This window comes from Zingiber officinale, chromosome 3B, assembly GCF_018446385.1.
Source record: "Zingiber officinale cultivar Zhangliang chromosome 3B, Zo_v1.1, whole genome shotgun sequence".
In the NCBI taxonomy this organism is placed as follows: domain Eukaryota; kingdom Viridiplantae; phylum Streptophyta; class Magnoliopsida; order Zingiberales; family Zingiberaceae; genus Zingiber; species Zingiber officinale.
Window position 1 is genome coordinate 126,609,831 of NC_055991.1, and position 72,089 is coordinate 126,681,919.

Here is a 72,089-nt window from a genome sequence, read left to right on the forward strand (position 1 = left end):
GGTTCGGAGTCCAAACCTTGTAGAGCCACGGATCTCTGCCTCCAATCGGTGACGTCAGCCGGCAGTGTGAGTCGTGTCCCCCGCACTCGCCGAGACAAACTTTTTTTTGAAAGATAATAATAAAGAATTAAAATAATGTTAAAAAAAATAGCAAATATAAAAATAAACTAGAGAAAAAAAATTAAAATTAAAATTAAAAAGCAAGGAAAATGTAGAAATAATAAAAAGTAGATTTATTTTTAAAAAAGGTTAATTTAGTAATTTTAAATTAAAATTAACCTTTTCAAAAAATTGAAGAAGTAGCCCCAAATGTAAAACGGCACAATTCCCTCCAACAAAAGCAAGCAAAAGATTCTGAAGGGATCTGTCGCATGATGGCATTAATTAAGTTATTAAACAAAAATCAAATAAAAATTTATCGTTTATAAAGTTTTAAAAATGACCTTTTTGCCTTGGTAATATATTCACGTCAACTAGGGTATAAATTCGAGCTCGATCAAAGCTGACTTATTAGAAATTGAATCCAGCTTAATCCTAATTATTTACTGAATCCAGCTTAAACTTAATTATTACTGGTTCGATGACTTATCCAATCAAACAAATTAGTAATAATATATATTTTTATAGTATATAATATATAATATATTTATTTATTAAAAAAATTGAGCTCAATCCGAGTCCATAATTAATTATGGAGCTCGAATTCAACTAAATATAACTTATAGCCAAAAGATATGGTTGTTTTGAGTTGCACAGCCTTAGCCTTCCTCTCCATGCAGTCAGCCAAGGACCGTAGCTTAGTCTCTTGAGCTCGGGACAGGTCATAATCTGCACTGAGACGCGAAATCCGCCCCTTCAATCTCGTTATTTCCGCGGTCTGTCATGAAAAGCACTTATAAACTAACCAGCATAGCCACACCAGAAATGAAAAGCAGCAATACCTGACGCACTATGGTATTAATATGGCTTTGCACCAAGTCCGCCATTGAAAGAGAGAAGAAGCACCGAGGAAGAAATGCAAAGACTTGATGAAGTAGAGAATTTAGGAGAGCGTGCGCGAGTGGTAAATGAGAACGCGACGTCAAATCATTTCGGCGTCCAATCCTTGTAAAGCCAATTGGAACGCTGACCGATGAACACGGCACAATTCCCTCGGCCAAAAGCATGCGTGCAAAAGATTCGAAAAAGATCTGTCGCAAACGGATGCTTGGTGGTAGAATGGAGTAAATAAAGCGATGCTTGGTCTTGGGAATAGCATAGGACTCTTCCAATTATCTTGAGCATGCCAGCGATCGACCCTTGGAATTGGCCCTAGCTAGGAGAAATCTGGAAATGTCACATCGGTACTTGTTGTTCTCATGCAATAAATCTAGTAGAATTATTTACAGCAACTGATAAGGACAAGTGACTTCTTAAATAAAAGGACCCAAAAAATGTATTTCAGATCATCTGTCCTCGTTTTTCTCTGTCCCCATGTTTCATTGTCAATCGGACGATTTAGATTACATCTTAAGGTATCATGATATCTTTAAGATACGTGCAGTATTTTTGTGATGTACAAAGCATTCTTGAGATATCACCTGAGCCGTCCGATCGACAATGGGACATGGGGACAGAGGATCTGAACTACAAAAAATGAGGGTTCATGTTCTAACTTTCGATCGAACAAATCTCAACCTGATTCAATCGGTGCCTTGGGGTATCTCCAATAGTTTTAAACTTTGAATGAGTTTTTTTTTTATAGAATTTTAACATGTCACATCAATACTATAAAAATCCATTGAAATATTTTCAATGATTAAAATTCTAAGTAAATTTTTTTATAATTCTCTCCACGTATAGTTATATGACTTCATGTATATTACATCAATTTTAATATAAATCTACTATTCTCTCCATAATAAAAAAAATCATCATATAATTTTTCATTTAATATCTCTATATAATTTTCATTTGATGTTTTAATTAATTATGATCTTTAATGTAATTTATTTATAATTAATAATTAATAATTAATTAATTAATTAATTTATTATTTTTAATTTAATATAATTTATCATTTTTATTTAATATTTAATTAACTTATAAATCTAATTTAATTATAGTTATTTATATTTTTTTAACTTATCTTAAATATATATATTTTTTTTAAAAAAATATTTTAATTATTATTAATTATTTATAAACTAAAATATTATAATTAACTCATCAAATAATTTATTTTTTTAAATTATTTAGAAAGAGTCAATCATTGTACATTAACTATTAGTTCCACCTTCAAAAGAAAAAAAAAAGATTTAAATTTTTAAACTTATTCTTGAATTAAAAACCTCAAACGTTACCTACATAATCATAAAAACTTTTTTTCATAAAGTTTTTAAATTTTACAAATTTTTGATAAAGCTTGGAGATGCTCTTAATTTGTATGGGCCAATAAGAAACTTTTATAAACTTAAGTGGGAATTATACTGCCCTAAATTGGTCTCCCATCTTTTTGTCATGAGCTAATAAAGTTTTATAAATTTAAGTTGAATTACGTGGTCTTAACCATTTTATTGTTGCATAAATAGCATAAAATGGCGGATCCTACAAATTATGAATGTGTTATAAGTAGGGTCGGCTCAAGGTATAGGGTATTAACTATTAGGACGTGTTTGGTTCAGGGTTATCGTTGATAACCTTAGTTGGTTATCAACGATAGCCTTGTTTGGTTTAAGTAATTGGTGATTCCTGGTGATGCAACATTCCCGTCACATCAGCAATTAGGGAATAGAATCAGGAATCACAAAACCTTAAAAATCTTAGGTTTTCTACGATTCCTGAGTTATCAATATTTTTTTTCAAAATTACCCTTCGAATCTTCCCCAACATTCTCTAAGAGCTCAACGCCCCTCCGCCTCTTCCCCAACAGCCGGCGCCACCTGCTGCCTCGCTCCGCCACCAGTTCGACCTTTCCCCCGCTGGCACAGAGCAATACAGCATCGGACGAGGAGATGAGCAAGAGTAAATTAAAAGGGACGAGATCTTCTTCCGTCTTCTCCCCTTCGATCTCCTCCACGAGATCTTCTTACCCTTCGACTTCTGCCCAATAGCCGTCACAAGCTCGTCGCAGTCAACATGGGGTCGTGTCTTTTGCTTCCCCTTCGTGGAGATTGTTCATAATCATTATGTGTTTTTCGAGTACCAATCGAAACTGATTCGTGGGGCGTCAATGTCTTGCGGAGGTAAGCATATTAAAAAATTGGGAGAAAGAAGATGTCAGCATGGAAAGAAGACAGTAGAAAGGTATGAGGGAGAAAGAAGATGTTGACGTTGCTGCATGGGAGAAAGAAGATGTCGGCCTGGAAAAATTGGGCATGAGGGAGAAGCACAGTAGAAAGGTAAGTATATTAAAAAATTTAATCACATATCTTATCTGAATATATATAAATTTAAAATATATATAATTAGTTAATGACATATTTAATCATATTTAAAATATATATAAATTTATTTTAAATTTTAAAATTATAAATCAATTTTATTTATTTATTATATATATTATCAATTTATTAATTAATAATATTATAATAATTTAATTTAAAAAATAATCATATAATTGAACTAGGGGTAATATAGTAAATATTAAGTTAGATTATACCATTACTTAGGTTGAACCAAACAAGATAAGGATTAGATTTTATTTCCCATAATTTTAGTTATGTGATTACCAAGTAATCATATAACCAAGGTTATGCTTAATAATTTGAACCAAACGCACATATATATATATATATATATATATATATGTGAGTTTGGATATTAAATATTTAAAATTGTGACTAAAATAAATTTTAGTTAAGATTTATTTTCATCCGTAATTTTAATTGTTTACTATCCAAATTATGTTCGGCTAATAATTTTTAATAATTTTAATTTGTTACGGTTAAAGTTAGATTTGGTTGATAATTTATTTTTCTTTTTTTTATTAAAATTGATTATTTTTTCCCTTTTTCTTATTAAAATCTACTTTATAATTCTCAATTTTTTACTTAAAAAATTTTAATTTACTGTCTTAGGGTCTTATAAAGAACATAAATAATCATTGACAATGTATGAAACTGCCCATTAAATAGATTATAAGAATGAAATTGATAGGAGAAATGATATATTAACATCATTGGCAGTTTCATACAGAGAAGATTTTTTACTAATGGGCAATTGCATAATTTTTGGTTCACTTAATTTTTACCGCCTAGGGTCTCAAGAATGATTGAGACGACCCTAATTAAAAGAACGAAATTTCGGTGAGGTGCATAAATAGCAACCCCAATTCCTGAATTTATATAGAATATATTTCGTCCTATCATTTTGAATGTAATTAGAATCCGTAATTCTATGGTTGACTACACCAATAAACTATTAATTGAAATACTTAATTGTAATAGAACAATCATCCTTAGTAAAAAAAATTAGTTAAATATATAAGAAGAATTCTATGTTAGATATATGTGAATGGAGAAGAGATGAAAAATAGAAGTAGCTCTATTTGCAATGACATCTTAGTAGAATTTCAAGACAAATTGATTAATTTATATTGCTCTATATTTTTTTTTGAAGATAAATTATATATCATCAAGAAAATAGCAAAAACAAATATATGTCCAAAGATAGCCCATAATAATCATACTAGCATGCAGATCACATGCTATCATTTGGCGATATCAGCTATACCATGTCCACCACTGTCCGCACATCATCGCCTAAGGAGGTAAACTCAACCTATCTAGTATTGCAAAGCCACCACAGTCGGTCATCCATGTCGGCTAGATCATGCATCTCCAAGATTAGCAGCCTATCACAGGTCGTCGAGTACTTTTAGTAGGTGGTCAGCTATCAATAGGTTTATAATGTCTTTACCATGAGTTATTTGCTACGGACTACTTAGATCTTTCTGGTGGATCTATGTATCCTCTTGGATTTTTTGACAAAGCTCCAACCATCAACAAATTTGGTGTGTCCTTACCACGATCATTTACTACAAACTAGATAGATCATTATAATAAATCTATTCACCATCCTCACATGCACCTCCTCAATCAACAAGGTGTACAGACTCACCTATATCCTCTCCTCTCTCAATATGGACTCCTCAAAACCAAAAACCAAAGTAGGGGTCCGGCTCTGTACCCTATCCGTGAGTAGCCTGACTATACACATCCCAAAAGTAACTCAAAATATAAGTCACTCACTCATTCGCAAACATATGTGGTCCCACCCCACCAAAAAACTACGTGTGCGACCCTCTCACTATGTCTAAGTATGAACTCCAAGCCACTGCCGCTCTCATGTATGCTCCATCCAGACAGCACTGCTCCAAGAAGACACCAGAGAAGCTAAGGCACCCTCCAAGGAAGGCTCCAAAAGAAAATCACAAAGAGGTGTGACCTCTCCCATGAATACTCCAGACTCCCAACGATGCAGCACAAATCCAGAGAAGACCACAGGAGTCACCATAACCTCCAAAAGGAGAGGGTGTGGCACAACACGAACTGGAAGCTCCAAGGTGATGCTCATTTTCCCTATACTACAGTAGCTCAAACCGAGCTACATCTGTGCCATTATTTTCCTTCAATGCTACAGTAGCTCATACCGATCTACATCAGAGTCGATTTTTTTTCCTAATGCTACAGTTGCTCAAATCGATTTTTTTTTTTCCATCACATTTATAGTGTTTCACATGCTTTGATGAACATTAGTATTTCATATCTCAATGAGAAATGATCATTAATCGATCATTAATGTTGCTTACAAATCTGAGCTCCTCGAAAAGGAGGTTGCGACCACAGGTAAAAGGTGACACATACGTAAAGCGAGAGCTCTCCACTTACATTCCCCCTCCTACTCTATCATGCATATCTTGCTCGGTAGAGTACCTGTAATAGTAGTCGGGTACCTTTCAGTTCACTATGACCACCAGTGCTTGGTGAGAATCATGATTAACCATTATATCTTGAGAAACATACAACCCGAGAAAGCCCCGAAGTACAGTCGGAGGTGGAATGAATTTGTTTCAAGGAAAATGAGTTCATCGCAGGCCTCGGTTCGCTTAGCGGGCTCACCCGACCATTCGCTCTACTCTCGCTCGGCCGACCTCTTGCCTGGTCGCTTCACTAAGTTGTACGCTCCCTTTGCGCTCTCGATTGCCCATTTGGGCAACTCTCGCTCGGCCGGCCTCTCACCCGGTTGCTTCGCTCAGTTGTTTACTCGTTCGACCTCTTCGTTCATCCAGTAGCACGCTCGCTCGACCGCTCACTAGTTTGGCCTCTTCGTTCGCTCGACTATATGCCTGTCCGGCAGCACACTCGCTCGGCCTCTCTGCCTGGTCGACCTCCAACTCGCTCGGCTGCTTGCTCGCCAAGCTCGCTCAGCATCTTGCTCGCCAAGCACGCTCGACCTCTCTGCTCGACTGGTCGCTCGCTCATTCGCTTGGTCGCCCAGTAACTCGCTCGGCCTTGTCATTCGCTCGACCACTCATTCAGTCGGACTCTCAGTTTGATCTGCGACCCAGTCGTACTACCCGACCGACCTCTTGCTCTACTCGCTCAGCCACTCTACTGGTAGCACGTGGCAGAAACCAGCCCCCGCTGGCAGCCTTAGATTATCAGCTCAAGTCATCTCAACAGATAAATTAGATTTAATTCAGTATAATTTAAATTCGATTAATTCTTCAAATCTCCGGTAGATTATTTTCCTACATTCTATAAATTCAATTCAAACATATTTAGGTCCCAAATAAGCCCTAAAATATGAAATAATAAATTTTTATCGAATAAAATATTATTTAGCAATTTTATTAGTGATGAATACAGTTTATTTCATATAACAAATGCTATTTCAAGTGGTTGGAATAGCTCAGTTGTTAGAGCATGTGAGTGAAATCATCACCTTGACGATTCTTCTAAAATGACCCTCCACTATTTAGAAGGGAGGTAAATAACGAGAGTTTCGCTCAATAATAGCATGCATGCAATGAGAGATTGAGGTGACCAGCAAAACATTATGTATCTAATGAAAATCTCAATCTATTAGCAATAATACTTTTGCATGAATCAACTCCGTGAAAAACTAGAATGTGTGGCTATTAATTAACAATAAGGTTGGAGGTAGGGTTGTAAATAAGCCGAGTCAAACCGAGTTTTGGGGTGTTCAACCCTTTTTGATAAGGTAACCAAGTCGAGCCGAGCCAAACTTAAAATCAACCAAGCTTTTGAAATGATTGTTCAAACTATACTTGGTTTGTTTTTTGATGAGCTTGATCTTGTTTGAAACTTAGCTTGAGCTTGGTTCGTTTAGATGTTATCGAACTCTCAATCAAACCTGACTTAAGCTTGGTTCGAGCTTGGCTTGAGCTTGGTCCGAGTTTGGTTCGTTTAGATGTTATCGAGCTCTTAATTCAAGCATGTTTGATTGTTTGAAACTTTTAGTTGTTTGATTGGTTATTAAGCTTGATAATTTAAATTTATTTATTTATTTATTTTATTATTTATTTAGTACATTGAAAAGAATTTTATTAATGAATATGATTTGTGAATATTATTCATGAATATTGTGGGTCAATAAAAAATTTCTCAGACAAATATTGCATATTGTCTAACAAACTCTGACACACCAAAAGGTGAAATTTGTGGGTCAATAGATACATAACGTACTCAGACAATTATTACATATCGCTCCGGCTTCTTGTCCATAAGTACATCCATGGATCAATAAAAGATTCCTCAGACAATTATTGCATAATACAATGGTCAAAAATTTCGAAAACGTTTTCTTTAACAGAGAATATGATATTCTTTCAAAAAAAATTGAAAAAATAACTTTACAAAATAATTTTAAATAAAAAATATATAATTTTTGTTAAATAATTCATAAAAAAATAATTTAAAGATTAGAAAATTTTAAAATTTTTCCTACAAATATTTGATAAAATTATCTTTCTCGAAAACATCAAATTTGAATTAATTTCTAACCAAGATTATGCAAAACAATTTATTTAGAAATATTAGACAATTTAATAAAAATCTAATTCAATTTAAAAATAAGTCATGCATAAAAATTTAATCTTACTATGTTTTTAGAACCCAACCAATATAAGTTCCTACCTATTGGATTAATTATAATTTTTTTATTACATATTTTGGCGACAACTTTCTAATTTGGCCCTTATGAAATCGTAAGTACCAGTTTAGCTGTAACGCCCCGACCCGGGTGGGCCCCACCCAGACCGAACCGGGAACGCCACCAGAATTGCCCATCGGGTTGACGACTAGCTCCAAAAACCACCGGAAGTCCTTTCAGCGTGCTTTGTCCTCACTCGCATGTACCCTGGAAAACTTCCCAAGAAATCACTCATCCTCAGATTTCTTCAAGCCAAGCACGTTTAACTTTGGAGTTCTTAAGTTTGGGCTTCCGAAAAGGAAGGTGTGCCTTAGTGATATGGATAGTACCATCTAACCTTTTAAATCATACTTAACCAGAATCTCAGAACTAGGGTATTACATTAGCCCTTTAAATTTTGAATTTCGAGGAATATTTGAATATGTATAGTCATTTTTCAATTTGTCTATTAGTGCTTCCAAATTTTTATTTTTAATTTTCAAATTATCAATATCTTCTAGTCTGAATGCATTTGTTAAAGTTAATTTTAACTTTACGTTTTTCTTTTTCTAAATTAAACATATTTTTAGAAAATATTTTAATGAACTCAAATAGTTTTTAGGGGATCGGGAGCGTACATTATTTATCGTTATTAATTCGTTGTTCGATGCTCCCCCTTTATCGCTGCTTTCTTCCGAAGACTCTCCCCCTTCATTGATACTCATCTCGGAAGAGGTTTCCTTGTTTTCAGGTAGGTACTCTGCTATTAGAGCTGCTCCGGCAATTCTTCGGTTTCAGATTCTTCTGATCACGACTCGGTATCCATTGAGGAGTTGTAGTCGGCTTCTTTTGGTTCTTCGTGGAGCTTCAAGAACTTTTTCCAAAGTTTTTTTTGTACTTTGGTAGTTACCGGTTTTGCTGAGATCTTAAGCAGGCATAACACTCAGGAGGTGAAATTTAGCTTTACCTTTTTGTCATAAATTCGTTGCACTTTTTAGTCCATCGATGCTCCTCAAGTTCTTTTCCTTTTTTACTTTTGGGCATTTCAAAACCATACTTAGTTATTAGTGAAATATTGAAATCAATTTTAAAATATACCTTCATTCGACGTTTCCAAAACACGAACTCTCCCTCAAACATTGGCGGATAGATGTTAGCTCCGGCCAGGTCTTGTGCTTTGCTCAGCGGTTAGTCCTTCTAAAATAGTTGGACTCTGATACCACTTGTTGGTCCATTGGAGGCCGGCTAGAGGGGGTGAATAACCATGCAATTAAAATTAACACTATCTTTTGCTTTCTACTTTAGCAAAGGCAAACACACATTAGTTAGTTAAAATGAATAACATAAAAGAAAGAAGAAATTCCAAGTTTTACTTGGTTTGCAACCGAGGAGGTTGTTAATCCAATGCAATGAAAAGCTCCACTAATGTTCCCCTTTTAAGTAGGCGAAGAAGCCTCTTACAATGTTGAGAGTACAGTAGTTTAATTTATAGCATACTGGTCGAATCTGATCGTTGCTGACATGGCACGGTCCGGGCGCCTGGGTTCGGATAAAGTTTTATCTGGGCCGGAATAACTATGCAACGGCTCGAAGATGATTATGGTCCGAGTGCCTGGACCACCTTCGGGCGCCCAGACCGGGCAGAACTAGGGCTCAGCCAGGGTTCATACCGGGGGCGCCCTGACTGCCCAGGTGGTCCGAGCGCCCGGACTGAAAGTCAACCCTCTATTGACTTTTTCGGTCCGAGTCTTCAGCTCCGGTTCCGTTTTCTTGGGTCCGAGTCTCTGCTCCAACTCCACTCGCTTAAGTGACTTCGGTCAGCGGAATAGGACTCATCCGAATCCATTTTTCGACCTTCTCAAGCAACCTTCCGCTCCGACTTCTCGTCCCTTGGAAACGCCGCGCGTTTCCTTCTTGTCCGCCAGCGTACTCTTCCGCAGCGCCTCGTTCATCAGATGCACCGAACCCGTCGACTCTCTCCTATGTCATCCTTCTCGCTAACTGGATCTTTCGCTCGACTTCCTGTGCTCCTAAGTTCATGCACACTTAGACACAAGGCATCAAACCACAACAAGACCTAACTTGACTTTGTTGATCACATCAAAACTATCTTGGGTACTTATAAAAATATTTTATGAAAATCCTTAAAATGATGAATGGAATTGTCCGACAGTCGCTTGAACCATCGTTGAGCCAAACCGTCGAATGTAATGAAAAACATTCAACACTTTATGTCGTTCGTAAATTGTTGCAAGAGGGCAACATTTTTGAATTTGAGGAGATGATCTTCGGGATTAGTTGACCCTGAATATTCTCTTATGTTCAGAGCCCGATAATACTTTGGCAGCTTATCATCTGGCACCCGTTGAGAGAACGGGGGGATAGTGCGCTCGGGGAGTTGTAAACTTCAGGAGCTTTTCCTTTGTCCCTCCCAAGGGCAGGTACTTCTCCTGAGAACTCTAGGAATGGTTTTCCTTGAGCACCTGGGAATGGTTCTCCTTGGCCCAGTTGCTCAGGTGGTGTATGGAAAAGTGTCCAGAGGCATCGGATTGGTAAGAGAGGTGCAGGAAGCATACGAGCATAGCCTTCCTCCTAAACCCCTCTCTCCCTCTGATATGTTGTTGTCGATGCTGCAGGGTTTGATGGTGGCAGTGTACTACTCATATTTGCTTGCTGTTGTTGTAACAACTTTTGCACTCACGCATTGACAATCAAGTTTAATTCTTCTAGAGTCAAGGTGGCAGTGGTGAGATTTCCAGTCTCTTCCATCTCTAAGCTTCAGATTCAGGTGAAAAATTCCATAGACGACACCAAATTTGATCCTATCTAAGGCTGAAGAGATGACACACTGGATTTGGTGGATGATTCGTTGACTCCCAGAAGACTTTTTCGATTCATAATGCAACTTGCCTCCGATCCTATGCACCACCAGATGATCCAACAAGCGTTAGTGACCAAAGACTAGGGAAGATCCATTGGCAAGACCCTCTGACGCTCAAGTCAGTACAATTTTAGTCGGAGCAAATGAAGAACAGTCGTGGCCTTGCTCGCGCGTGGGTAGTAGATGTTTTTGTGAACGTAACGTATCTTGCCAATGGAGAGGACCCTCCTTTATATACCACCTCTCATAACCTCCGTGATCATAAGGTGGCTTGGTGTGTTAGAGTTTGTTAGGTGATATGCAATAATTATCTGAGGAATCTTTTATTGACCCACAGATGCACTTCTTGTGTCGTTTATATCTAACACCATTGATGAGGTGATCAATGGAATATGTTGTTATAAGTGGTCTGCTGAAAGGAGACACAATACTCATTGGAGAAGGTTCCAAAAGAATATTCGTTGACATATAGTTGTTATTCTAACATGCAATTAGGAAGTTTGTCAAATGTTGTCTGTTGAGTATATTTTTGTCGGCCTTCAAGGCCAACCGAATATGCCTGTCCTGGCCTCGAGTCACTTTGTTATATCTTGGTTGCTATAAGAAATCCTTTCAAAGATTCATATGATACCTTGATCATGATAGAAATCCATTTGAGAAATCATCCGCTAAATTGTATGTATTAGAGATCAATTTAAAGTAAATATGAAACCAATTTACTTTTAGTCTTTTATTTATTCTTATGCAAGTGTTTGTTTAAGTTATAAGCCGATGAAGGTATTTTTGTTTGCTTTTGTACAGGGGTTATTCACCCCCCCCTCTCTAGTCGGCCGCTAAGGGTCCTAACAAGGAGGATCGCTAGTCTTCAAAGAAGAAGGAATTCCTTAAATGTGAAGAGTTTATGCTATGATTGGGATATGTTTAGCCTGAATGGTACAACATGGCATGGATGAAGCCTTGAAGTAGTTGTGGAAGTCTGGCCACCTTCCCGTCGACCAACCTTTGCCACCTATTCAATTCTCTAAAATCTCAAACGACATTCCGGAAAGGGACATGACAGACTTTTCATGATTTTTATTATTCTTCTATGCACCCCTTTTGTAATTAACTTTTGTATGTGAAGTTAATCCAGGGGATTTCTACATTCGTGCCTAGATTTATTGTCTACTGTCTTTCCTTGTTACATTAATCCTACGTTGACGACCCACTTCGAGAAGAATTGTACCTCAAATAAGATGATGTCAATTCAATATAAATTTGACTCCCTAGTGACCTTGATACTGCGATATAGTCAGGATCTCAACCTTGACTGTGTCTGAGTCAGGAGAGTTTAAGCCTAGAAAAGGATGTGGATGATATAGCATATGCTCAACCCCTTAGTAAGGGTGAGGTTGATACTGTAGCCGGAGTGATCTCGACCCTGACTATATTTGAGTCAGGGGAGTTTGGGTCTTGAAAAGGATACGAACGATACGATATATAGTCAACCTCTTAGTAGGGGTGAGGTTGATACCACAATCGAAAAGATCTTGACCCCAACTATATCCGAGTCAAGGGAGTTTGGGCCCGGAAAAGGATGCAATAGATATTGTTGGTGCAATCAACCTCTAGGATTTCAATGTTTGACAATATACCCAACTATGATTAGTTGACTAAGGGTTAATCCAAATAGGATTTGATGTTTAGAAGAGAAAAATCTAGTCAGGACTAGATGACTAGCAAAGGTAAATCCTAACCGAAGGTTAGGTAGGTGAGAAGTCTAATAAGTGACCAGTCCTAACTAGAGATTAGGTAAGGGGAAGTCCTGATGAGTGAAGTAAGGTCCTAGTGAGTGAAGGTAGGTGGCGAAAGTTCTAGTGAGTGAAGCCAGACCCTAATGAGTGAAGTTAGGTGGTGAAAGTTCTAGTGAGTAAAGTTAGGCAATGGAAATCCTAGTGAGTGAAGCCAGGCGACCTTAGGGGGAGGTAACCCTAGGTTATGACAAGTCTTGGAGGTGTATAATCTAAGGATGTGTAATCGACTAGTTTTTGGTCGACTGCGCGCGATAGACTGGATCAGCAAATTCTTAATACTACTAATATTATTTTACCTTACTATTTTATATCTATTGTGATAACTCACTATTACAGGTAAGTCTTAGTAGATCAGGTTGATCATACACTAAGCAGGACCAGAGAAAGTCCAAACAGGTCCGGAGGACCAGATATTTGGCAGGTTTGGTCAGGTAAATAACTAGAGGAGAGATCCAGTGAGGATGAATCCTAATTAGGGACTTTAAGTGCTGGTCCAACTTAGCTCTATTTTGGAAGTCTAAACTAAGACCAAAACTAGATCCTGGTCCAAAGGATAGGATCTAATTAATAATCACTTTATTTTAATTGTGCTAAGTCTGCTTTACAGGTTACACTTTATTTTTGGATTAACGTATTTTACAGGGTTAAAGTAGTAAAAATTAGTCTCAGATGAACAGGTCCGAGGTGCCTCAGAGGTGCTCGAAGGTGTAAGTACCCTGGATTAGTTTTAATGTGGTCAACCAAGTCAAGTTAGGCTTTATTGTGCTTGATATCTTGTTTCTAAGTGTGTAGGAGCTTAAGAACACAAGAAGTCGAGCGAAAGACGTAGTGGATGAGAAGGATGACACGGGAAGCGAGTCGATAGGCTCGATGCATTCGAGTGATGAGAAGTTATAGAAGAGTACACTAATGGAGCGAGAAGGACGTGCATGACGGTCCGAGGGATGAGAAGCCAGGAAAGAAGTCTGCTCAAGGAGAAGGTTAAAGTTGGATTCAAATGAACTCAACTCTGGTTGACTGAATCATCATCCATGTGAAGAGGAACTTAGGAGGTTGATATGCCTTGTGGAAGGCTCCTCAAAAGGCTTGAAGGCTCCCTCGCACCTCAAGGAAAAGGCTCTCTCGCGCCTGGTTAGAGGAGTCTCCAATGCTATTGGAGGCGCCCTCACGCCTCTCTTGTAGGCGCCTCTAATGAAGCTGGAGGCACCCTCGCGCCTCCAACGAAAAGAAGAGTGACCGTTGTTGTGACAGTTGTGAAGGGATAAAGTTTTATCCACTTGGAAGCGCCCTGAACCCTCCTGGAGGCGCTTCTAACCAACTGTAATTTTTTTCATATGGCTATAAAAAGTCCCTTGGAGCTTGGAATTCTTCAACAACTTCTATATTAACTTCTTAGTTACTTTCTGAGCTATCAAAGAGTATAAGAGGCTTCTACGCCTTTAAAAAATGAGATTTTTCTAGTGCTTTCATCTGCTTTGGATTAATAACCACCTAGATTGTAATTTCTGAGTCCCTTACTTTATGTTTTTAAATAGTTGTTGTATTGAACTAATATTATGCCCATATTAATGTAAGTTAGCTCAAGATTATTAATTTTAATTGCAGGCTATTCACTCCCCTCTAATCGACCTACCAGGTCCAAAAAGTAATATCAGGGCCCAACCGTCTCAGAAGGACTAATCGCTGACTGAAGCACAAAAAAAAATGGTCGAGCCAAGTAACTACCTGCCATAGTTTGAGGGAGAGTTTGTAATGTGAGAAAAGTGAATGAAGGTACTTTTCAAAATCGATTTTAAAATTTTGTTAATAATCAAATACGATTTTGTAGCTCCTAATGATCAATAAGGAGAGGAAAAAGAAGAATATTTGTGGACTAAGAAGAAACAAGTTAACTTTGTAGCAAACGGACGAACAGAATTTCACCTCCTAAGTGTGCAACGCCACAGGAAGTCAACAGAATTGGTGCTTATGGATTAACAAACGAACTCTAGGAGAAATTCTTGGAGCTGTACTAAAGGACTTCTGAAGTCAAGCTCGTAAAATAGGACCTGCTCTAGAATCAATCGACAAACCTTCAACTGAAAGAAAGAGAGTCGGTCGCTCAACTGCTCGCCAAATTGAAGGAGCTTATCACTGGATTCACGAATCTTGGAGAAACGATAATAAACCAAGATTCACTAAGGTATACACTAAACGTTTTCCCAAGAACACCCAAGTGGACGCCCATAATTGACTCCTATTATATCTCTAAGGATCCAGAGGTAAGTTCATTAGAATATTTATTTTCTATTTGAGAACTTCATGAATCTAGATGTGCAGAACTAAGGAAGGTGCTGAATCAGAATATTGTCCTAAAACTAAAAATGGATGAACCAGACTCCAAAATTTCTATCGATAAAGATGAAGCAATCCTTATGGTAAAAACTTTAGTAAATTTTAAATTTAACAAACTTCACAAGTCTTAGGCAAAGAAACACCTTTGAAGCAAAAGGAAGGTTTGATGCTACTATTGGGACCCGTTGGCCGGCTAGAAGGAGGGTTGAATAACCCTGCACAATTAAAAACAAAATCAAACATTTTTCAGACTTAAAAACACACTTGCATAAAATAAAATAAAGAAATAAACTAAAAGATGAGGCACACAGATTTTACTTGGTTACAACCGGGAAAGTTGTTAATCCAAGGAAATAAATCGCCCTAAATATCTCTTTCAGGCGGAGAAGCCGCTTACAACAGTGAAAGTACAAAGAGATGAAACTAAACTAACAAAGTGAAGCGCATAAGTGTTGGAACTCAAATTACTTGTTGATATGAAGCTTCTGGATCAAGGCTGTATATATAGCATTTACCTCTAGCCGTGGAGTCTTACGAGCGGCCTTGGCCTCGGTCTTGACCATTTCCACATAGCAGCGCCGAGCAGCCAATTGGTCGCCTTGGACCTCACCCACCTGATCGTCCACTGGGAACTTCACCTTCTGGCAGTAGGTCGACGCTACTGCCCAGAACTCGTTGAGGGTCGGTCGGCCTAAGATGACATTATAAGTCGACGGCGCGTCCACTACTATGAAGTTAGTAGTCCGGGTCCTCCTCAACAACTCTTCTCCCAGCGAGATGGCCAATCTTGTTTGGCCGATCAACAAAATCTCGTTGTTAGTGAATCCGTAAAGCGGGGTCGCCATGGGTAGCAACTCACTACGATCGATCTGCAGCTGATCGAATGCTTTCTTAAAAATGATGTTCACCGAACTCCCCATGTCGACGAAGGTCCGGTGAATGGTGTAGTTGGCAATCACCGCTCGGATGATCAGCACATCACCATGAGAGATTTCGACCCCCTCCAGATCGTGGGGCTGAAACTGATCTGAGGCCCTTCAACCTTCTCCTTGCTGCATCCTACGACATGGATCTCCAACCGTCGAGCGTATGATTTTCTGGCCCGGTTGGAGTCGCCGTCGGTCGGCCCTCCGGTGATCATGCCTATCTCTCTCCGGGAAGCGTTGTTCCTGTTTGCCTCTTCCCCGGCAGACGTCCTATTTCGCTCAGCCAAGATCCTGGAAGGATCGGTTTCCTCCCTCCGCTGATGGTGATGGCTCTCATCCTCCCTTCTTTCTTCCTCTCATCGGCCGGCCGATCAGTGTCGATCTCATCTATCAGGGGACGGGGATCGTGCGGCGATATCCTTTGGTGGTCGATCGATCGATGATCAGTGTCAGTCATCGGCAGTCCCGCGTATTGTGCACCGCCGACTGGTGGAATGAACAAAACATAGGCGTCCATACCTTGCCCTTCGACGCTTTAGGCCGACTAGACGCCACATGCTGTACGGCATGTGTCCTAGTCTCTTGGTGAGACTATGATCCTTCAGCCCTCGACCCCTTGAGTGGCAGATAGCTGTTAGTCGGTTGGCGCTCGATCGGCGTCGAATGCTCGATCGGCGCCGAATGCTCGATCGGCGCCGAATGCTCGATCGACGCCTCCTTTCTTCTAGCCGCATGGGTCTCTTCCACATTGATGTATTTGTTGGCATTTTTCAGCATGTGGTCGAAGTCCCGGGGCGGCTTCCTAATGAGTGACCTAAAGAAGTCCCCTTCGACGAGCCCCTGGGTGAAGGCATTCATCATAGTCTTGGACGAGACCGAAGGAATGCCCATGGCCACTTGGTTGAAGCGCTGGATGTACGCTCGGAACACTTCCTTGGGCCCTTGTTTCAGGGCGAAGAGGCTAACACTCGTCTTCTGGCAGCGTTGGCTGCTGGTGAAGTGGTGCTGGAAGGCGGTTCGGAAGTCTTTGAAACTTCGTATCAAGCCGTCCGGTAGTCTTCTGAACCAGCGTTGTGCCGATCCAGAGAGAGTCGTGGGAAAGACTCTGCACTTCACTCCGTCCATGTGTTGGTGCAGTGTGGCTTCGTTGTCGAACCGATCTAGATGGTCGTCGGGGTCGGTCGACCCGTTGTACGTCCCGATCGCCAGCGGGGTGTAGTGTCGAGGCAAAGGGTCTTGTAGGATCTCTTCTGAGAACTGTCAGTTGATCCAGTCGAGAGATGTGGTCTTTCGGGCCGCTTTTCCTTTCCGTGCATCCTGAACGGGCGCATCGTCGGAAGATGATCCCCGCTCCTGATGCGCTTGGGCTATCTCCGAGAGGGTTTGGAACAGAGCTCAATGGAAAGGGATCAGCGCGGGCGCGCTTCCCCTTGGGTGTCGATTGGCCTTCGGTTCTGCCCCCATACGGAGAGTTGCTCCGCTTGGTTTTCTTGCCCTGCTCGCCAATCTGCCACCGACGTTGCAAGCTGCGGTGCTGGTCGATCGGCTAGCGCTTGTTGTTGTTGTTGCTCCATCATTTTTGCTGCCTGTGCTTGCAAGAGCATCTCCAGCTCCTCTTGAATGAGCGTCACGGTGGTTAGTCGTCTAGCATCTTCTATCTTCTCGGCTCGGATTCAGGTGACGTTCCCACATACGGCGCCAAATATGATCATGTCAAAAAGTCGAGGAGACGGATGCGGGGGACGTGGCGCTCTTGCTGACCTCCGGTGGACTTCGCTCCCGCCTGCAACACAAGCAGCGTCAATGCCGAGCAAGGGAAGGGGTCCTCGGCGATAGCCCTCTGACACTCAAGTCAGTCTCCAACGAAGCAAGAAGGAATAAGAAGAGAGAACTGTAGCGTAACAGTAGATATCGCTTAAATGCATACCTCCGTCGATGCCTGGACCCCCCTTTAAATAGGGCTCCTGTAGCGTGTGTGCATGCTTCTTAAAGTGGGCACGCTTTCCCAAGCTTTTCTGAAAAGACATGTCAGTAAAGTGTCCCTGACATAGTACCTTAACGGGTCAAGCATATCTCTGAAGTGACAGTAAAAGCTTCCGTCGTACAATGCTCTGTTTGACCATACCGCCTGTCAGTGGCACTAGCTCCCAAAAGGATATCAAATGATATTCCACTGTGTCTGTTGCTTAGTCGAACGTGTTGGTGCAACCTTAGGTCAAGGTTGACCTGGTTGACCAGACTCGAGTTGACTTGACTCGAGTTGTGTTTTGATATTTGACGAGTTATGTTTGACAATGTTTGCCGTGAACAGAAAAGTTGTATCTTGATGTTTTACAAGGATACAAGCTTGGGAGATTGTGGGTGCAACCCGTGGTCAAGGTTGACCTGGTTGACCCGAGGTGAGTTGACCTGACTGGGAAAAGTCCAAGCAGGGAGCTTGGCATGGGAAAAGTCCAAGCAGGGAGTTTGGCATGGTGAAAAGTCCAAGCAAGGAGCTTGGCACAGGAAAAGTCCAAGTATGGAGACTTGGCACGGAGAAGTCCAAGTATGGAAGCTTGGCACATGGGAAGTCGGAGAGGGCTCGGTAGCTCGTTCTCCAGACTGTGGTCAGAGAGGGCTCGGGAGCTCATTCTCTGGACCGGATGGAAGTCGGAGAGGGCTCGGTAGCTCGTTCTCCGAACTGTGGTCAGAGAGGGCTCGGTAGCTCGTTCTCTGGACCAGATGTGGAAAGTCCTAGTAAGTGAAGCCAGCCACAAGTCTGGTGAGTGAAGCCAGGTGGGAAAGTCTCGTGAGTGACAATTGTGAAAATCCTAGTGAGTGAAGCTAGGTGAAAGTCCCGGTGAGTGAAGCCAGGCGGTGGGAAAGTCACTGTGAGTGAAGCCAGGCGGTTGGAAAGTCCCGGTGAGTGAGGCAGATTGGAAATCTTGGTGAGTGAAGCCAGGTGAAAACCCTAGTGAGTGAAGCTAGGTGAAAGTCCTGGTGAGTGAAGCCGGGCAAGTGAAAATCCAGATGGATCAAGGGTGATCGGACATCTGGTGTTGAAAAGGTCAAGTAGGTCAAGGGAGTGACCGGATACTTGACACGAAGAGAAAAGTCCAAGTGGGTCAAAGGGATTGACCGGACACTTGGTGGGGAGTCTTAGCAGGTCAAGGGAGTGATCGGATGCTAAGCATGATGTACCAAGAGGTCAAGATTGACCGGATATAGGTTTGGACTTGGTTTGGGCAAAAACCAAGACCTGGATCGGTCTGGAGACCGATCAGAAAGCGATCAGTGTACCTCTGTGAGCTTACTGATCGGTCTGGGGACCGATCAGGGTACGCACAGAGAGTTGGGCAACTCTCTGTGAAAGCGTTCTGATCGGTCTGGGGACCGATCAGCACAGATCCTGATCGGTCCCCACGACCGATCAGATCAGCCCCAGACCGATCAGGGTGATGCCTGATCGGTCTGGCCCTAGCCGTTGTGACTCAACGACTAGGTTATTTCGGGCTTCTGTGTTCTGGCCTTTTTGCTTGCAGGTTCGCAGGTTGGCTCAGGATATCAGAGTTTATAAAAGGAGATCGTGGGTAGTTACTTTCTTCCTTCTTCTTCCTCCTCGGAACCGAGCTGCTGTTCTTCTGAAAGCTGTGCTCTTGAGCTTTGCTGAGCTCCGAAGCTTCGCGTGAGCTTCCTCGACTTCTTCGACTGGTTTCAGCTGCTGCTGTGATTCTATGAAGTTGGTGCTTCATCTACAGATTTCAGTCGACGACGAGAAGGCAAGCAAGAGTTGTTACATTCATCTTTATATTTGTATCTTGCTGTGCTTCTTGTACTTGTACTCTGATCTTGCTGTTGCAAGAGTTTGTGGTGAGATTTCTCCACCCAGAAGGAGTTCTTATTAGCCGGTTTTCCGGGGACTCATCCACCGACGGATTGATAGGCTTCGTCCACCTTACGGACACGCCGAGGAGTAGGAGTTTCATCTCCTAACCTCGTTACATCGTCGAGTTCGAGTTTGAGGTTTGCTATTCTCCGTTGTCGTTTCTATTTAGTTATTTCCGCTGCGCTAACCTTGATTTGTAGAAAGAAACGAACGATTTGGGGTCGGCTATTCACACCCCCCTCTCTAGCCGCGATCATCGGTCCTAACAAGTGGTATCAGAGCGAGGTCGCTCTTCGCCGGATTAACACCCGAGGGAGCACAAGCTAGAGATGGATCAACTCAGAGAAGACATCACCATTCCACCTTTCTATGACCGCGACGACTTCGCGTATTGGAAGGTAAGAATGAGGTATTTTCTTATGACTAACCTTGAAAATTGGAGTTGTGTTCAATTAGATTTCAAGCCTCCAATGGATAAGGAAGGAAAACCACTCGAGAAGAAGAAGTGGACAAGGGAACAAATCCACCATTCCACAATCAACGATGAGGTAATGAAAGTATTTGAATTCTCATTACCTAACGATATATTGTGTAGGATAGATGGATACAACAATGCCAAGGAGTTGTGGAACAACTTGGCTAAGTTCCATGAGGGGAACTCCACTTCAAGCCATGAAGAGGAGTCAAGTGAGCCAAGGAGTTCACATCATGGAGGGATGGATTTAGAAGTTGAGGGCCACTCAACATCTAAAGAAGAAGAGGAGGAGAGTTCTTCTTCAAGTTCGGAGCAAGAAGAAGAAGCTTCTACCTCCGAAAGGGATGAAGGAGAGAGTGTTCATCCATCCTCAACTCTAGGTAACTCAAGCCATTTAGTTTCTAGCAAATTACACATAATGTGCTTTGAGTGTAGGGAATTTGGACATTATAAGAGTAAATGTCCAAAGAGGATTAGAAAGTCTCCACCGGCGCCAAAGGTCAAGAAAGCCGGAGTCCCGATACGCAAAGGCAAAGAGCACGTGGTGTGCTTTCAATGCAATCAAAGGGGACACTATAGGAGTCAATGTCCGAGGGGGAGGCAATCTCACAAGGACAAGAGGCCGAGCACGTCGATAGGGGGAGCTAAGGCAAACCCTAAGGTAATCTCTAAGGCACATTATTGCAATACTAGTAAGATGCATGCTAGTAGTTTGATTGCAATTGACAATAATGATAAGCATGATAATTATAGAAATCGATACACATGCTTAGGTGCCAAACATGTGAGCCTAGATAAGGATAACACTAGGAAAGCCAACCCTACAATCAACTCATCTAAGGTTAAGGATAACCTAGGTAGAAATCCCAAAACAACTAGACATATGCCTAGGAATACCTCAAAGATAAATGGCAAATTAAAACTTGAAGTATTAGAAAAGGAAAATCAAGTCTTGAGGTCAAGACTTGACAATTTAGAAAAGACCCTTAAAAATTTAGAGAAATCAACTCTAGGGTCAAAGGGTCAAAAACCCAAGTCCAAGGACAAGAAAGGTTTGGGTCACAAACCTAAGTCCCAAGTGGTCAAGCCCACTTACCATAATGTTCCATTCGATTATGGAACAATACCTAGGGCTAGGAAGACCATCACCAAGGTCACAAGGGGAGTCACCCCTAGAGTTGATCTTGATGAGTCCCAAATGACCAAGGCTTCAAAGCCTAGGAGGGTCATTAGGAGGGTTGCTAGGGAAGTCATCCCTAGTGAATATTTAGTGAACCCAATGAGCTCAAATAGGTATTGGGTTCCTAGAAGCGTGATTCCATCACGCTAGATTAGTTAGGGTGTGCCAACCTTACTTGAATAGGTAGTTAACCTAATCATGGCAAAAGGTGGCACTTTAGGAATTTTCAAGGTGTAATCAAGCCTTGAAAATGAAATGGAAAATTATTCTTAAGGTGATTAGGATGTGCCAATCTCATTTGAGGAGTTTTCTAGAGTCAATCTAGTTGGCACATAGTGATCTAAAAGTCTTGAGGATATGATTTTAGGTCTATTACACTTAGGAATATAGAATTTATGACAAAATGATCAAAATTATCAAAAATGGCAACTAAGGCTAGAATTAGGTATTTTCTATACTTTTATGTGCTATTTGCCATATATTGTTTGTCATATGCCATGTCATGACATCATATTTATTTTATGATCATTTAAAATGTCATGATAATGCTTAGGTTAGTTAAATGTCATGCTTTAGTTAAGTTTCATACTTTATGTCATGACATCATGACATTGGCACATGTTTCCATTTATGATACAATTATATGTCATGTCATCATCTTGTGCATTAATGATCAATGAAATTGATTTAAGGACAAAAACACAATTTGATATGGAGATCAAATTGATGTTTAGAAAATGCATGAGACCTTAGCCTAAGATAACCTAAACTCATATCTCACATCAACATTGACTTGGATGTGGTTGATACACCTTAGATGTGTGTGAGATATTAGGATGATGAGTTAGGAACAAGGTGCATAGTTCTTGTACCTAGATGAGCCTGATTCAAAATTGGGGATCACAGGGAAAGCTTATGTACAAGTCATGTATATTTAGCCCAAAGATTGTGGTCCTAAATTGAATTGGTTTAAAATCATTTCAAAATTAATTTGAAAAATCTTGATGAAGCTTTTCTAGTGATAGCATTCATCATTGAGCAAAGTGATACAAAGTTGAGTTAAACTTGAACTATTTCAAAGTTTTTCGAACTTTGTATCAAGTTTCGAAAATGGAAGTTATTTTCATAGAAAACTATTTTTCCTTGATAGTATATGTTATGAGGAATGTATCCTCAAAGTTTTATAATTTCTGGAATTTTCTGGAATTTTGTAGGGGTTTCTGAATTTCGGAGGGAAATTCAGAAACTGATATCAGAGGTTGTGGACCGATCAGAAGGGAGTCTGATCGATCTAGGCAGTTGTGGATCGGTCACTGTGACCGATCCAGGGAAGACCTGATCGGTCTGGTGACCGATCAGGGCGTGCCAGTTTCGACTGTGCTGTCTGAAATTTCTGAAATTTCAGCAATGAAGTTGGTGTTTTGGATTTCTAAAGGGTTGAAACTCTCCAAGACATTGTTGGTGCAATGGTCAAGGGGGAGTTGACCTGTAGGGGGAGTTTTACCTATTAGTCAAGGGGGAGTTGACTTTTAGGGGGAGTTTTTACTCCTAAAGACTTGAGTGATATGGGATTATCACTAAGTTAATTGTTGACCTTAGTATCAAGGGGGAAATTAAGGGTTTCAATGAAAGGTATGGGACCTTCATTAGAAAGAAACTCTTGACCTTGACTCACTCTTTTTGATGTGTGTCAAAAAGGGGGAGAGTGTAGGTTTGAGGAGAATAGAGAATGTTCAGGGAAGAACATTGGAAAACCTAAGTTAGGTTATCGGGTTAACCTAACTTGATTATGAGTTTGATTATGGGTTTTGTCAAACATCAAAAAGGGGGAGATTGTTGGTGCAATCTTAGGTCAAGGTTGACCTGGTTGACCAGACTCGAGTTGACTTGACTCGAGTTGTGTTTTGATGTTTGACGAGTTATGTTTGACAATGTTTGACGTGAACAGAAAAGTTGTATCTTGATGTTTTACAAGGATACAAGCTTGGGAGATTGTGGGTGCAACCCGTGGTCAAGGTTGACCTGGTTGACCCGAGGTGAGTTGACCTGACTGGGAAAAGTCCAAGCAGGGAGCTTGGCATGGGAAAAGTCCAAGCAGGGAGTATGGCATGGTGAAAAGTCCAAGCAAGGAGCTTGGCACGGGAAAAGTCCAAGTATGGAGACTTGGCACGGAGAAGTCCAAGTATGGAAGCTTGGCACATGGGAAGTCGGAGAGGGCTCGGTAGCTCGTTCTCGAGGCTCGGGAGATCGTTCTCTGGACCGGATGGAAGTCGAAGAGGGCTCGGTAGCTCGTTCTCCGAACTGTGGTCAGAGAGGGCTCGGTAGCTCGTTCTCTGGACCAGATGTGGAAAGTCCTGGTGAGTGAAGCCAGGCAGGCGGATAAGTCCTGGTGAGTGAAGCCAGGTAGTGGGAAAGTCCTGGTGAGTGAAGCCAGGCAGTTGTGAAAACCCTAGTGAGTGAAGCTAGGTGAAAGTCCTGGTGAGTGAAGCCAGACAGTGGGAAAGTCCTGGTGAGTGAAGCCAGGCAGTTGGAAAGTCTTGGTGAGTGAAGCCGGGCAGATTGGAAATCCTGGTGAGTGAAGCCAGGTGAAAATCCTAGTGAGTGAAGCTAGGTGAAAGTCCTGGTGAGTGAAGTCCGGCAAGGGAAAATCCAGATGGATCAAGGGTGATCAGACATCTGGTGTTGAGAAGGTCAAGTAGGTCAAGGGAGTGACCGGATACTTGACACGAAGAGAAAAGTCCAAGTGGGTCAAAGGGATTGACCGGACACTTGGTGGGGAGTCTTAGCAGGTCAAGGGAGTGATCGGATGCTAAGCATGATGTACCAAGAGGTCAAGGTTGACCGGATATAGGTTTGGACTTGGTTTGGGCAAAAACCAAGACCTGGATCGGTCTGGAGACCGATCAAAAAGCGATCAGTGTACCTCTGTGAGCTTACTGATTGGTCTGGGGACCGATCAGCAGGAAGCCTGATCGGTCCTCGGGACCGATCAGGGTACGCACAGAGAGTTGGGCAACTCTCTGTGAAAGCGTTCTGATCGGTCTGGGGACCGATCAGCACAGATCCTGATCGGTCCCCACGACCGATCGGTCCAGGACTAGCCGTTGTGACTCAACGGCTAGGTTATTTCGGGCTTCTGTGTTCTGGCCTTTTTGCTTGCAGGTTCGCAGGTTGGCTCAGGATATCAGAGTTTATAAAAGGAGATCGAGGGCAGTTACTTTCTTCCTTCTTCTTCCTCCTCGGAACCGAGCTGCTGTTCTTCTGAAAGCTGTGTTCTTGAGCTTTGCTGAGCTCCGAAGCTTCGCGTGAGCTTCCTCGACTTCTTCGACTGGTTTCAGCTGCTGCTGTGATTCTATGAAGTTGGTGCTTCATCTACAGATTTCAATCGACGACGAGAAGGCAAGCAAGAGTTGTTACATTCATCTTTATATTTGTATCTTGCTGTGCTTCTTGTACTTGTACTCTGATCTTGCTGTTGCAAGAGTTTGTGGTGAGGTTTCTCCACCCAGAAGGAGTTCTTATTAGCCGGTTTTCCGGGGACTCATCCACCGACGGATTGATAGGCTTCGTCCACCTTACGGACACGCCGAGGAGTAGGAGTTTCATCTCCGAACCTCGTTACATCGTTGAGTTCGAGTTTGAGGTTTGCTATTCTCCGTTGTCGTTTCTATTTAGTTATTTCCGCTGCGCTAACCTTGATTTGTAGAAAGAAACGAACGATTTGGGGTCGGCTATTCACACCCCCCTCTCTAGCCACGATCATCGGCCCTAACAGAGCGGAATGGCCGCTTGGCCAGAATTCTGATATTCCTGCGTTATCTGCTGCCACTCTGAGCGGGATAATCGCTCGGCTGAAAGTCCACTGTCGCGCCGAGCCCGAGAGTCGCTCGACTGAAAGTCCACTGTCTGTGTCGTCCGCCATCGGGCCGAGCAGGATAGCCGCTCGGCACAAAACCCCCCGTCCACATGCTCGACGAGTATCTCACTGTTTGCGTGCCTAGCTGATGTCAAGTCTGCTGTTAGGCTGAGCGGGGGAGCCGCTCGGCTCGGCTTCTACACGTCCCTTGAGCGTAGGTTTGATTACTCCCCATGCCCAAGATGATGGGTTGGTGCTCAACCCTCGATCGGCGAATGACTCGCCCGACCGGCCAACACCGTCCACCCATTGATCATCTTGACTTTGACCTCCACGCGGCAACAGGATGGGGCCCCACCTAATCACCGCATCACTAGGGAAGTACAATTCCAATGACTTGAATCCATAAAATCCACAAAAAAATGGTAATAATTTTTCATTTTATTCTAAGATAGTTTTAAAAATAACAGGTTTAATAATGTTCTTTCATACAATTTCGTTTGGAAATCACGAAGTAAAATGGTCAAGGTTCCTTGTGCTTTCTCCTCTGAATTGAACCTTTCAACTGAATTCAACAAAATCTTTTCTGTTTATCAAATTTCAGAAACTGCAGTTAACATGTATGCTTTAACAGCAAGCAGTTTCCTTACAACAAAACCAAAAAATGTTTCAGAAAGAAAAGCATCTGCCAAATATAATGAACCTTTCAGTAAGAGAAGTTGATTGCAAACCAATCACAAGTAACTTCATTTCCATCCAATTTACAAAAAGAAACTTTAGCATACAATCAAGCAAAATGAAGACCATCCAATTTTACATCCATTGCCAATTGGCTGAAAGCATAGCAAAAAGGAGCACTGCAACCCCACAATAACAAAAAAAGTTAAAATTCCACCGAAAGAGCAAAAGCATCAAAGTCACCACTAGTTTGCTTGATCAAGGCATATAACATCCAAAATTTTGACGTCCAAAGTAGCAATGGCATCCAAAACTCTATTATTACTTGCTGCTCGGGCACCAGTCTTCACAAACACGTCTATTACTTCTTCACATCTTTCATCTTTAATCTTTGTAAAATCTCTCGGATTATAATCCTTCGGATAGTCTTCATTGTAAATGAAATACAGAAATGATTCAAATGAAGATGCACTTGGAGAAGGGTCCTTCAGCATCAAAGAATCCACCTCCAACACCCTTCCACCACTAGCCACAACAAGTTCTCGAAGAGACTGTTCAGATGATTGATCGAAGTGTTTGCTTATATAAAAGTGCAGACCTGCAAATAAGTTTTTTGCCTGACACAGAAATGCCCAATATTTAGCATGCTATGCATAATATATGCTTTATAACAGATGTTAGCATGTTTAGCAACTACAAATTCTTGATCATGGCCAAGCCGACTTTGGAGCAATGCAATAATTGAGTTAAACATCATGGAGCATACAGAATAGAAAGCACAAACCTTGTCGATTATACTATGCCTTCTTTTCTTGGGTCCATCTACAAAGCCTTTTTCATCAAACCTGACTTCAAATGGCTCTTCCTCGACCAGATGTCCTAACTCCAAGCTAACCTTAACCCCTGCATCAAATTTTTATTTTTTTCCCTTTTTATGGATGAACAATAATAACTATGAAAACTCCGAGCTAACTAACCATCAACAGCTTTTGATCTTTTTTTTATTGAACATGGAAGATGTAACCATATGGAATGATTTAAAAAGAGAAGTTTTAATTAATCTTTCCTTTTTGTAGTTGTCTACATTAATTTTAAAATTTTCCTTTATTGCCATGTACAATAGGAAATTTAGAAAAGAAAAATTTTAATTGTTGTTAAAATTTCCTTTTTAATGGGAGGTCACAAATAAGGAAGTTTTAATTATGTTTAAAACTTTCTTTTTTTGCCATGACCAAGGATTATAAAAGAGAATGAGAGGTTGCCTTATGAGATACACAACCTAAGCCTTGCCTCCTCTCCTCTCTTCCTTGTGGCCGACCCTCCCCTTTCTTCTTCTTTCTTTGTTTTCTTTTCCATAAGAGCCGGCGGCACTTTTCTCATTGTCTCCTCTTTTTACTTCCTTAGGGCCGGCGGCATAAAGGATTGGGAAATCCTTGTGGCCGGTTGCTTGGAGAGGAAGAAGAAGAAGAGGAGTAGCACTTGGTGGCCGATTGCTTGGAGGAGAAAAAGAAGAAAATTTTCTATTTTGGCATCCCTTGGTGGTTCGAGAGTCTTGGAGGAGAAGAAGTGGTTCGGGTTGATTTTATCTTGGTAGATCGTCGTCCACACGACGTCCAAGAAAAGGAGAGAAATACAACAAAAGATATTGGAAGTTAGAAACAAAGCATGGAAATTCTTCTACTCATTTAATGACTTCACAAGTGACAAGAAATCACAAAGGCACTAATGTTCTCTAAGTTAATAAACACACAAACATCTTTGATAAGAAATTCACTTGCATGTTAAATGCAGGGACAAATGGGAATTGCTCTGCGATTGAAATAAAGAACAAATTGATATAAAAAAACCTTTCTCTTTATTGGAACTTACACTTTGTTGTGACTTGTGAGAATCCATTTCCAACTCAAAACAGCCAATAGGAAATCATATGTTCTTCTGCAAGCACCACACTGACTAGTTGAAACAATGACGTGTGTTACCTCAGGCGTCCATCTTTCAACCACCTTTCCACCAATCAAGCTAGCCAATTCAACAAGGAGGTTCTGTAAATTGATCCAGAGACATATACATCAGGTATACTTCGATTTTTGTACTTCTTGGAATTTATGATCAAAGATTCAAAATGCACGACAATAGAATTTCTTCCTAATCACCTTTTCTGAAGCCATGAGATCAGAGCCCATGAATATCATTTCATTTGAAACATCCATTGCAGCAACACAATTATCATTTCGATCATCTTTTAGCTTCCCCGAAGGTTTAGAAGATTCATTATCAAGGGAAGATACCATAAAAGATTAGAGACATGGAACACAATATAATTGATTAGTGTACACAACAAATTTATAAATGATACAAAGAGAAAGAGCACACACATCTGAATAGATGGGAGATGTGTACCGTTGTTCTTCCCAGAATCATCATCACATGGTAATTTTCCCAAAGAGTGAGAAGGGCACAACACATGAAAAGTTCTCTGTTATCATGCGACAATCATGCTGCTCAACCAAAAAGAAACCAACAAGATATGGGTGAAAATGAAGAAAAAAGAGCCACTGTAGAAGCTTACATAATCCCATCGACAATCTGGGATTTGAACTGCACAAGTGGCATGATAGCTCTTAAGGCAGTTGTCATCATAACACCCAAGAGCAGCACCTTTCAACCCACATTTGCTGCATTTTAACTTTGATGCTCGCTTTAGTTCTAACTCAAAGTTTTTCACGATTTCTCCAAAAAAATACACTTAGGGAGTCCTAAGTAAGTACACAATCATCAAACAGAAAAAGGATCAGAAAGGAAGAAGCATAAACCATCTAAGGTCCAGAACTCTAAATGATAAGAAGGAATTGCTAAAGGCACAAGAATAAACAATAGATATGGATTTAACTAGCGATGTAACAATCAGTGGAAAGAATGTGACAAGCTAGAATATAAATCATCATACGCAATTACTTTGAAATCCCATAATTTTGAAACATCTATCGAAGAAATAACTTACCATACAACGCACTTTTCATGAACATATATTCCATCAGGCTGGTTTGCTTCCTCCAATGCAGTGAGTTTTCCATCTTTGTAGCAATACATAGGTCCAGAAGCCTGCAAATGCCAATTTGTAAAAAAAATATTGTTGCAGAATATCCACTGCAAAAACGATTACTATTTCAAAGGATCAGAATAACACCATGAGTTAACTAAAATTTAAACTGAGTACAAAGGGGAAGGACAATACTTCACATATACATCACCTCTATAATTCGAAACGAATGGCAAAATGCGCATTCATCACCAAACAAACGTCTACCACTATGATAATCTGGACTAGCATTATTCCGGGAATTTGCATTCTTCATCGTCTTTGTTTTCTTGAAATTCTTGAGCCGAGAAGCACCATATTTCATTCGAGAAGAGGCTTTGAGATTCTATAATATAGAAGATTGTTTGTTCTCAGAATTTGTTGCTTAACAAGTTAGTAATATGTAGTAAGCTAATTCCGTATGAAATTGAATATCCAGCAATTCAAGTTAGTGCAAATCACTACCACAATGTATAGGTTCACATATCCTAACCTGGAAAAGGGAGAAGAAGAAAAAAATAGATCATGCCCTTTTCTCTTAAAATCAATAAGATGTAGTATCAAAATTGGTTCATAAATTTTCTATCTTTTCATGAAAGAAGAAACAATGTATTTACGAGAAGTGAACTTTGTTTGGCTCTTGTTATTTAATTTAGGATACAGCACAATTTTATCAACTATCATTTAGAATATGCTATATTATGAATACTTTTAGAGAGACAGCATAGTCAAGATACACAAACACATGTTTGCAAAATCTAAAATCAAGATTCCACATACTACAAACTATGGTTAATAAGAAGTTTCCAAGTCATGGATTATGCATTTTGCACTTGCCCTCCTTACACATATTCAAATTTACCAGATCAGCAGGGAGGTTAACATAAATCTACTATAAATGCACAGAAAAGCAAATATCAATTTGATTGACTCTAAGGCTATGCAACTAATAGAACTTCTGGAACACAACCATGTTATTCATAAAGAGGTGCAAACAAATAGCAACTTACTTGTTCAGGATAACTATTATATTTGTGCAATTTAGAATCAGAATTTTCACCAAATGAAGGGAAATAACTGGACTCCTTCAGGTTCAAATGTTCTTCAGAATCCGTGCTTCTATTTGGCATTGCTTCATATTTTCCTTCATCTACTCTTCTTTTTGAAGTCCTGTAATTGGAAGATGGAAAACCATGTAAACCTGAATGGTTTGGTCTATCTTGTGCATTATGTACTCCTGATGGTTCATCTTCTGCAAGTGAATTTTTTTTTGAGAGGTGTGAATGGCTTGGTTTATCTTGTGCATTATGTTCTCCTGGCGGTTCATCTCCTTCAAGCGAAACTTTTTTGGAGAGGTGTGAATGACTTGGTTTATCACCTGCAAGTGAAAATTTATTAGTGTGTTGCAACTACAGACATCACAAGCTAGGACGCTTCATCCTAAGTTGAGAATTTTGCATACCGGGCACAGTTTCAGAGAGGAGTGAATGACTTGGTTTATCTCCTGCAAGTTTAGAGAGGAGTGAATGGCTTGGTTTATCTCCTGCATTATGTACTCCTTCCGGTTCATCTCCTTCAAGTGAAACTTTTTTAGAGAGGCACGAATGGCTTGGTTTGTCTTGTCCATTATGTACTTCTGATGGTTCATCTCCTGCAAGTGAAACTTTTTTGGAGAGGGGTGAATGGCATGATTTATCTTGTGCATTATGTACTCCTTGTGGTTTATCACCTGCAAGTGAAATATTTATTAGAGTGTGTTGCAGCTGCAGACATCACAAGCTAGGACGCTTCATCCTAAGTTGAGAATTTTGCATACCAAACACATTTTTAGGTGGTGGTCTCTGTTGAATAATGCTGCCAATAGCAGCATCCATCTCTTGAAAAAGGCTCACCATCCTTTCTACGTGAAAAGCATGCCTAGCGTCTGCAAATATTTATAAGAAACACACATGAAATGATTTATAACTTCAAAGCTGTGTAAAAGTTGCCAATTGTATCAAATTCATACCTTCGTATCGAAAAGGGTTTTGACAAGAACGGCAAACAGAACGTTCACTGGTTAAAGGAGTGATAATACAGTCACTGAATACACTCAGAGCAATGACTCTGTATTAGTATTATCTATCATCAGATTTGGAATAACACACAAATGAACACAAATACCTGCAAACTATGTGATTACAAGGTAATAATTTTGGTGTTCTAAGCAAACCCTTGCTGCAAGAAAATAAGACCTATTATTTCATTCTAAATAAACTCTCAAATGAAAAGAAAATTATTCTTATCCCTGAAGCTAGAGATTGAAGCCTTAGAATGACTGAATAACACTACCATTTGAAGCATTTCAGCTCCTTCTCTAATTTGATGAGATAATTGAGAAATTGACTCCACAATTGGGATATCTCTTCCGCATCAATCATCTTTGTAACACTACTAAAAGAAGGAAAACATTAAAAGAGAAATCCACATGAGTTCTTCCATTTTACATCTACGTAGCTTCCATTGTAGAGTTGAAAGTAAACACAATAGAATTACCTCCTTAATCACGTGGCTGTAGCTTACAAAAAGGTTGGTCTTTGGGTGCGTTGGCTGAAAACGTAGAGATATTATGACGAAGGGGGAGAAGATGAACAAAATAACAGTATAAGGTAGGAGTCTCTTCTGCTATGATTTCTTTTTTCTAAAAAAAGAGGTAGCAGTGAAGAAGAAATGCATAGACGTAAATATAAGAACAGAATTTAAGGCTTGCTGCTGCCAAGAATGTGTGTAGCTGCAACGAATGTGTGTGGCTGCGGCGGACGCCGACAATGGGAAGCAAGGAAGTAGAGAAGCAGAGAGTGCGCCAGTGTTAATGAGAACGACGCGTCGAAACGGTTCGGCATCCAACCCTTGTAGAGCCATAGATCTCTGCCTCCAATCGGTGACGTCAGCTGGCAGTGTGAATCGTGTTCGCCCGCGCTCGCCGAGACAAAATTTTTTTTGAAAGATAATAATAAAGAATTCAAATAATGTTAGAAAATTAGCAAATATAAAAATAAAAATTAGAGAAAAAAATAAAATTTAAAAATAATGGAAAATGTAGAAATAATAAAAAATAGATTTATTAAAAAAAAGGTTAATTTAGTAATTTTAAATTAAAATTAACTTTTTCTAAATTAAAGAAAATATTTTTTTAATTCAATTCGATGCTTACGTTACGTGGTAAAAAGATGATTCCTTCCTACTAACGCTCCGTCAATTCGTCCAGGTCCTTAAATTAGGTAATTAGTTAAGAAGATTATTAATATTCATTAATGTGCTCCTGATATTAAATAAAAATCGAATAAAAAATTATCGTTTATAAACGGCTTGGATAAAACTTGACTCGAGCTTAAAATTAATTGAGTTCGAGTTGACTTGATTTGAAATCGAATTAAACTTGAGCTTAATTATTATTAGTTCAGTCTGCTTATCGAGTCAAATAAATAGTAATAGTATATATTTTTATAAGATATAATATATAATAAATTAATTTAAATAATTACAAAAAATTTGAGCTAAAACTCATAATTACTTATTGAACACGAGCTACAACTAGGCTCCAGCGAGCTTGACCTGCCTAATATAAATCAAGTTGAGCCTAGGCTAGCTCAAACTTGACTTGGTTCAATTATATACGACAAAAGATGATTTGTTCGTCCCAATACCTCAATCAATCCGTCCCTAAGTTAATACGGAGGAAGTAAAATCACGGATAACTACTGGTCATTAGTGCAAGTGGTCAAGACATGAGAGAGAGCATGCTCGGACAAGTTGAGTTTCAACCCTAAGACTTCATGTGATAACACCTCATGTCTCAACTATCACACGGTTCTAAAGAGACGACTTGAATCGATTATAGCTCTATCATTGACCAGCTTAATTATCATAATTAGTTAATTTTATAGGTCCACCAACTAATTGAATTGAAGATTAAGACGCGTGAATTATAAAAAAAAAATCGTTTAATGACATGAAATTATAGCCAAAAGATATAGTAGTTTTGAGTTGCACATATCATTGTTCATTGTCAAAGATGTTTCTCCAATTGTCAAAGATGTTTCTGATTAATTCTACACATTTTTCAAAATAGAATAAAAATACAAAAAAACAATAGCTTGGATGGCTATGACCAAGAGACACAAAATGGTCATCCTCCTGCTTCGGCTAGCTTTCGTCTCAGCAGATTGAAGCTCAGTTCTCACCTCCTCCAGCTTGGCCTCGGCTTCCTTTAGCATAGAGCTTATCACTTCCACCTTGGATTGGGCCTCCTCCAATTCAGCCTTACTCTCGTAGATTTCAATCCGGACCTTTGTCCTCTGTTTTGAAAGGTGCGAGTGCGAATTTTCATCTTCGATTGCCTTGGCCTTCTTCTCCAGGCACTCAGCCAAGGACCGTAGCTTAGTCTCTTGAGCTTGGGACAGGGCATAATCTGCACTGATCATGAGATGCGAAATCTGCCCCTTCAATTTCGTTATGTACGCTGTCTGTCATGAAGAGCACTTATCAACTAACCAGCATAGCCACACAAGAAATGAAAAGCAATAACAACCTGACGCACTATGGTATTAATATGGTTTTGCACCAAGTCCACCATTGAAAGAGAGAAGTATGAGGAAGAAATGTGATCCTGTTCAAAAGTCTAAAAAGATGGATGTTGAGATGTGACGCTTCTATTGATCGTTTGTGGATTCTGCTCATACTTATAATCATAGACTACGCCAGTAGCGAGCCAAGGAAAGGGTCCTAGGCATTAATCCTCCGACGCTGAACTCAGTCACTGGTAATAAAGATGAAAGTAGAGCAACTAGAGCAATGAACAGGAGCAACAACATTATTACGCATACCTCCACTGAACCTTAGACCCCCCTTTATATAAAGTTCCTATAGCGCGCATGCACACTTCCAAGACAAGCACGTGTCCCTAAATTTTTCCAGAAAAGACGTGTTAGTAAAGTGTCTCTGGCACAGTATCTTAACGAACCGAGCATATTTCTGAAGTGACAGTGAAATTTTCCACCGTACAATCTTCTGTCTAACCATGTCGTCTGTCGACGACACTAGCTTCCAAAAGGATGTCACCAGATAAAGTGTTGTGTCTGTTGTTGGGCTGAACGGGAAAACCGCTCGGCTCGTGTTTCTGCTGTTCGCTCGGGCGGAACTTTGCTGTATGCACTGTCACTCGTTCGCTCGGCTGTGTGTAGTCCGCTCGACAATAACTTTGCTCCACTGTTCTGTTCCGAGTACCGTTGTAGGGTCGAGTGGGGTAGCCGCTCGGCCCTGCTTCTGCATATACTTGGCATTTGTTCCTTTATTGAGCGTCGGGTGCTCGGTGAGCTGTCGAGTCGGAGATGATGTCGGATCGGGCCTTTCTCCTCCCGATCGGGTAACCCTCTCACTCGATCAGCCGATGATGTCGAAGCGTTGACCGTCTTTACTTTGACTTCCACCATGACCGCTACCCCCGTTCTGGGTGTGATGCAGTGATAAGGAGAGGCCCCACCCCGAACGGGGGTAGCGGCCACGGTGGAAATCAAACTCAAGACAGTCAACACTCTAACATCATCGACGACCGATCGAACGAGAGGGTTGCCCGATCGAGAGGAGAAAGGGACGATCCGACATCATCTCCGGCTCGACAGCTCTCCGAGCATCCGACGCTCAATAAAGGAATAAATATCAAGTATATGCAAAAGCCGGGCCGAACGACTATCCCTCTCGATCCTATAACGGTACTCAGAACAGAACAACGAAATAGAGTTATTGCCGAGCGGACTACACACAGCCGAACAGATGAGTGACGGTGCATACAGCAAGGTTCCACCCGAGTGGACAGCGGAAACCCGAGCCCAGCGGATTTTCCGCTCAGCCCAACAACAGACACAACATCGTATCTGGTGATATCCTTTTGGGAGCTAGTGTCGTCAACAGGTGGTATGGTCATACAGAAAATCGTACGACAAAAGCTTCCACTTCACTTCAGAAATATGCTCGGCTCGTTAAGGTACTGTGTCAGAGATACTTTACTAACACATCTTTTTTTTAAAAAAAATTTAAGGACGCACACTCATCTTGGGAAGCGTGCATACGCGCTACAGGAGCTCTATATAAAAGGGAGTTTAAATTTCAACGGAGATATGCATAATACTGTGTTGCTACTGTTCATTGCTCTACTTGCTCCGCTTTCATCTTTATTACCGGTGACTGACTTAAGTATCGGAGAGTCAACGCCGGGACCTCTTTCCTGACTCGGCACTAACGTAGCCTATGATTATAAATCCAAACGAAATACATAAGCAGTCAATAGAAGCGTCACAAACTAGCATCCGTCTTCTTCAACTTTCGGAGATGATCACATGCAAAGTAAAAAATTGAGGAGAGCGTGCGCGCGTGGAAAATGAGAACACGACGTCGAAACATTTCGGCGTCCAATCCTTATAAAGCCATAGATCTGTGCCTCCCAGTCCAATTGGAGCGCTGACCGATGAACACGACACAATTACACTAAAAATCACAATTTGATTAATTTATTAATTAAAAGTAGAAATAATTAAAATAATAAGTAAAAATTATATAAAAATATTAAATAAAAAAAATAATAAATAAAGATATATAATTTATACCGTACAATCTATAAACAAAAGTTGTATGAGTATTTTTTTATTACGAAGATAATAGTACAAATTTTTATTTTTGTTACGATATTAGTGCAAATATTATGAAAAAATTTAAGTATTAGAGATACCCTAAAGCGATGCTCTTAGGAATACCATAGGACCATTCCAATTATCTCGATTATGCCAGCGATCGTCCCTTGGAAATGGCTTAGGAGAGAAATCTGGAAATGCCACATTGGCACTTGTTGTTATCATGTAATTACACTAGTAGAATTATTTACAGCAACTGATAAGTACAACTAACTCCTTATATAGAAGAAGGACCCAGGCAATAAGGATGCTTAATTATTTTTTAAATATTTAGAGTTTGATTTTATATATTTGTAAAATAAATTTAAATGGAACTTACAATCAAGTGATATTAGGATTTTAGATTGTATGTCATAAGTACTTTTGATTTATTTTGGTAATTGATGATCAACAAAAAATTTTAATAGGATCAGATCAATCATCGATGTTACTCAATCCGATTAACTATTTTTTAAAATACAAGGACCCACAAAAAACCAGAGGGTTCATGTTCTAACTTTCGATAGAACAAATCCAACGCTGATTCAACCTGTGCCTAGTGTTCGACCTAATGAATTATCAGCGAATAAGAAACTTTTATAAACTTGAGTGGGAATTATACCGCCCTAAATTGGTCTCCCATCCTTTGTCATGAGCTAATAGAGTTTTATAAATTTAAGTTGAATTACGTGGTCTTAAGCATTTTATGGTTGCAAAAATAAGCATAAAATGATGGGTCCTACCAGTTATGAGTGTATTATAAGAATGAAATTATGGTGAGGTGCATAAATAGCAACCCTGAATTTAAATAGGATATATTTCGTCCTATAAATTTGAATTTAATTAAATCCGTATTTTCTATGGTCGACTACACAAATAAACTCAGAATTGAAATATTTTCTAGTGAATACTAATTGAACAATCATCCTTATTAAAAAATATTACTCTTACTCTATTCCCTAATTTTTTAGTTGGTATTTAAGTATCTAAGTCTTGGACTCGATTAATCCTGAAATAATTAGTTTGGCTCCATTGATCATCTAGATAAATCAAAAAAATATACACAGAGATTCATCCTGACAACCAATGTTCTCAGATCCACCATTCATTAAGGAGAAAATTCTCCATAATACTTTGTAGCTGAATTTCGAACTCCAGATACTTAATCTATCATTAGAAGGTCTAACTATGGTACCCTACCTTGGGACACACTATTCCTTAGTTCAATATATAGGAAGAATTCTATAAATTCAATTCAAAAAGATTTAGGTCCCAAACAAGCCTTCAACCTGCCATTTGTTCAAGGTGTAACCTCGTCTTCGGATCCCTCTCCGACCGACGGACACCTACAACTGAAGGGCTTAATAGCAAAGGTCTGGGAGGACTCGATGACCCAGACAAAAGGTCGCACTACAATGAGGCTGGTGGATTGGTTTACCCAAGACTTAACTGCGAAAAATTTTCGACTGGCTTTTCTTTTTAACTCGAATACTACTAATAATGCTTTTCTTCATCTTTCGGGGGTTGGGATGAACGTATCCTGGAACACACGAATGAGGTACTGAGGTGACATAATAGAATTGGAATCCTCTCTAACCCCCGCCTGAATTCCCAACATGGTGGCACAACAAAGAGGTCAGACACAAGTTGACTTGCTGAGTGAGCTAGAGAGGAAAGTGTTGGTTAGTCCTACGAAAATCGTACCGGTTTCACTGTACAAAAATTTTGTACAAGTGTCGAACCTTTCCTTAAATAACCTATTGTATTCTTTAGAAGTTAAATTAGGAATCGCAGATGGAACTTAACATCATTGATTCCAAATTTAACTTATCTGTTCTTAATGGTTTAGATTTGAATCGCAAACGGAACTTAACACTATTGATTCAAATCCACCTATGTTATTAATTTCATTAAATATTAATTTCTAAAATTGGCTTCCAGGACTGCATGGCGAGGCACATGACCTTCTTGGATATAGGAGCAACCACCACCGCCTAGACAAAACCTTTTAAGGAAAGCTAATATTTAATTTCCTTAAATAACTCTAGATTAACCAAAAGGAACAATCGAATCACAAATTCGAAAAGAAGAAAACACAAACTCGAAAAACTAATTCAAAAAACTAGATCTAATGCCTCTTGTGTTTGGAATTCTTACAAAAAGAAATAACTAGCATGATGCGGAAAATAATTGCTAATTATACCTTCTCTTTGTAAACTAATGACCTCGAGATCTTCTGCTGTATTCCTCGCCTCGCCTTGGACGTCGTGTGGGCGACGATCCTCCAAGATGAACACCACCCAAAAGCTTTCTTCCTCTTCCTCTAAAATCCAGCCACCACCACCACCAAGGAGAAGAGAGCAAAGGGAAAAGAAGAAGAGAGAGGGTCGGCCACCAAGAGATCCTCCAAGCAAGAGAATAAGAGTTGTTGTATCATGAGGCCTTCTCACCCCTTCTTTTATATTACTTGCCCAAGGCAAATAAGGGAAGAATTTTTAGAAAAATTAAAATCTTGCAAGAGTTTTTCCTTTTTCCTTTTATTTTTCCTTTTCTTTCCTCTTGATTGAATCAATCACTAAATTATTGATTTGCTTCAATCCTATTTGTCGGCCCCTTACTTGGGCACCAAGCAAGGTGGTCGACCACCTCATCAAGGAAAGAATAATAATTTTTAATAAAATTTTACAAGAAGAAATTCTCTTATAAAATTTAACAAGCTCTCTTTCCTAAAGTGGATGTTAAAAAAGGAAAGTTTCAAAAATTAAAACCATGTTTTAAAATTTAAAACTTCTCTAATAAAAATTTCTTTTTTTAACATGATGATAGAAAATTTAAATTTTAAAACTTCTCTTTCTTTTTTTTTCTAAACCATGAGGATGGTTAAAAAAAGGAAACTTTTAAAACCTTTAACTTTCTTTTAAAACATGTGGCCTAATTCAAATAAGGAAAGTTTTTAATTTTAAAATCTCTCTTTTACAACTTGTAGATTTCTACAAAGAGAAGATTTTAAAAATTCAAAACACCCCTCCTTGTTTGAATTAATGTGGTCGGCCCCCTCTTGCTTGGGCACCAAGCAAGGGGTCGGCCCCTTAAGAGGATAATGTGGTCGGCCCTTGCTTGGTCACCAAGCATTGGGCCGGCCCCCTTCTTGGACAACAAGATGGGCTTATATTTGGATGGACTTGAGACTTTAATGAGACTACGACAGGGACCTAGAGGAGAAATTGATTTTGGAATTTCGATGAGCTTGAGTATCCCGTGTTCGCCCCGAACACACAACTCAAGTTCATCGATAATAACTCATTCCATTAGAGAGTTATTATCGCACTACCGCACTAATTCCAAATTATATTATGGGCTCCTTATCATGAGTGTGTTAGTCTCCCTGTGTTTAAGATAACGAATGTCCACTAATTAAGTAAGTTACTGACAACTCACTTAATTAATATCTAACTCCAAGAGTAGTACCACTCAACTTCATTGTCATGTCGGACTAAGTCCACCTACAAGGTTTAACATGACAATCCTTATGAGCTCCTCTTAGGGGCATTCTCAACCTAGATAACTAGGACACAAATTCCTTCTATAATCAACAACACACACTATAAGTAATATCATTTCCCAACTTATCGGGCATATTGATTTATCGAGCTAAACCTCACCCTTTGATAAGTCAAAGAAATAAATATTAAATATATGTGCTTATTATTATATTAGGATTAAGAGCACACACTTCCATAATAAATAAGGACTTGTTCTTTTATTATGTCAGTATAAAAAGAACTTGCCTTAATTGGTCCTACTCAATACACTTAGAGTGTACTAGTGTAATTTATTAGTCAAGATAAACTAATACTTAATTACACTATGACTATTCCAATGATTTGTTCCTTTCCACCTTAGTCGTGAGCAACTGTTTATAATTTATAACGAACTGATAACATGATCTTCTGCGTGTGACACCACACACTATTTTATCTACGATATAAATTAATTGAACAACTACACTTAGCATATAAATGTAGGTATTTGACCATTGTGATTCTTTATTTCTAAATAAATGTTTATACAAAAACTAGACTTTTAGTATACACTCTAACAGAAAGTACAAGAAGCTCGGGAACTAGCTAGCTCAGAGGCGATAAAGCACAAAAACTAGAGGCCACCCTAAAAACAAGCGAAGCCAAGCTCTGGTAGAGCTGTAAATGAACCAAGCGTTCGTGAACAAGCTTGGTGTTCGACTTGGTAAGAGCTGGTTTATGTTCGTTCAATATACATTAGATTAATTAAACAAACAAGCTTGAACAGCTCGTTAAGCTAAACAAACAAACTTGAACACATATGTGTTCAGCTCGTTAACATTCGTGAACAACGTTCGTGAACAATGTTCACGAACCATATTTATTAATAAAACTCTTTTCAATATGCTAAATAAACAATAAAATAAAATAAAATAAATAAATAAATTTAAATTATCAATCTTAATAACCAATCAAATAATTAAAAATTTCAAACAATCAAACAAGCTTGAATTGAGAGCTTGATAACATCTAAATGAACCAAGCTCAAACCAAGCTCAAGCCAAGCTCGAACCAAGCTCAAGCCAAACTTGAATTGAAAGCTTGATAACATCTAAACGAACCAAGCTCAAGCCAAGCTTTAAACAAGCTCAAGCTCATAAAAAATAAACCAAGCCAAGCTTGAACACTCATTTCAAAAGCTTAGTTCATTTTAAGCTCGGCTCGATTATCTTATCAAACAAGCTTGAACACCCCAAAGCTCGGCTCAGCTCGGCCTGTTTACAGCCCTAAGCTCTGGTTGGAAAAGGCAAGGAAGGTCCAGGCGGTGGATGATTTAGATGAAAACACTACTAAAGCTCAAGACCTCTGTAACAAACTAAAGGAGTTGAAAACTACCCATGCCTCAGATCTGGTCAAAAAAGATGTCGAGCTAGAGGCCAGGATTAAGCTTGTATTTGATTAGCAAAAAGAACATGGACACTTAGCAAACATAATTAGAGTCTCTACTGTTGATACAGTCTAACCTGGCTGTTGTTTTGATGTTGACACTGATTTAAGTTTGTATCAAATATTAATTAAACTCGGATTGATTACTGATCAAGGTTGATCAGGTGGAAGGGAAAAGTTCAAGCATGAAAACTTGGCACACGAAGTCGGGGAGGGCTCGGTAGCTCGTTCTCCGAACTAGGTCTGAGAGGGCTCGGTAGCTCGTTCTCTGGACCGGACGAAGTCAGAGAGGGCTCGGTAGCTCGTTCTCTGGACCGGACGAAGTCAGAGAGGGCTCGGGAGCTCGTTCTCCGGACTAGGTCAGAGAGGGCTCGGTAGCTCGTTCTCTGGACCGGACGAAGTCGGAGAGGGCTCGGGAGCTCGTTCTCTAGACCGGACGAAGTCAGAGAGGGCTCGGTAGCTCGTTCTTCGGACTAGGTCAGAGAGGGCTCGGTAGCTCGTTCTCTAGACCAGGAAAGCTTTAGGGTTTAGGGTGGAAAGCTCTAAAACCTACATAGGCATTGGATCGGTCTGTTGACCGATCCAGTGATACTATGGTTATTGGATCGGTCTGTTGACCGATCCAGTAATACTATGGTTAGCTGATCGATCACCAGACCGATCAGTAACCGATCAGTACCTCTCTGTGAGAATTACTGATCGGTCTGTAGACCGATCAGGAGGCAACAGATTTCGGGAGAAAGATAGGAAGATCGGTCTGTGGACCGATCCACCTATAACCTGATCGGTCCACAGACCGATCAGGGCTTTCCTGGACCGATCAGGCTATGGCCTGATCGGTCGAAGAGGATGTGGATCGGTCTGCTGACCGATCCACAACGATGTCTTTTGTTTTCTGCTATTTCTCTGCAACTTCTGATTCATCTGATTTAACCATCTGCTGTGAGCTTTTTAACTTGCAGGTTGCAGGTGTCATGCCATTGCTTAAATTCAAATTAAGCTTTATCAGAAAAATAAGACAACATGTTCTTTCTACTGTGTTTCGCTGCATATGGTGCAATTGGAGTATCAACGTTCACTGGCTGCGATCAGTTGGCAGCAGCTTGACTCTTGCTTATTGGTTTGAGCTCAGAGACACCTGTGAAGAACATGGGTTCTATTGGTGTGAGTTCAGAGAACCAGATGAGGAGGAAGAGTGATTGGCGACGCCTCAGCTTGCAGCAACGATTCGATGCAGGTTGACAGTGATTCGGTCCAGGCTGAACGCAGTGAAAACAGAGGCATAAGAAGAAGGATGAAGAGAGAAAAAAAAAAGGATAATAGATGCATTGAGAACTCTCTATCGATCAAGCAAGTGTGAAAATCTTTTGAGCTCTTGGCTGAGAAGCAGCTTCGGCTTTGCGCTATGTTTTTCACTGTCTTCTTCTTCGCGTGGCCATGAGCATTCTCTTCATTTTTTCTTTAGCCAGCCACTGATCATTGAAAGTCTTGTGCTCTAGTTACTTATCTTTGGAGACTTTGTGGAGAGGTTACTCCACCAAGAAGGAGGAACTCTTTAGCCAGAATTTATCTGGGGTGTGATCTACCGAAAGATCAAGGGATCGTCCACCTTACGGACACGCCGAGAAGTAGGGGCAAGTTTGTTGGTTGCTACTCGGAAAACCTATAGGTTCCACTGTACAAAAATTTTGTACAAAGGTCTGAACCTTTTCCTAGCTACCATGTGTTCTTTTAAATTAAATTTTGGATCGCCTGCGGAACTTAACACGTTTGATCCAAAACTTAATCTATTTGTTCTTTTAGGTTTTGACTTGGATCTCCTGCGGAACTTAACACGTTCGACCCAAGTCTCATAAAGTTATTAATTCCATTAAATATTAATTTCCATAAAAGGTTCCCAGTACTGACGTGGCGAGGCACATGGCCTTCTTGGATATGGGAGCAACCACCACCGACTAGACAAAACCTTTAATAGAAAGCTAATATTTAATTTCCTAAAATAACTTTAGGTTAACCAAAGAGAGCAATCAAATCACAAGGAAAAGAAAGAAACAAAAGAACACAACTTCGAAAAAACATATTCGAAATTCTAGAACGTAAGCCTCTTGTATTTAGTATTATTTCCATAAATAACTAGCATGATGCGGAAATAGAAATTACTAGTTATACCTTGTAGAAAAACCTCTTGATCTTCTACCGTATTCCTCTTCTAACCTCGGACGTTGTGTGGGCAACGATCTACCAAGATGAGAAACCACCAACCACCTTCTTCTCCTCCAAGCAAAGTTCGGCCACAAAGGAAGAACTTTACCAAAGAAGAAAATCAAAATACTAACCAAGCTCCAAGATATGCTAGCTTTCTCTCCTTCTTCTTCTTCTTCTTCTTCTTCTCCAAGTAGTATCCGGCCACCACAAGAACTCCAAGAAAGATGAAATATTCGGCCACCACAAGAGGAAGAGAGGGAGAGGGTAATGGCCGGCCACAACACCAAGGAAAAAGGGAGAGAAAACAATAAAGGTTGTGTCTCATGAAGGCACCCCTACCCCTTCTTTTATATTCCTTGGCCTAGGCAAATTAGGAAATTTATTTACAATAAAATTTCCTTAATTTCCTTGACATGATTTATTTGAGAAAAATAAAATAAAATTTCCCAAATAAACTCTAATGGCCGGCCACATCAAGAGGAAGCAATTTGGACAAGTTTCAATCAACAATTAAAACTTTCCTTATTTGTTTCCGGAAATTTTAAAAAATAAAATTTCTCTTTAAAAATCTCTTCATGGTTAATAAAAGGAAATATCTATAATTTTAATTTTATTAACATGTGAATAATTTTAAAGAGAAAATAAAAACTCTCAATCTACAAATAAGGAAAGAGATCTAATCTCTTTCTTTAATCTTTGTAAATCTTTTACAAGAGAGATATTTTAATTTTAATTCTCTTTAAAATATATCTTCCACATAATAATAAAATTTAAAATTAAATTTCTCTTTAATTTATTTTGGTCGGCCCTACTAGCTTGGGTTCAAGCTATGGCCGGCCACCCAATCTCATACCTAGGCCGGCCCTAGCTTGTTCCCAAGCTAGCTTGGCCGGCCCCAGGTGGGTATAGAAGGTGAGTATAGGTGGGTATAGAACTCTATAAATAAGAGGCTACGATAGGGACCGAGAGGAGGAATTGGTTTGGTCTCCGATAAAATTAAGATCCCGTGTTCGCCCAACACACAACTTAATTTTATCAATGATAATTCATTCCACTAGAGAACTATCATTGAACTACCGCACCAATCCCAAATTACATTTTGGGCTCCTTCTTATTATGAGTGTGTTAGTCTCCTGTGTTTAAGATATCGAATGTCCACTAATTAAGTGAGTTCTTGACAACTCATTTAATTAATGTCTAAGTCCAAGAGTAGTACCACTCAACCTTATCGTCATGTCGGACTAAGTCCACCGAGGGTTTAACATGACAATCCTTATGAGCTCCTCTTGGGGACATTATCAACCTAGTATCTCTAGGACACGGTTTCCTTCTATAATCAACACACACTATAAGTGATATCATTTCCCAATTTATCGGGTTTATTGATTCATCGAACTAAATCTCACCCATTGATAAATTAAAGAAATAAATATCAAATATATGTGTTTGTTATTATATTAAGATTAAGAGCACACACTTCCATAATAACCGAGGTCTTTGTTCCTTTATAAAGTCAGTATAAAAGAAACGACCTCAAATGGTCCTACTCAATACACTCTGAGTGTACTAGTGTAATTATATAGTCAAGATAAACTAATACCTAATTACACTACGACCTTCTAATGGTTTGTTCCTTTCCATTCTGGTCGTGAGCTACTGTTTATAATTTATAAGGTACTGATAACATCATCTTCTGTATGTGACACCACATACTATGTTATCTACAATATAAATTAAATGAACAACTACAAACAAATGTAGATAATTAGACCAAATGTGATTCTTTATTCATAATGAATGTTTACAAAGCTTAGGCTTTCAGTATACACTCCAACAAAGTTATCCCCGAACCTCGTATATACTGGTGTTAGTGGTGTTTGTCTTTCTTTTTCCTTTGTTTATATTTTTGTTTGCATATTTCCGTTGCGCTAACGATTTGTAGGAAGAAATCTTTTAACTTTTAGAGGAGGCTATTCACACCCCCCCCCCTCTCTAGCCATCCGAAGATCCTAACATCTACGAGCCGAGCTAGAGGCTACGAGGTCCGAGCTGACGACCTTTAAGTCTGAGTTATTAGGGACCTCATCCAAACTGGTAGCATTACAAACCAAGTTGGCGGATTACAAGGCGGGGGAGAATTAGCGCTTTGAAGCCAAGAGAGTGGCCTACCTGCACTTCTGACATTTTTTACATGTCACTTATCACCTGTGCCAACAAAATATTCCTCTATGGGGTCGAAGAAGCCTTTAAACAACTCCAAGAAGCTGGTTATTTAACATTTGAACGCCCAACCCGCTTCCTAAACTGACAGAAGGTTTGGACGAGTTCCTTGAAGATTTAGTCCCAAATTTTAAGTAATAATTTTTGGCTCACTCAATCTTGTATTTTGACCCCAATGAGGGCAACAAACTTCCTTGGGCATGTACTTAGGTTCACTAAATTTTATTAGCTCCCGTTCTTTTTCCTTGTCATTTAATGCTGTTATTTCTCTTATGTTTTTGTGAGTGCTTGCGTGTCTGTGAAGAGGAATAACCTAGTTTTTGTCCCTTTGCGTCAGGTGGATAATAAAGTCGGGTCTACCCTCGCAGATAGTGGCATCCTGAACAGACGACAATTTTCATAAGTACTTAGCAAGTAATGATTCCTATGCATCGAGCGATGAATTACTATTGTCGATTGAGCGGTAAATCAAGCAGTGAACCTACTGATAAAGTGGGTGGTTGTGTCCCATTAAGAACTTGACCTACATATGTCCGATCAGGTTGAGCTTGTATGTTGGGAGCCCTGTCCGGATGTCCGACCGGCTCTTAGGTCAGTCGGATACATATTGAAAGTCATCCCATGAGAGTAGGGAGCAGAGCTCTATGGTCCAACCGGCTCTTGGGCCGGTCAGCTTTAGATGACTGTTAGACGCAAATAACGAGTTGAGAGATCTTTATTGATGTGTGATGGCGCATCAAGATAATTATTTGTCTATTACATCTGTCATAAAGGCCCTTCTCCTACTATTGTCATATGTCTATCAACTTCAATTTTCTAGACATATACATGACTTTGTGTATGGATAATGGCCCATTTCTCTTCTAATCAAATAGATATGACAATTAGCCCACCTTTTTACCCTCACAATTCAACGGTTTATTTTAAAGAGGTCTATAGGGTTTCTTTTTAAAACGCCCTAATAACGTCACTCATCCTCATTACGTTCTTTTTTTTTCTACGACACTAGCTAATTCCTTGTTCCGATAAGTTCCTGCAGGTTCCCTCCTTATTTCTTCATTACCCTTAGATCTCACACACCGAATCGACCATGAATATTCATGGGGTACGGTGCATGTTGATTACCTTGGAGTTTAACGAGGTAGACCTGGAGCATCTCCGTTTCACCTCTACAGTTCTTGTCATTTTGCACATGATTATGCCAAGTGACCAGGATCATCCCCATGTTCCCCCCACTAGTTACATGTCCTTTTTTAAGGACCAAGTCCTGGTTGGCCTTCGTTTCCCCATTCCAACATTCTTCTCCAAAATAAGCCGGTATTTTCGTATCCCTCTCCAACAATTAGTCTCAAACTCCAATCGTCTTCTATGTGGAGTTGTGATTTAGTTTCATTTGTGTGTAGTCTCTATGACCCCCCAAGTATTCCATTACTTCTATTACCCCAAACAACTGGCCAACAGAGTTTTTCATTTCCAATCTCGTTCGAGAACTACCTTTTTTTAGATAAAATGTCTTCCCATCACAAAGACGGGAAGGACAAAAACTTCTTTTTCAACTCCGAGTACCGATATTTTGGCAGATCGGGTGACAAATGGATCTCCCAGTTTTGCCAAGCTAGGTGATTTCCATAAGAAGCTGACATTTAGTGAAGCTTTAAAGTGACTAGCCAGTCTAAAGTTTGATATTCCTAAATTGCTACAAGAGGAATTCCTTTATATTTTTGGCCCGAGTTCAATCCAATTTGAGCTGCAATTTTCTTTTGGTAAGAAACTTTAACTCAACTTCCATCATATTTCTAATTAAGACATTCTCATCCTTTCTACAATGGAGACTTTGTCTAGGGCCCTAGTGTCAGCGAACTTGAGGATGGATGAACCCGAGCAAAACCCATCCTGGCTGAGTGGGAAGGCCCACTGTCCGGTCGTTCTCAAGTACCAGAGGCGACCTTTAAGTCCCTAAACTCGGATGTGCCACTTAGAATCTGGCGCCAAATATGCCAACCTGCCACCCAGGCTTTAGTCGAATAGGCAGGGACCGAGAAGGACAAACATGCCCCATGCTCCCTCCACTCAAGGGAAACCCCCAATTGAAACTAGCCACCCTACTTTAGAAGGGTAATTTTCTTCGCAGCCGACTGGACCTGCTCACTCTAGAAGGGGCATTTTCTTAGCGTCCATCCCGGTTGGCTGACCCAACCCCTAGTGCCTCTTCTTCAAGGCCAGGTGCATCCCATGGGTTCGAGCGTCAATTTACTTTTTCCTTTAATGTGTCGTCCAAACAAGGGATGAGCTCCTATCCCCAGCCAACCTTCGGGATGATGATACTAAAAGGGCTATTAGCGAACGCATGGACGAACTCTACGGGATGAGAGAAAAGTCGCTCTGTACCTGAGTATGCATATGAATTGCTCAGGATGCTATCACAATAAGTTCTTGGTTTCTTCCCTTTAATAAATATGCTTTTTAACAACATTTATTTTAGTTCTTTGCTATCGGGTAAAATCTGAGCCAACTGACGGTGGACTTGTATTGGGCCAATAAGATTTTAAAGGACTACATAGAGGAGTTGGAACATCAGCTCTTGCTACAATTCTAGAGGTGAACAAACTGCAACAAGAGGTGACAACCGAAGCAAAACTATTATCTCAAATAGAAGCAGCCCTTGAGGAGGCTCAGTAGGCAATGGATAGCCAGAAGGCTGCAAAAAAGAGACTTGAAATCTAGTTGTAGATCACAAGGCTAAGTTTCAAGTTGAAATTGTAGTAAAGGTCAAAGCAGTATCTGATCTAGCGCAAATAACTACTGTGTTGGAGGAACTAAAGATTTCTTACACTTCAGAATCAGTCAAAAATTTCTAAGAATTAGCAGTCAAGGATCTGCTGATATTAGACCAACAAAGGAATTTGAACTCGATGGAGATCCAACTAGATTCACAAGCCAAGTTGGACTCTGCCAGATCCCAATTGATGACTTTCGGAACCGAGCTAGCAGCTTACAAAGTGGGAGAGGATAACTCCCACCTACTCGGCTTCTGTAAGCGTTTAAGGAGAGGTCGGCCAACTGATCTTCTCATTCAGCCAAGAGGGCTTAGTGATAATGAATATTTTTATACATTATTTTGGCTCTTATACTTAGCATTTTTACCATCTCATATGCTTAATTTTATGTTTATACTATATTTTATTAGTAGAATTAATTTTAGGCTTAGTTGTAAATTTCCTACAAATTTTGGAATTCAATTTCATATTTTTATGTGATTTTGCAGGAAATTCAAAGAGCCATGGATTAGGATCGAGCCGGATCAAATTTGGTTTGATTTGGAGGTCAAATGGAGGAGATCAAGCTGAATTAATATGAACCATTAATCAAAATCTAGTGAGATCCTGCCCCTTCAGTCAGATCAAGTGATCTAACCCTTCATCCTCATTTAAAGTGATCTGGACCATCCATAGAGATCATCCTCATCTAAGGGTTCGTCAAGAAGTGGAGCTTCAATTCAATGTGATTCCAAGTCCAATTTCAAAAGACCCAATCCAATCCTCAAGCCCACTTTTAAAGCCCAATTCAAAAACCCAATTTCCCTTCTCTTATTGGATTCAGATCCCTTTCCTTACCCAAACCCGGCAACCCGTTAAGAAACCTTTTCTCACCTGCACAGCACAGTGCCCGCGCCCTCTGTTCGCGTTTCTTCTGCAGCAGCTAGGGCTCACGACTCCTCCCACCTGCGATTTTCCTTTTCCTTTCTCTTAGCAACCGGCCGAAGGCTTTTCTTCTCTGCCCTTGCCGTCGGCCGACCATCCACAGCCACCCTTCTCTTCTAGATTTCAATCGGCGAGTGACAGTGGCATTCTTCTCGACGGGCAGCAGATTTCGACAGCGAGATCCGATCATCCACCTCGCAGGAGGGGTTCTCCGATGAGATCCTTCACCTTCCGGCACTTTTCCAAGTCTCCACCATTTGGGGTTCAAGCGGCAGCGGCAGAGGAGTGGCGACAGTCCAGTTTTTCATGTCAACTTCCATCCGAGGGGTTTTTCGGTGGAAGATTCGTATCATCCCATTATCGTTGTCGAAGTCAACAGCCACCGGCAGGGTACTACTGTTCACCGACTTCGGGGTTTGATCGACGGCTCTTCGTGTGACGACGAGTGTAGTCGTTGGTATCGGTAGTTGAAGTGTGAATTGTGGTTGGATTAATTTAGATTTTCTTAGTTTAATTCTATTTCTTTTATCATTGTTGATGTTTGTGTTGAATTGTGGTTGAATACTTGTATTAACTTGATCTTCTATGTTTAAATTGGATGTGTTATGTTCAATTTGATTAATGCTCACAACATGTTCAATGAAATGCTTCAACCAATAGTTAGGTTTAATTTGATGCATTTTAGTTTAGTTAATTCTTGCTTTGCCCTGTTCTTTCAATTTCGTTAAGTTCTAGTTTCAATTGAATGCAATTATGATAGATCAGTTTACTTTTTGTTTCATGCTTTAGGTTTCGTTACATGTTAATTCGTTAATGCTTTACTTTATGTTGTCATTTTAATTTCTGCAATTGTAGTTATGTTAGATTTAGCTTTCCTTTACTTGCATTGTCTTTTATTTACTAGGCTAGGTTTCATTTAATGCTTTGTCATTTCGTTCCTTAGTTTTATCGTATTGATGGTTAATCTATAGCGGAGTGTGACAATGCGTTGTGGATTAATTGTTAGCACTTAGTTATATTTCATTTAAGCATTAAATTTTTTTTTGTACTTATTCTGCTTTTAATTTGGTAAATTTAGAATCAAAAACCCAAACTCATTTCCATATTGAAAACCCCCCCAAAAATATAAATAACATACGATCCTAAGTTTATCACTTACCGTTACATTAGTTGGCGGACGACCCGAGTCATTTCTATGCTACATTAGCGTAGGAAGGGTTCGGTACTTCATTATTTGATGTCCAATTCACGACAAATTGGGCTTAATCAAATTGGCATCGTTGTCGGGGAAAAGTAGCCGTGATTGGTGATCTTAGGATTATTTTTTTTTCTATTTTCTCTCGTCTGTTTCCGTTGTGGTTGCAAAAATTTAAAAACATTGTTAGGGTTTAATTATTTCATCTCTTGTATGCACGTATTTTATCTTGTATATTTTTCTGTGTCTTTTGATGATATTTGCATGAGTGTTTCAGGCAAGACCAGGAAATTTCTTGTATATCATTAGCAGTTTCAATGTGATCAGAACCTCAAATTTGATGAGCAACATGGAGAATACTAAAAAGACTCTCAGAGAATTTTGGGCACTAGATTTGTCAGTTGATTCATTCTGCATCCGGTATTCTGATTTAAAGACAGACTTCGAGCTATGGACTATTGTACATCTACTACCGAAGTTTCATGGACTTTCTAGTGAAGATCCCAACAGACACCCGCAAGAATTGGATATGGTGTGCTCTTCATGGAACCCACTTGGCGTATCAGAAGAAGACATCAGACTTAGAGCATTTCCTTTTTCTTTATCAGATTCAGCAAAAGATTGGTTGTATTGTCTCCCACCCAATTCAATTTCCAACTGGATTGAGATGAAAAAATTATTTCTAGCAAGGTTCTTTCCAGCTTCTAGGATTGCAGCTATTCGAAGGAGTATTTGTGGAATCCAGCAATTCACAGGAGAACTGTTTCAAAATTATTGGGATAGATTTAAAAGACTTGTTGCTAGTTGCCCTCATCACCAGATAAGCGATCAACTACTGATTATATACTTCTATGAGGGATTGCTTCTCATGGACAGAAGTATGGTTGATGCAGCTAGTGGGGGGCTCTAGTTAACAAGACATCTACTCAGGCCAGAGAACTTATCAAGATTATGACTATCAATTATCAACAGTATGGGACTAGACCGATGATTGCTAAAGATGTTCATTCCTTTGCTAGTGTATTCCCAACCAGGATCCAGTATCACCAACTTGATCCTCAGTATTATCAGACTCATCAGTAGAACAAGTATAATTCAATTGCAGGATTCGGGTATGGGAACACACAACAAGGGACTTCTAAGTGGCCCCAATTTTATCAACCTTACTTTCAGCACCATCAGCCTAAGCAGCATTTTAGGGAGCAGTCACAATAATTTTTGCAACATCAAGAAACACAATTTCAGTCAAGGACATATTCATCGACACAGTTACAATTGTTATCAGATCAACCTACTACATCAATTCCCCAGGAGATGGATTGTAGAGTTTGTGATTTTCCTGATCTTAATTCTGTTTCTCTACATGACTCTTCTAGCTTTTTACATTGTGATGTTGTAGTTGATCCTGATAATATTTTTGTTGATGATATTATCGTTCTAGATATTCTTGATGTTGCAGGAGTTATTGATGATGATGGAAGTGTAGGGGAGACCCAAGAATTACTTCCTTTGATTATTCTACCACCAGTTGAGTCTATTGTGATTGTACTTAGTGACAATGGAAGTGTAGGAACGTCTCAAGAATCACTTCCGTTGATTGAACCTGATCCAGAATCAAATCTTTTACCTGATCAAGATGATGCCACATTCATTATTCTTGACCCTCCAGGTACCTTTCAGGATGGTAAGGTCAATATTTCTTCTGAATCTTTAGAAAATTCCATGGAGGTAATTGAGTTTGATTTTATTCGATGTGATACATCTTGTGATTCATGCTCTGTTGAATTTGTTAATATTTCTAGTCCTTCTCACACAACATGCGCGCAGGGAATCCATCCTTTTCTTTTTAGTGCACAGGATTTCTACATACATTTTATTTACAATCAATCACGCAAGGATGCATTTTACCACTTGTAGAAAACTCTAACACTTTATGCAATAATGAAGCTTCTGGAGTTGACACTCCAACTGAACCGACTTCGGCCACCGGAGAAAATTTTTAAGGAGACGAAGGTGGAGGGAGCATTGTTCACTTCACCTACAACCATTCCACTTCTAGATTGGCTTCTGGAACTGAATCGACTCCGACCACCGGAATTTCAGGGGAGTTGGTTCCATCTCACTTCTCTTTTTTGTTTGCTTGTATATATTTCTTTCCTTTGTCTGCTTTATTTGTTTTTGCATGGTATTTCTTTTCTTATCTTGCCTAGTCGTGTTTTCATAATAAATTCCCTATGCATTCTTTTTATCATTTTCGAATTTGTGAAAGCTAGTTAAATTTGATTGTCAAATTTGATGATTTATTGTCATGATTGGATTCTTGGATTGCATGTGATTACAACTTGATGATGAATTTCATGTTGGTAAATTAAGATGATAATTTTTTATATACCTAGTGAGGATATGTTTAAGCCTATTATTCCTATTGATGTGTGATGCACTGGTGGTTAATGCTACTCTAGAACTTGCTTAATTCTTTCGAGACCACATTATCATAGGTTTGTATGATTTTTATGAAGACTATCTCACTTGTTTTTATTTATCCCTTTTGTTATCACATGTTTCTTAAAAAAATTTCATATCATCCATCATATCATTCTTTTCTCTCTTCCATTTATTTCCATTTATTTCACTCTCTTATTCTCTTAGGATGTGGATATTTTTGGATGTTACATGATGAGTGTTTTGCCCAAGACGGACAAAAGTTTAAGTGTGAGGGGAGAGAAATAGCTTAGTGTAATTTAGGAGAAGCATAGGTGAACCATGCTTGATCAACATAGGTGAGTCATGCTAGTTATCATTGTATTTGAGCTATTGTTGATGTTGTATAGTGATGCACAACATGTTGAAAAAAAATGAAAAAAAAAAAAGAGAAAAAAATAGTACAGAAAAAAAAAGAAAAAAATATTTTGACATATTGTGTCATTTTTATTCATTTGTGGTAGAATTTTTATGAGTGACAATTTTTACTTTAGCAATATTAAGGTATTATTGTATATCATATGTAGATTTTTAGTGTGAAATGCTAGAGTAGGAGTTGTTCACATTTTTATTGTATTGGTGAAAGGTGATAGAATTTTTTGTTAGTGATAATCTTTATGGTAGCAAAATTTAGATTTAATTGTAGATCATGAGTGAATGTTTATTGAAAGCTATTGTAGAGATTGTTCACATTTTATTGAGTTTTTAAAGCTAGCTTGAAAGTTGGAATGAGATATATTTTTGGACATTGTTCTATTGTACTCATCTATGTAGCATTCCATTATGTTCATGTCTTCCACCAATAACTTGCTTTATCTTCTTCACTTCTTCTCTTATACTATCATTTACTTAATTCATGTTTCTCTTACATTTCAAATAATGCCTTCATTATTTAATTGTGCACTCTTATGTTTATAGTGGTGGAGATTAGAAGCAAAGCAAGCATATGGTAGTGCATGAATCATGAGTAGCTTGAGTGAGCTCCACTATTGCATGTATATAAGAGGAGAGCCACCATCACTTACTTTGTGAGGATATTTTGTTATCATTCTCAATTTGTTGATTATGGATTGAAGTTATCATACTTGTTAATTAGTGTATGGATTGAATTCATGATTGCTTTGGTCATTTGAATTGGACAATCTTAGGTAACTTTCTTTAAACTATTTTCTATGTATGGTTGAGAATTGCTAGGGGAATGCATCTTAGTTATTTTCTTGTTCTATTTTACTTGCTCGAGACGTGCAAAAATAAGTGTGGGGGAACAGATAATGAGTATTTTTATGCATTATTTTGGCTCTTATATATAGCATTTTTACCTTCTCACATGCTTAATTTTATGTTTATACTATATTTTTTTAGTAGAATTAATTTTAGACTTAATTATAAATTTTCTACAAATTATGGAATTTAATTTCATATTTTTATGTGATTTTGTAGGAAATCCAAAGAGTCATAGATTAGGGTCGAGCCGGATCGAATTTGGTTTGATTTGGAGATCAAATGGAGGAGATCAAGCTGAATTAATATGAACCATTGATCAAGATCTAGTGAAATCCTGCCCCTTCAATCAGATCAAGTGATCTAACCCTTCATCCTCATTTAAAGCGATCTGGACCGTCCATAGAGATCATCCTCATCTAAGGGTTCATAAAGAAGTGGAGCTTCAATTCAATGTGATTCCAAGTCTAATTTCAAAAAACCCAATCCAATCCTTAAGCCCACTTTTAAAGCCCAATTGAAAAACCCAATTTCCCTTCTCTTATTGGATTTGGATCTCTTTCCTTACCCAAACCCGGCAACCCGTTAAGAAACCTTTTCTCACCCGCACAGCATAGTGCCCGCGCCCTCTGTTCGCGTTTCTTCTGCAGCAGCTAGGGCTCGCGACTCCTCCCACCGGCGACTTTCCTTTTCCTTTCGCTTAGCAACCGGCCGGCAGCTTTTCTTCTCTGCCCTTGCTGTCGGCCGGCCGGCCATCCACAACCACCCTTCTCTTCTAGATTTCAATCGGTTAGCGACAACGGCATTCTTCTCGGCGGGCAGTAGGTTTCGACAATGAGGTCCGATCAACCACCTCGCCGGAGGGGTTCTCCAGTGAGATCCTTCACCTTCTGTCACTTTTCCAAATCTCCACCATTTGGGGTTCAAGCGGCAGAGGAGTGGCGGCAGTCCAGTTTTTCTGGTCAACTTCCATGATATCCACATAAGAAATAATTTTAATAAAAATCCTTTTTAATATTCTAGTGGCCGGCCACCAACTTGCCTCATCCACTTGGTCTTGGCCAGCCCTAGCTTGGGTTCCAAGCTAGCTTGGCCGGCCCCATTAGGATGGGTAAGAAGGTGGGTATGTGGTGGGTATAAATCTCTATATACAAGAGGCTACGATAGGGACCGAGAGGAGGAATTAGTTTTGGTCTCCCGATGAAATAAGCTTCCCGTGTTCGCCCCGAACACACATCTTAATTTCATCAATAATAATTCATACCACTAAAGAATTATTATTGAACTACCGCGCCAATCCCAAATTACATTTTGGGCTCCTTCTTATTATGAGTGTGTTAGTCTCCCAGTGTTTAAGATGTCGGATGTCCACTAATTAAGTGAGTTACTGACAACTCATTTAATTAATATCTTAGTCCAAAAGTAATACCACTCAACCTTACCGTCATGTCGGACTAAGTCCAACTGCGGGGTTTAACATGACAATCCTTATGAACTCCTCTTGGGGGCATTATCAACCTAGATTACTAGGACACAATTTCCTTCTATAATCAACAAGACACACTATAAGTAACATCATTTCCCAACTTATCGGGCTTATTGATTTATCGAACTAAATCTCACCCATTGATAAATTAAAGAAATAAATACTAAATATATGTGTTTGTTATTATATTAGGATTAAGAGCACACACTTCCATAATAACTAAGGTCTAGTTCTTTTATAAAGTCAGTACAAAAAGAACTTACCTAAAATGGTCCTACTCAATACACTTGGTGTGTATCAGTGTAATATATTAGTTAAGATAAACTAATAATTAATTACACTACAACTACTTCAACGGTTTGTTCCTTTCCATTTTAGTCGCGAGCAACTGTTTATAATTTATAAATAACCGACAACATGATCTTCTGTGTGTGACACCACACACCATGTTATCTACAATATAAATTAATTGAACAACTACACTTAATAAATAAATGTAGACATTTGACTAATGTAATTCTTTTATTTCAAAAATAAATGTTTACAAAAGCTAGGCTTTTAGTATACACTCTAACAATCTTCCACTTATACTAAAAGACTAAGCTGTCATATATGTGTTGGATCAAGAAGCGCTAGAGGGGGGGGTGAATAGCGCTCGTGGCTTTCACTCGTTTCGGATTCGTAAAACAATCGAGAAATCGCAGCGAAATAAAAATATGCACACAAAAGACCCAAATGTTTTTACTTGGTTCGGAGTCTTGGGCGACTCTTACTCCAAGGCCCTCACTCATTGAGCCATTACTTTGGGCAATTCACTATCAAATCGCAAAGTACAGATATGAATTAAGTACAACAGAATTTTAAGTAATACCGACAACAAAAATTATGGAGATCGGAGTGCCGGGTTGTCGGGAGCTTGTCGTAGCTTGTCCGGAACGTCTCGTTAGCAGCTCGGTGCTTGAAGGTTACTTGGAAGATCATTATTTAAGCTGCTGCTTTGAGTCTTCTTTTATAGCATACTGGAGGCGCCTCAAAGCCCCATTGAGGCACCCCAAACATGAAGCTTTATCCCGTTTTCGCCGCTGAGATGAGCTTCGAATCACTGACTTTTATCCACCTTGAGGCGCCTCAATCAACCATCCGAGGCGCCTCAAAGCCTGCATCCAAGGCGCCTCAGCCTTACTTTGAGGCGCCTCAAAGTTTACTTCGCAGCCAGCTTATCCTTTGCACCCGAGGCGCCTCCAAGCTTCATGGAGACGCCTCGGACACTGTTCATCTGAGCCTTAAGGTTGCTTCTTTGTCCCTACAAGATACGTTAGTTCTAAAAATACCCTGCAACACAAAGTTAGTATATAATATCATAAGTATGACAAATTAAGTAATTGACAGTCACCAGACTGTCCGGTTCTGACTTAGGATTTCCACCCGAAAATTAGAAGTCGAACCGACGCCTACTGTTCCCTCTTCCGGGGAACGTGTCCTCACCTACTCCACTCAGGAGAGTTTACCTTTGCTTAGCGTCCGGTCCAATACTTCCGGTCTTCATGCTGGACGTCCGGTCCATAACCCGTCCAGACTTCTACCCGATTCGAGACACCAGGATTTTAACCTAGGGTTACCGCCCCCTAGGATTTTTGCCCGAAGCTCCGACCCGCTAAGACTTTTTGCATAGGGTTACCACCCTCTGTGGTTTTCCACTTGCCTAAGCACAATTAGGACTTTCCTGAAACACTCAATTATACACATTAGATAACAATTTAACTTAACTTTGAATCTCTTTGTCATTATCAAAACTTGAGTTCGATCGTCGGATGCTTCCCTCACCAACAATCTGCTACCATACATCTGATTCACATCCTCTCAACATGTCCATCAAAAGCTCTTGTCTTAGGGGCCTTAGTGAAAGGATCTCTCTGATGCAATCTAGGCGGCGTCAACTTTTCCTCGTTATACGATATCTCGTATTGGGTGGTACTTCCGCTCTATTATGTTTACTTACCTTATGGACTTAAGATTGCTTCGAGTTTGCTACTGCACCACTATTATTATAAAAATTGTAATAAATTTTGGAAAACCAGAAATCATATCTAAGTCCATCATGAAGTTTCTGAGCTATATAACTTCTATGGTTGCCACAGAGGCTGTCACATACTCAGCTTCTATGGTGGAGTCCGGAAAAACACCTATGCTTAACACTCCTCCATAGTTATGACTTCACTTCCTAAAGTAAACACAAAACCCCGAGGTCGTCTTACTATTGTCCCTATCTGATTGAAAGTCAAAATTCGTGTAACCCACAGTAATCAAATCATCTGCCTAGTAAACTAGCATATAATCTCTAGTCCCTCTAAGGTACTTTAACATATGCTTTACCGCAGTCCAATGTCCCTATTCAGGGTTACTTTGATATCTGCTAACCATGCCCTCGGCAAAACAGATACCCGATCTCGTACATAGCATAGCATACATTACGCTTCCGATAGTCGAAGCATAAGGAACTGCCTTCATGCCCTCTATTTTCTTTGATGTCTTCGGAGACATCTCTTTAGATAAAGCTACTCCATGACTAAAAAGTATAAAACTTTTCTTGGAGTCTTGCATGCTAAAACGAGCTCGTTATATGAAGCTTGGAGTAGCTCGTTATATGAAGCTTGGAATAAGCATAACATTCTTTTCCTGCGATCCCTTTGATCCCGAGAATATATGCGCATTCTCTCAAATCCTTCATATCGAATTGCTTGAACAACCATACCCTTACTTTCGACAACACTTTGATATTGTTTCCAACTATCAAAAATGTTATCTACGTATAGTACAAGAAATACCACCACATTTCCCTCACTCTTTTTGTATACACAGATCTCATTCGGTCACTGAATAAATCCATACGACTGGATTACTTCATTAAACCGGATGTTCCAAGATCTTGAAACTTGCTTCAGTCAATAAATAGACCGATTGAGCTTGCACACTATATGCTCTTTGTCTTTTTCAATGAACCCTTCTAGTTGCTTCATATAGATGTTTTCTTCAAGTCTTCCGTTAAGGAAAGCTGTCTTGACATCCATTTATCAAATCTCATAATCCATGTGCAGCAATGGATAGGAATATCCGGATAGACTTTAGCATAGCTACCGGCTTTCTGAGTATACCCTTTCGCAATAAGCCTTGCTTTGAAGGTTTCTACCTTCCCGTCTGTCTCTCTTTTCCTTTTGTAGATCCACTTGCACCCAACGACTTTTACACCATCATGATGGTTCTACAAGCTCCCAGACCTTATTAGAATACATAGACTCTATTTCAGAATTCATTACCTTTTGCCAAAATACTACATCTTTATCTTGGAGTGCTTCGTTATTGCGATTTTAGAAATAAACATTTAATTAACTTTGTAACATAGGTTGATTTAGATCAATAGTGTTAAGTTTCGCTTGCGATCTAAATCTAAACCATTAAGAACATAAAAGCTAAATTTGGAATCAATAATATTAAGTTCCGTTTGCGATTCCTAATTTAACTTCTAAAGAATACAATAGGTTGTTTAGGAAAGGTTCGACATTTGTACAAAATTTTTATACAGTGGAACCGGTACGATCTTCTTAGGACCAACCAACAATTGGTATCAGAGTTAGGGTTTACCTCTGTGTGTTTGGTTTTAAAATAGATTATACACATGTCATACATAATTTAGGCAGGATAATAGTAGGATGTGCTAACTTTGTGGTTGCAGGCTCCAACTATTATGACATTTAGATATTGTGTGTGATTGGACCCTTGGACATGTCAAGGGCATTATTTTATATGTGCATGATTGTATGTATTAAATACAGCAGGAGCTATATTAGTTTTAAAATTTTATTTTTTTGTTCGATCTAGAATACATGTACATTACTTTATAGAATATAGAATCGATATATGTAAAATTTTATTTTTGTCGCGGATCGTATCTTTGGAGGCGTGGTGCTATTGGAGGACCAGAGGCGCAGCGGAATAAAAAGCAAGATAGATGCAACAACTCAGCCCGATGGCGGTGGCTAAAAATGGCAGCAGCTAGGGTTGGAACATACTGAAGACAGTGATGGAAGAAGCCATAATAGTTAGAAAATTAATTTCCATATTTATTACTTTTATTTACTGTGATGTGTGTATGCATGTAATGTATATTAGCATAGGTCATAATTCCTCACCATAAATAACTAAGTGGGAGAGAGAGTAGTATATGAATCTCATGGTCTCCATTACTGGTTTGTAAGTGATGCAATAAGCTTGCGCGTTGGCTCTGAGTGCCTTCCTCCATATCGGATAAATTTGTTTGCGGATCACTAGATCAAATTTCCATTTTAGATTATTATAGAAAATTAATTAAGAGCGTATGATCTTCCCTATCGGAAGGGGCATAATCTTATTTAATGGACTAAGTATCAAGTAATTGTATACACTTAGGCTCATTTAATTGTATCTTCCCCATCGGAGACACTGCTATTATTTGTATGACCGAAGGAAAACCAACTATTAATTTGTCAAAAAGATAGGTTGACAAGATAACAAAATTAAAACCCTCCTCTTACAAATGTTAAGATTTTGTATACGTCCACACTATCGTGGAATACAAAATTCACGGTATTTGAAAAAATTTTATTTGTTAGGTTGACAAGATAATAAAATTAATAGGTAAAATTCCTCTTACAAATGTTTGAATTTGTATACATCCACACTATCGTGGCATACAAAATTCACGGTGTTTGAGGAAATTTTATTTGTCAGGTTGACAAGATAATAAAATTAATGGGTAAAACTCCTCTTACAAATGTTTGAATTTGTATACGTCTACACTATCGTGGCATACAATATTCACGATGATTGAGAAAATTTTATTTATCATAATGATAGTTTGACAAGGTTATTAATGGGTATACCCCTCCTCTTACAAATGTTCAATTTTGTATACGTCCACACTATCGTGGCATGCAAAATTCACGGTGTTTGAATTGTTGATGAATTTAAATGATATTATTTTGAAAAATCAATATTGTTTTAAATTCAAAGTTTTGATCAAATATTTGATCAGAGATAAACCAACTATTAATTTTATTTGTCATAAAGTTAAGTTGATGAGATAATAAAATTAATGAATAAAATCTCTTCTTTGATTTTGTATACGTTCATACTATCGTGGCATACAAAATTCAAGGGGATTTTAAAGTTTTAGTGTTGACCAAATATTTTGTGATTCTTAGGATTTCAAATGTTGGTCAATCCCCTAACTGTTATACTATAGGATAGACTTAGTAGTCTCAATTATAATGATTGGAAATAGGACTTGGACATTAAGGTAGACTGTCTTCTTAGAACTAAGAACAATATAAGTGTATTTTATTCATTAGTTGTTGAAACATGATTAATGGTGTTATCTACCGGTACCTGGTGTGTAGATACGGGAGCCACTGATCATGTCTGCAATACATTACAGGGGTTCCAAGAAATCCGACAACTATATGAAGAGAAAATCACCATGGGCACTGCTGCAAAGTGACAGCTGTTGCAGTGGAAAATGTTTATCCTCCGATAGGAATAAAACATGGATTTTGGGAAAATTATCTTTACATACCAAGTTTAAAAAGGACTTGATTTCGATTTCTAAACTATCAAAGAATAAATATTCTGTGTATTTTGATAACAAACTTGTTATTAAGAAAAATAGGAAAATTATCTATTATGGTACATTGGTTGGCAATTTAAAAAATCCAATAACTCCCATGATGCAACAACTGAAAATTAATAACATATCTTCTAACTCTAATAAAAGAAGACAACCTTCGAAAATGAACCAATCATATATTTGGCATCTAAAGCTAGGTTATATTAACTTGAATAGCATTCAAAGGATAATAACCAATGAACTCTTGGGTTCATTGGTAGTGAAAATCTTTCCAACCCGCGAGTCTTACTTGGAAGGAAAAATAACGAAGAAACTTTTAAGTCTAAGGGGTATGGAGCCAAAGATATGTTGGAATTGATTGATTCTGATTTGTGTAGACCTTTGACTATCCAGGCAAGAGATTGTTTCGAATATATCGTTTCTTTTATAGACGACAATTTGAAATAAGGATACATTTTACTTGACGCGTCACGAGTCTAAGTGTTTTGATCAGTTCAAAGAGTACTAGGCTGAAGTGGAGTAACGTCAAGCTAAAAATATCAAGACACTACACTGAGATCGTAGTGGCAAAAACCTCTTAGGAGAATTTAGGAGTCACTTATCAGAAGACAGGATTCAATCCCAACTAATTACACCTGGTACACCACAACAGAATAGTGTAGTAAGAAAATATAGGACTCTTATGGAAATAATTAGATCAATGATAAATTATTCAAAATTACCAAAATTTGTTTTGAGGATATACACTGGAAACGGAAGTGAACATAGTACCTTCTAAGTCAGAACTCTCTACTCCCATAGAATTGCAGAATAGGACGTAAGCCTAGTCTGAAGCATATTCGGATTTGGGTGGTCTAGCACATGAGAGACACTGATAAGTTAGACAGGAGTTCATTTGTTTGTAGGTTATCCTAGAGAAACGAAAGGAGGTGTCCTAAATATCAGAAGGTCATTGTTAGCACCAATGCACAATTTTTAGAAAAAGACTATGTAATAAACCATAAGCCCATAAGTAAAATTGTTTTTAAGCAAATAATAAAGGATACGTCTAATCTAATACCAACTGTATAAGATGAAATATCACAAGAAACTACAATACGTATCACAGATGATACACAATTGCAGAAAATGTCTCGTCGTAGTGGGAGGGTTGTTAGGCAACTTAAAAAATTCATGTTTTGGGAGAGTCTTTGGAATTGATCCCTGGTGAACATGAATCTAATTCCTGGACATATGACAAAGCGCTCCAAGATAAAGATGCAACATCTTTGTAAAAAGTAATGAATACATAATCAGAATATATATATTCTAATAAAGTCGGGTTGATATATTTTAATTGTTATTTTTTAAAAATATTATTTATCAATTTTAATTTTGATAAGTTATTAGCTAAATTTATTTGGTCAGAAATATTTAATTAATAATTTTTTTTTTTAACATTCACGAAAAAAAAAGATACGTATAACAAATAGTGGATAACTCTAATAGTATAAAAATTAACAAAAACAAAACGCAAGAGATTGAGAAAGAAATAAAATTTAAAGTGAACTAATCTATTTTTATGTTAAATATATTTTTATAAAAAAATTGAACATGAAAATATCATGTCCAAATTTTAAAACAAAATTATAAAAAAATAATTAATAATAAGTATAACTATATATATTTTAATTTATCAATGAAACCTAACTTAAAAATTAAATATTATCAATTAAATTTAATTTTGATGAACAATATATTAAATATTACCGTTGTCTATTAAAAAATTATATAATATCGACTAAATCTGGCTTTGGTTATAAAAAAATTAAATATTATTGGTCAAAATTTGTTAAAAAATTTAACAATATAGACAAATAGATTTAACAAGCATAAAAATTAAATATTACTAGATAAATCTAATTTGATCAATAAAAAATTAAATATTATCGATTAAATTTAAATTTAACCAATAAAAAAATTATACATTACTAGTCAAAGCTAAATTTGACCAGTAAAAAAAGAATACATTACTAGTCAAATCTAATTTTAGCCATCGCATGATTGAGGGAGAGAGAGTGTACAATTAAGGTATAAGATCAAAAACTAGATGCAATAAAAAGGGCGAACAAACATGTGATTTAAATAGGAAAGAAAGAGAAGGCAGTGATTGACTATTTAAGTGTATTGAGTAGGACAGAGAGAATAGTAATTTTTAATTATTGGATCAAATTAATCTAATGGTAAATAATATCAAAATTAGAGCACCTTGCTCGATTGCCTTTGTTTTATCCAATGAGTGATTGTCACATAGATAGACTATTTTATAGCTTAATCAGCAATTCAATGTCATTTGGATATCCTTTTAAAACTTTTTAAAAAGTTTACATACAAAACATTTCATAATTAAATTTAAAATTTAATATGAGCAATTTGAAAATAATTCCTAGAAGTTAGAACAATATAAGTGATTAGCAATAATGTTTGATATGAACTGATGTTAAAAATACTTATTACCAGTAATGATCGAATGACGACCTTAAACCCGGATCCAAGTAAACAATCAAGTAAGAACGGCGAAGGGCCAACTATGAACACACGTTTCTCAAAGCTCCCCAATCTTCAGATACACAACCCGTTCGAGAGTATATACCAAAATACTTCAGACTTCATACAACTTTAAAAACAAAACGAATCGAGCATATACACATACAAGCCATTGCCAATCGGGGGAGTCTTGAGGCCACAAGACGGTGGGAAAAAGAAAGCGAGAAAGTAAATACAAGAAAATAAAGCTTGGCCGAACGAGCAAGCATCCATTAATACTGCAAAATTTTTACATACACATGACCTCACTCAAGATCATCTAAAACATCATCAGGCAGCGAGTCAATTATCTTTTGTCGCCTGATCACCGTACCTATCAGAGTGGAAGGAATATAACCGCCTTCTTTGAGCTGGTTGATCGTCTCATCAATGACAAGATCAATAAGGCGAAAAAATCGGTCAATAACTTTAACAATAAATGTATCCGAACGGATGTAAGCTTGCTTCCAAGTCTCGAACCTACCCAACTCAGCTTCTTGGTAAGTCTGCAGGGCAACACGAGAAACCTCCAGCTCATCCTTAATAATTTTCAATTCGTCATCTTTGTCGGAGACTTGGCCCCGAAGCACGATTTCTTCGGCAGACCAATTCTTCCGCTCGACGACCAAAAAGTCTTCAATTTCCTTAAGTTTTTTGACGAGACCCCGAGTCTCATTATGCTTCAGGTCGAGGTCTTCGATGGCCTGACACTTCCTCGCATCCGTCAACTCAATATTAGAGTCGAAAGTGATGACTTGCTTGTTAAGCCGAGCCAACATAACATCCTGCCCTGAGATCTTTTCTCGCTCGACCTCAAGTAGTTTAATACTCTTCTCCAAATCGAACTTTAGTTTGGTCAGTTCTTGTAAATCAGCGAGCGACTGGACGCTCGAACCTTTAACTTTTTGACCTCTTCTTCCAAAATAACGAACCTTTGGCACATGGCCAAATTTTCTACCCAATAATATGGACAAAAAAAATAAACACCAATCATCCTAGCAAAATAAGAATGTACAATAAAAGTAATACTTACCCCCAGTCGAACTCAAGTTCAAAGGATCATTTAAGCGGGGCGCTTTTTCAGAATTCACGCTTCTATTTGGCATAGCTTCATAGTTTCCTTCATAGATTCTTTTTTTTGAAGTCCTATAATTCGCAGACAGAAAATTATGTGTCTGTGAATGGCTTGATTTATTTTGTGCATTATGAGCTGGTGATGCATCTCCTGAAAGTGAACATTTTTTAGAGAATCCCGAATTGCTTGCTTTATCTTGTGCATTATGTACTCCGGGTTGTTCATCTCCTGCAAGTGGATATTTTTTAGTGTTGCAGCTAGAGACATCACCAGCTAAGACGCGTCACTTTACATACCCGGCACATTTTTAGGTGATGGGCTCTGTTGAATAATGCTGCCAATAGCAGCATCCATCTCTTGAAAAAGGCTCACCATCCTTTCCGCATGAAAAGCATGCCTGATGTCTGTAGACGCTCAGAAGAACGAAATGATTTATAACTTCAGAGTTGTGCTAAAGTTGCCAATGATATCAAATTCATACCTTCGTATCGAAAAGAGTTTTGACAAGAAAGGCAAACAGAACGTTGACGGGTTAAAGGAGTGATAATACAGCAGCTGAATGAGCTCAGGGCAATGATTTATGTATTAGTCATGTATTATCTATCATCAGATTTGAATAACACAGAAATGAACACACACCTGCAAACTATGTGATTACACGGTAATAATTTTGGCGTTCTAAGCAAACCATTGCTGCAAGAAAATGAACTATAATAAGAACTATTATTTCATTCTAAATAAGCTCTGACAATAATGGAGATAACTTTTATCACAAATGAAAAAGAAAACTATTTTTGTCACTGAATTGAAGCCTTGGAATAACAGAATAATACTACCATATGAAGCATTTCAGCTCCTTTTGTAACTTGAAGAGATATTTAAGAAATGGGCTCCAAATTTCAGATATATCTTCTGCGTCAATCATCTCTGTAACACTATTCAAAATATATAAGAAAGCATTAAAAGAGAAAACCACATGAGTTCTTCTTCCGTTTTACATACACGTAGCTTCCATTATAGAGCTGATGGTATACACAATAGAATTACCTCCTTAATCACGTGGCTTGTACGTTAGAAAAAGATTGATCTTTGGGCGCGCGTGCTACCTGAAAACGTAGATAAATAGACTCTGCTGCTATGATTTCTTGTTTCTTCGAAAAGAAGTAGCACGGGGAAGAAATGGATGGCCGTATGTTTTAGAAGAGAATTCAAAGCGGGCAGCGGCAGGAGACACGGAGAGAGTGCGGTCGGGGGAAGTGAGATCGACGTTGGCGTCCAATCCTCTTAAATACACAGAGAGGGTGTCTATGGCGGCGATGCGAAGCGGGGAACTGGAGGAAGTAGAGAAGGAGTGTGGTATTGGGAAGTGAGATCGACGTCCGCGTCCAATCTAAAGCCACAGATCGCTGTATTTAATGGGTGATGTCAGCGGCGGTTCGACTGGCCGGCCCTCGCAGAGCCCCAAATTATTTAAAATAATAATAAAGAATTCAAAATTTAAAAGTAAGGTAAAATATAAAATTTGGACTTATTGTTTTTCAAATAGAATAATTTAGTGATTTTACATTAAAATTAATGAAAAAATATTCTAAATTAACGGCTCGACTCCCTGGCGAGAAGCAATCACGCAAAAGATTTCTGAAGCCTCCGGAAAAGTGTCGCATGATGACATTAAATTAAGCGTGATATAATATAAAGAAAATATTTTTTAATGCAATTCAATGCTTAATTTAGATAATTAGATTGAGAAGATGATTCATCTTCATTAATAAGTGCACAAAAATCAAATAAAAATCTGTTATTTAATGTTTATGAAGTTTCAAAATATTCTTTGCGTTGCTGGAATAAATCGCCGACAAGCTTAATAAGAATATTTTATAGTTAGGCATAATTACAACTTAATAAGAATATTTTAATATTTTAAAAAAAATCAAAATATATATTGTACTTGACTTCACAGTGGATGTGATATTGTTAATTGTTTTATAAAATTAGAAAATAAGCAAAAATTGATTGGTTGAAGTTATACGATGGACATTTTTTAAGAAGTTATAGCCGTCGAAGACAATTATTTGTCATAAGTTAACCAATTATTCAACAGAGGAGTATAGCAGACTGTTATGCTATGTTTGGAAGGATGGAAAATAAAATTAAGAAAAAAAATTTAAAGCGAAGAAATTTTTATCATTTACTTTATTAAAATTTTAAGAGAGAAGAGAAACCTAAGTGATCAATAATTTTAGAGTCAAAATTAATCATCTAAAAATTATGTGAAAAATAACGGATGAAAAAAAATGATATATATTTTACTTTTTAACACATAAAATTACATTATATATAAAAAAATTATGTATATATTATTTTTCAAGTAAACCCCAAAGTCATCAGTTCCTGAGAATCGATCCCTGACCATTACGTCAGAGATATCATGCGTCCACCGTCTACGCTATGCTCTAGGAATACTATTTTTTTACTATAGAAATTACATTGTGTGTATGTACCGTTCTCAATTAAGGTAAACATACAGAGGGAAAATTTTTTTCCATCTTCATTATCTTCTAATGCCATAGTTTATTTCATATATTCATCGCCCACTCCCTCCCATAATAACAAAAAAAAAAAATGCATTCTACAAGTTATGAATGTGTTACGAGAATGAAATTATGGCGATGTCCATAAATAGCAACCCCATTTCTTGAATTTAAATAGAATATATTTCATCCTATAAATTTGAATTTAATTAGAATCAGATTTATATGGTTGATCACACAAATAAACTCAGAATTAAAATATTTACTAGTGAATTGTAATTCAACAATCATCCTTAGTAAAATAATATTGTTCCTTAATCCATGCCTTCGTGAAATATATAGGAAGAATTTTATAAATTCAATTCAAACAGATTTGACTCCCGAATAAGCCCTAACATATGAAATAGTAAATTTTGAAAATATTATTTAACAAATTTATAGTAATGAATTTAATTTAAAGCGGGTAACAAATGTTACTGTAGCAACCTAAATATCTCAATTAGTTAGAGTGGGTGACTAATAACCAGTGGCGTAGCTAGGAATTTAAACTAGAAGGGGTAATTTTTAAAAAAAAATCAAATATTATTGTAAATTAATTTTCACCATCCAAAAATCTAAATTTCAAATTTAAGGAGCTAAAATTAATTTAAATTAAAAAAATTTGATTTTAGCCCTTGGTTCTAGTTGAAATAATGATCCGTTAATCTCTAGAACTTATCTATGACTCAAAGTCGAAGAATCTTTTATTATTTCACTTCCTCGTAATATTTAACACTCTTACATATGACATATTTATTTTAATTTAAATAATCATCCTAACTAACAACTTAATAATATAAAAATTATAACAATCTCCCTTTCATTCACATTATACTCGAAGATATTCTTTCTTAGCCTAGAATTACTAGGATACTCATTCGAGTTAACATTAAGGCTGCGTTTGGTAGGGCGTAATCTGCCTTGTAATGTAATCCTGATTACATTACAAGGCAGATTATTTTGTTTGTTTCACTTTTAAACTTGTAATGTAATGTAATCTGGATTACAAAATGTAGTGAAGTTTTGTAATCCAGATTACAAAGCAAATGCTATGTAATCCGATTACATTACGAGGTCACCTTCCCACCAAAATTTAAATACCGAATATACCCTTAGTCCACCGTCGGCCCCCGCCCCCCACCGCCGACCGCCGGAGCCGACCGCCGCCGGCCGACCGCCGCCCGCCGCCGACCGTCGCCCGCCGATCACCGGCCGGCGGCCGACCGCCGATCACCGGCCGGCGGCCGGCGATGGTCGGCGGCCGGCGGCGATGGTCGGCAGTCGGCGATGGTCGGCGGCCGGCGGCCGGCGATGGTCGGCGGCCGGCGACGGCGGCGGCGTCGGCGGCGGCCGGTAGCTGCCGCAAGCTCCGGCAGAAGTGCGGCGACCGTCAGTAGAGGTCGTAGGACATTTTTGTCATTTTGTAATAATAAAATTACATTCCTGATAAAAAATAATAGATACCAAACAAAAGAATGCAATCATCCTTGTAATCAAATATTACATACATTATATTTCCAAACGTAGTAATGTAATCAAGATTACATTACATTACATTACAAATTTGATTACATTACAAGCTAAATTACATTACACCCAATCAAACGTAGCCTAAGAAGTGGTGGAGACAAAGGAAGAGGTGGATGAGGGGTAGATGTCCTGTTTGAAATGGGTTCATCTCGCATATTCTTAAAATAACTTAACATTGTTATTTCACCTAATTTGTCATTAGTATAATATTTTACAAATATAATCACCTAAGTTAATGACGATCTTTTCCCAACAATTTAAAACTAATTAACAAACAAAATTTATAGTAAACAAATAACATACTTGACTAACAAACAAAAACATAAATATATGAAAAATTAAAATTATTTTTTTCCAACACTTAAATCCATAATTGAAAGAAATCAAATAAGAAAACTTCATCGCAATCAAAAGGTGTTTGCTATGGAGCGTAGGCGGAGTGACAACGGTGGCGCTGATAGCAAATTACATAGGTGTTTACAACAATAACATGCGACAATAATAATGTGGGCTGTAGTGAAATGTGGCAAAGGATTTTGATAGTAAATTTAGGGATGAAAAAAAATAAGGAGGAAAATAAAAGAAGAACAATTATGAAAAAAAAATGGGGAGAGAGAGGATAAAGGATGTGGGGGAGATAAATAAAATAGGGAGAGAGAGGATAAAGGATGTGGGGGAGAAAAATAAAATACGGTATAGAGTAGAAAAAGGTGAAACGAGAGATAATAGAAAATGGGGATTTCTATTGGGACTTTTATGAAAAAGTTTAAAATTTATAATTAGATTTTTTATTTGTTTGTTTGTATGAATTTTTTTTATACAAACTTCAGGGGGTGCGATCGCACCCCCTTGGCCTCAAGTAATTACGTCTCTGCTAATAACCATAAGGCTCCTAGAGAAAGGAAGCCTTCGAAGTTTTAGAAGACGACAAATTTAATGATACTAGATATTATGAACGGACAATATGATAAATTTATCTTGTTAGAATCTGACGGTATATAGAGATGATATTATTATAATATCGTTAATAATGATTTTCAAAATATATTCTGACTAACCAAATTTGACTAACCAGATTTTAACAATATGGCATTGTCCGGAACAATATAGTGCCTTCAATATGATGACAACTTAATGATACTGGCCATTATGGATGGACAATCTTTAGCAATTTATTTGGTGAACGATATATGAAATAGGATTATCTATCTCAAAATTAGTCCGAGTGGTAAATTTAAATGTCTTATATTAAAAATATTAAAAATAATAAAATGAATATTGAAATGTGAGTAAGTCATCTCCAATGGTTAAATCTCTAAATAAGATTTTTTTTTAACCCACAATGTAACACATCTATGTCATATCAAAATTAATAGAAAAAACCTATTATTTTCTCTACAAATAAAAAAATCTACCTATAAATTTTTTAAAAGTCACATATTATAAATCAAATATTTTTTCTACATTACAAATCACAAATCATAATATAACATCACTTGATCATTAATTATAAACTCCATCTTCGAGAGAAAAAAAATTCTTGAACTATAAACTTCACCTCTAAGTTCAAGCTCTTTTAAAGGATCTCCAATGCAAAGTTAAAAACCTGAATAAAAAACTTTGAACCATTGTAGCGCTGAGATTTGAAATTTGTAGATGTAATTTAAGAGCGATATTGAAAATTAAAACCTACTTTTTTTTTCCTCAAAAGTCATATAATATACATGAAATCAGATAACTCGTACTATGAATTTGATAAAAAAATTTATTTGGAACTATAACCATGAAAAATATTTAAATAAGTATTCTTATTATATATTCCTGATAATAGCATAATATTCATATTGTATATTATTGATGCGATTATATTGATATTATAAAAAAAAAACCCTAACGTTAGAGTTGGAGATGCCCTAAGTAATCAAAAACGACACAATTCCTTAGGCCAAAAGCAAGCAAGCCAAGCAAATGATTCGAAAAAAATGATTCCCCGGGGACAAAGATGATTCTGATTAATTGCCAAAGATGAGTTGCACGGATGATGGTTCATTGCCAAAGATGATTCTGATTAACTCTACACATTTTTCAAAATAGATTTTTTTTAAAAAAAAAGAGAAAAAAAAAAAACACAATGGCTTGGATGGCTATCGAGAGACACGAAATGGTCACCTGCTTCGGTTAGTTTTCTTCGGCCAACTCTACCCTCTTAACAGTTAAACTTGACGCAAAGGGACGCCTTATCCTAAATGTTGTGCTTAATGCCCGGTTCAGTCCCAAACATTTTGAAGGGGCCAAATTAATCCTAAATGTTACTATTTTTTGACCAAATCAGTTCTTCCGTCATTTTTGGGGTTAAATTAGACGGAAATGTGCACGTGACTTGCACAAGCGACAAGTCTCATCATCTAAAACCCAATTCCACGACTTAATCTCCATTTCTCCAGTTTCACTCATGGAGCCCTAAATCTCATTTTCTTTTTCCCCAAAATCCAGTTGATGAACTCCAGCCTTCACGTGTTGGAAGGAAGTCCACAATGGTTTTGAACTACTGTGCCACCTTCATCTGACGAAGTGCATGCTCTATGTGGATGAATCTTGGTTCGAACAAGTAAAGGTAAATATTTTTAGAGATATAATAGTTTTTCTGTTATCTTTTCTAGACTAGTAATGGTTAGAAGAAATATATCTGATTTTATAACTATTTTAACATGGTTTAATTTAATAAGTTATTTTGTAAAGAAATTTGTTGCCGTTCCTTCTCCCGGAACCTTCTGGGAACTCCTACACTAGTTCCCCGATTTGATCAAGAAATCAATATAAAAAAAATAAAATCAAAATCATTGTGACCAGTAGCTGATGGCTTCTCTGTTTATCAAACTATACAGATATATATTTCAAAGCATCTTCACAAAGCTGCAATTTAGGTAATGTTGATAAACTATAATTTATTACTTAATATTGTTCCAGCCAATATATATTCAACAAAGCTAGAAATATATAATATATAAACTCATAAAAATGCATCTAACTTCCCATAAAAGGGTGATGTAGAAATATCAAAAGGTTAATATTATTTTTCATGTTGATTGCCTTTCATGCAATAGAAAGTATCTGGAGACTTCAAGTGAATATTAAATGAGTTTTTCTATTGTACAGGACTAAAATTAGAAATAAAATTTTTTTATTGGGGTGTTTCGTTCGTGTTTAGAGAGGGAATAAAAAAAATTGTGTACGAGTATTTGAAGCATAATTTACTTCAAAATTTTGATTTGATTTTATTTGTTATCAGAGTTGGAAGCAATTGGCT

General features: G+C 38.4%; 3 protein-coding genes and 1 pseudogene across 6 annotated transcripts in view; all 4 read right to left on the reverse strand.

Annotated features, from left to right (window-relative positions):
* Positions 1-181, reverse strand: part of LOC121967629 (protein BREAST CANCER SUSCEPTIBILITY 1 homolog) — a 5,281-nt gene extending 5,100 nt beyond the window's left edge. For 2 of the 3 annotated variants that reach the window (XM_042517965.1, XM_042517966.1), the window contains exon 1: positions 1-179. This exon is cut by the window's left edge and continues 329 nt beyond it. The gene's annotated coding sequence lies outside the window, so the exon portion shown is untranslated. The other variant, XR_006107814.1, reaches the window with a different exon arrangement.
* Positions 182-26,132: 25,951 nt separating this feature from the next.
* LOC122055211 lies at positions 26,133-28,864 on the reverse strand (annotated as a pseudogene).
* On the reverse strand, positions 28,739-32,074 carry LOC121967630 (BRCA1-associated RING domain protein 1-like). 2 transcript variants are annotated; one of them, XM_042517969.1, is made up of 10 exons: positions 31,739-32,074; positions 31,535-31,633; positions 31,367-31,420; positions 31,212-31,285; positions 31,020-31,127; positions 30,666-30,932; positions 30,214-30,581; positions 29,376-29,549; positions 29,126-29,226; positions 28,739-28,880 (listed from the first exon to the last, which is right to left on the reverse strand). In XM_042517969.1, the coding sequence occupies exons 2-10, from the start codon at positions 31,621-31,623 to the stop codon at positions 28,871-28,873; spliced, it is 1,245 nt and encodes a 414-aa protein (XP_042373903.1). In that variant the 5' UTR covers positions 31,624-31,633; positions 31,739-32,074; the 3' UTR covers positions 28,739-28,870. The 2 variants fall into 2 exon arrangements, with proteins under 2 accessions (XP_042373903.1, XP_042373902.1); XM_042517968.1 differs by having other exon boundaries at positions 31,535-31,636.
* Positions 32,075-70,812: 38,738 nt separating this feature from the next.
* Positions 70,813-72,089, reverse strand: part of LOC121967631 — an 11,080-nt gene continuing 9,803 nt past the window's right edge. The window contains exon 4 of the mRNA XM_042517976.1: positions 70,813-71,018. Within this exon, the coding sequence (XP_042373910.1) occupies positions 70,989-71,018 (30 nt within the window). The 3' untranslated portion in view covers positions 70,813-70,988. The remainder of the gene's footprint in view (positions 71,019-72,089) is intronic.

Coding starts and splice junctions, on each gene's coding strand:
- LOC121967630 (XM_042517969.1), bottom strand. CDS start 31,623: ATGATTGATGCGGAAGAGATATCCCAATTGTGGAGTCAATTTCTCAAT. Junction 30,582..30,665: donor CCTCTCTGAAACTGTGCCCG/GTATGCAAAATT, acceptor TTTCACTTGCAG/GTGATAAACCAAGTCATTCA. Junction 29,227..29,375: donor ATTCGTTTCGAATTATAGAG/GTGATGTATATG, acceptor TGGCATTTGCAG/GCTTCTGGACCTATGTATTG.